Here is a 72,089-nt window from a genome sequence, read left to right on the forward strand (position 1 = left end):
TGTTTTGGTTGTTGACATTTCAGAACAACGGGAAAGTCCTTGCATGACAACAGCAATGGAGACTGGGGGGGGTCTCAAATATGGGTCAATTGTAAATTAAAATGTCAAACATCCTCACTGTCCCATGCAGCTGCAGACCAGCAGATAATCTGTGTATCAATAGAGCTTTCCTATAGTGTAAGTGAAGATCCACAGGAAGTGTGTGTGGGTGTGTGTGTAGGTGTGTGTGTGTGTGTGTGTGTGTGTGTGTGTGTGTGTGTGTGTGTGTGTGTGTGTGTGTGTGTGTGTGTGTGTGTGTGTGTGTGTGTGCGTGTGTGTGTGTGTGTGTGTGTGTGTTAACCTCAGTAACCAGAGGAGCGTGGTGCCATAGCTCTGCTCTAAGTTCAAGGGTCAGAGGTTTGAGCATGGAGACACCACAGGTCGTCTTCAGGAGCACACACACACACACACACACACGCACACACACACACACACACACACACACACACACACACTCTGAGCTTTACTGCACGCATGCCTGAGCCACGATGGGAAACGAGGGGGGGGGGGCACCTGATAGCGGGAATGTGTTTTCAAAGGCTTAGCTGTACACGTATCATTCTCACTGACGAATGTGTGTATGATCACTTAGTAAAACATCACACACTCTCTTTGCCTGACAACAACACTTCCTGTTTTTGTTTGTCCATATATGTACTTTGTGTAATATGCAAACTCGTACTATCTCAACAAAATGTATGTTTTTAGATTCGGTATAAATGACACACGACAAAGAAACCTGCCTTATGCCTATGATCCTAAAGCACTTCATATACTGTATATATTATAAACACACACACATGCAGTACATCCCTACAATATACTAAATACAAAAGAACTAGTTTGGAGTAATATATCACTACTGTTTTCACATACAGCATAAGGGAGACACCTGCCTTTCCGTCTGCCTTGAACCCAAAAGCAAAGAACGGAAACAATATATAAACATAAATAAATATGCACACATACATGTTTACATATATACACATATAACTAAATAATGAAATAGGACATATAACGCTCAATTGCAGGTTCATTAAACCAGGGATTCTAGCCTTTGCAGACCATTTACATGCACACAAATCTATAAAACACCCTACAGGAGAGGGAAGAAAGCCGAATAGGACCCCTTAAACCATATTTAGAGTTATACTGTATATATCATTGTCTTACAATCAGCATTAATAACACAGCACCACTTCTCTCTGGCATGTGCTACTCATCTGATGCTCACAGTTTCCTGAACAGGGTGTGTCAGTAATGCAGCTTTGTCATCACAGTGTCTATAGACGAACCTCTCACTGGTGACAACATGAGTCCTGAATGTGTCTTCGTGCTGGTAATGAACTCTACTCTGTCTCCGTCACAGCCAGTAAAGCAGTGACTAATAATCTACTTTTGGTTTTAAGAAAAATGATGAGAGAAGCCTTACAACATGTGTCCATTTTGAGCTCTTTAAAGGGGCCACACTCGGTTCAGGTTCCCGGGTTGTGGAAGAGGTATGTGTGTGTGTGTGTGTGTGTGTGTGTGTGTTGTGTGTGTGTGTGTGTGTGTGTGTGTGTGTGTGTGTGTGTGTGTGTGTGTGTGTGTGTGTGTGTGTGTGTGTGTGTGTGTGTGTGTGTGTGTGTGTGTTGCCTAGCATTACTATACTTGTGGGGACCTAAATCTGTTTACACAGTCTGTGGGGACTCGCCTCCCTTATGGGGACAAAATGGAGGTCCCCATGAGGGGAATCATTAATTTTAGGGTGAAGACTTGGTTAGGTTTAGGCATGTGTTGGTTATGGATAAGGTTAGGATAAGTCTCCAGGAAATGCATGTAAGTCAATGTAATGTCCCCTGAAGTGATGTATGCATGGTATGTGTGTGTGTGTGTGTGTGTGTGTGTGTGTGTGTGTGTGTGTGTGTGTGTGTGTGTGTGTGTGTGTGTGTGTGTGTGTGTGTGTGTGTGTGTGTGTGTGTGTGGACCATCATGACTTCGATCAGATAGCAGAAAAGGTTTCTTTTTGATATAACCACTTACAGTACAGTAGCATCTATCGTTCTACATGTCTGAGTCTGTTCCAACCGCCACGGCAAAATTAAGGACAGAACATATTCTTGTTTTGCTCTGAGAACAATCACAGGAAATTACAAAAACGAACAAACACTTCAGGGACCAGCAGCCGCTCCTAGAAAACACACACAGCCCTACTGAAGATATTCAAAATGAAACTAGATTTTGAAGTTTTAAGGAGCCTTAAACGTCTCCCTTAATGGCCTCGAAGAGTTTGCAAAGTTATGTTCTTAACATATTTGAGACATTTAAGAATAAAGTTTCCTACAATATGCCAAGGTGTTTGTATATCCTTGTACGTCTCATATGGGCGTTGATGGCCTACATTTCTCCACAGACATAATTGTGGTTGTGTTTTGGTGGTAGCTTTACCTCAGCTGCATCCAATAGCCTGAATGTTTCTGCTCAAACACAGATTAACACACGCAGTGAAATCTTCTTTAGTCTCTAAAACAACACTTCAGAAATGTATGGATGGTATCACAATCACTGTGCTTGTTTTCCTCCTCAGTATTTAGTATAAAATATCATCTAAACCCAGGATTTCTCTTAGAATGGTGCTGATGTTGCCAGCCCATTGCTTAGTAGACATATGGCAGAAAGATGGCACCTTAACCTCAGGACATAGAAAGAAAAACAGAAAAAAATACCCTTCAGAAAACTTCATTTTTATGACTGTGGGAATCATGTCTCTCCCCCACTCTCCCCTCGATGTCTGTCCTCCCTCTTTCTTTCTTTTCCTCCCCCCCGCTGTCTCTCATCTGAAGACCCCGCCTTGTCTTGTGAGATTAATAGCCTCATAAATGTATGATTTTCCCTTTAGACGCCTAAAGACATAGAGTGATTTAGGAGTGGTGGGTGTGTGCAGTCACAATGAGTCCACTTTGAGTGAAGAGTAAATGTGTGAACTTGGGTGCATCCTAGAGTGTGTTTGTGTGTTTTTAGTTGGTATAAATACATGCATGTAAATGAATGTTTTGGACTTGTCTAAATTATGAGCGTGTGAGAGTCAAACACTCTTGATTTGTGTGAGGTTAAGAAACCAAGGTGTGCAAGAGATAACCTTTGACCACCAACTGTAACTTGGACATTTCAGAAGGGTTATTGTTGTCTGCTGCTGTTTGAAAAATGTGGCATAAGTCTGCAAGGCACTGATGTAGATGACTTGAATTGCAAGAGTGTCCATGTGCATATGACTGTGACTGATAAGCTAGCTTCAACGGTGCAAGGACAGGGAGGGGAAAAGATGGCAGGTGGCCAGAGCAGGAGAGAAAACACCCACACACTGCCATCGGGTGTAAAAACAACCATATTTTACAATTAAGGTTGAGTGACTGGATATATAAGAGTGTTGGATACTTGCGGACATTTACTTGGCACCAGAAGCACCACCTAAACAAAAGGCTTGTGTGTGTGCAGATAGACGATGACTGACGTCTCCTGTACATCTGTGGATGATGTCAACATTGGTGTAATAGGGCAATGTGGGACACACACACACACACACACACACACACACATGCATGCAGCTGGAGTCAAAAGGCAATGAGCTGTCATGTCTTTCTTCTATAGACAAGAGACAGGGTCTTTACCAATAAATCCTGCTTATTACCTCTGAAACCCATACGTTAAATGGGACGGTTCACCCTAAATAGAAAGAAAATAACATATTTTTTCGGTGCGATTCATCAGTCGTTGTTGCAGCCTGTGACCTAAGTTTTCCATTGACATATCTACACTATAGCTAATGTACAAATGACAATAAAGCCTTGAATCTTGTGGGGAAAGCTGCTAAATGTTGGAGATATCGGCCAGGGAGATGTCTACCTTTTATCTTATAAAATGGAATTTGGGTAGTAGAGCTCAAAGAAATATGCAATGGTTACTAATCTACACATCTTGTTGTAAGTAGTTTAAGATAAGAACGTTTTCCTTTCAAACCACACCTGGTAACCGTATCATATCCCAGAATCAAGTGTGCATTTACTCGTACTTTGGTCAAAATCCAGGCTGTTACACTCTCCAAGCGTGTCATAAAAACAAGGTATTTCACAAGAAGCAGACCTGTGCCATGTGCAAACAGGGAAGCATGTGGAGGCGAGGTGTGTGCACAGTTTGGTGCAGCAACACGTCTCTGTGCAGGTATACAGAGAGCCCTGTAGGCAGGTATGTTTAAATACAGTAGTGCTACTGTTGTTTGCAGTGAGCTAACACTGAGCACAGGCAGAGTCTGTTAGTCTGACCTGCAGTGGACTCAGGGTGCCCCATCAAAGAAGAGCTGACTCCGCAGGCATCTCAGGGAGCCCTGTGTGCACTGAAGATGTGCAGGTGTGTGTATTATTGTATGCCATTCATCTGTTTGAACTCTCCCTACTTTCTTAATGTAAATCAAATATGACTTTATTGTTTTTGTCTTATTCTGAGCACAAACTACTTTCCTTATTTACATGAAAATTAGTAGCAGAGAAAAGCATGGGCCAAGTAAGAACCCATTACATTCTGGAGTGTATCCGACATTCTCATCCGTTAAAATGCAAGATGAGGCATTTGGTGTTCGTGGAGGTATGTGTGTATTAATCTATTCCCAGTCAAAGGATTTCTATTAGTTTTGACTCAGTAGCTCTGGACCCCAGCACACCTTATAAGAACATCTATATTCCTGGATTCATGGAAACACAAAATGAGTATGTAAAAATGTAACAATGACACCTCTTCATACAATTTTCAGTGGCAAATATAGAAAAAAGTAAAGAGGTTTTTCTTCTTCCCCCCATTTACCCCTTAAAACTCAACTTGTATTTCCTATAAGTCAATAATGAAGTGTGTGACTTTGTATTACTTACTCAAAATCCAACAACTCTTGACATAAGAAGGAAGACCCTGATCTACATCATCACATTTAAGAGCCGTTTCTTTGACATCCACTTCTTTCTCGAGCGTTAGAACTATTAACGAAGCACTTTTATACTAATGTAGGACTGGCTTACCTAAAGCCAGTTGAGTAGCACTTGAACTGTTTGGCTCTATGAAACCTGATGTACTTATATGATTCTGTTTTCTTCAAGGTTGTGTCTTCCTGGTCGAATGTACTTATTGTAAGTCGCTTTGGACAAAAGCGTCAGCTAAATGCAATGTAATGTAATGTAATGTTTCTCTCACTGCCTTGTTCACAGACCACAGATTATGTCCTCTACATCTGGAAGGCTCCACTATCTCTGTCTCTATGGCTATTAAATCTGCCTGTGATGTGTATGTGGGCACCTTCACAATGCTCTCTCAGTACGCTGCCCTGAAATGTTCCGATCCATACCGAAGGGGTCAAAAGTATTGCATCATCGGCTCAATGCCCGTCCATTCATAAACTCCCACCCCGGGTCCAGGCAGGTCATACATTTGGGGCTTGGAAACATTCCGGTTAGCATAAAATCAGGAATGTTGTGCAGCTGATGTGAGGAGAGCATGCAGAGTGACGTCCAGCTGGAAATTTGAACACTGTGGGCGTTTTTAAAGTAGCACTGCCCCTCGGTGGTGGTGAGAGAAACTGCAGGCTCCAAGCATTTCTATTGATGTCAGAATTTAAGAAGTGTTTTTTTTGTTCTGAAAAAAGAGGCCACAATATGGCCAAGTTTCTAAATTCTGACCAAAAAAACACAACTCTGAGAAAATATTGTCTTTTTTCTCAGAACTCAAAATCACGTTTTGCAAGAAAAGTTTAAATCCTGACTTTTTTTTTAAACTTCTGACCAAAAGTTATTATTTTCAGGAGAAAATTAACTTTTGGTCAGCTGTCAACATTGTTTTCAGTTTGACCCTAGTGAGGGTTTTTTGGTTCTGAGAAAAAAGTAAGAATTTTGACTTTTTCTCAGAAATCAGAAAAAAGTCAGAAATTTGACTGAGATTTTTTTCATATTTAGTTCTGGAAGTAGAGTATTCTGGAAAATAATTGTTTCCAATGTTTGGACCAAAAGTGATTTGGTTTTGAGAAAGAAGTATTTTTTTCTTTTTCACAGAATTCTGAAAAAGTGAACATTTTCAAAATATAAAACAGGTCAAAACCTTGACTATTTCTTGAAAATCTCTGAGCTTTGACTTTGTTCTTCTGGATACATTCAGGAGCAGTTGATCTGCCGACCTTATAAGGCCGATGGGCGTACAGGGGTGTAGCACAGCACAAGTCCATTGAGGGATATAGTGTGAATACAATCATTTAAAAATGAATCCTTAAATGTATGGAAACCAGTGGAGTAAAGATAACATGGGAGAAATGCTCTTGTGTTTACTTGTGCCAGTTAAAAGCAAAACTGTGCTGTTACATTTTTGCACCAACTGCAGACAAGCGTTGGAGGAGCCACTAACCCCCATATGAAGTGCATTACAATAATACAATAATATAAAGCTATCTTTGGCCCTTTGCTGTAACAATTGTAAATGTCCCCTCTGTGGTCCCCTATACTAGACCCCTTTAATTATTAATATGTATGAATACATGTTGCTTCTGCACGCCACACAGCGCTCTAAAATGTAAACCCAGGGAGATGAGTGGCTCTAATTACTCCGCCTCTATCCCTCTATTTCACTGAAAAGGTCGAGCAGTTGTTGTTAAAGTTGTACATAACAGCATTACAAATCTTGATATCCATACTCAAACTATGTTAGTTAACAAACTATTATTTTAGCAGAACCCCTGTGTGAATCCAAACTAGAATACGACAGCCAGTGTCGATTTGTGTGGAAACTCATGTGAGTTGAGGCCTAAGCTCTTTGTTAGCACTTTGAAGGGCTAGCCTGCTAATACAGACAATGACAGTTCGTTTTTGTTGTTTATGGTCAAGATACATTTAATATAAAAACAATCGGGCTTATGAAAGTGATGTCTTGTGTTTTTGATGTACTTTCGTGCACATTGTATCATTGTAAATACATTTGAATACGATCATTAGCGATTAGCAGCTAATCGCGAGCTAGCGATGCTAGCTAGCGCTAACTTTGAGCTGATGCTAAACGCTAGCAGGGTTAACAGTAGCCTTAGCCTACTTGTTATTTCGAAAAGAAGCTGATAGCATGCCTAAATATAAAAGGAGCATTGTTTTCATTTTATTTAAAGCCATTCTCTTTTAGTAGTTAATTCCTTTCATAAGATGTAATGCAGATGCTGACTAAAATGTGTTTTCATGGTTAAGATGCATATTATTACAATAGTGTTTGTAAAAGTATTACACCCTTAATGTATCATTTTTTTTAACACTGCTGTGTCAAAGGCAATTTAACACATTCAGTGTCATTTCTGAACCATTTTACACACACTTGTGTACATAAAAAGATGCACATAGTCAACACATTAGTGTACGTCCTGCCCAAGCGGAAAACTCTGGGGAACAGCCGGGACGCCAATACGGAAGTGCCACACACTGCAGTTCATACATGGGCCGCTAGGGACTGGCTGCAGAAAGGAGCCATTTCCATAGACCCCATGTTAAAATGCCCAACTTTACAGCAGAAAAAAACATGTTTCTACCCATGGATGTGTAATATTCTGTTCTATGAACATGTAAGTGTTTACATAAACAGATGAAGCGGACCACTTCTTTCAATCCGAGTGTCCATCTTTATTTTCCACTGGCGTGTAACCTTACGTCATCCACATGATCTCTGTAATCAAAGATCTTGTATTCACCCCCTTCTTTAGAAAAGAACAGTATAGCTGCCATAACAAATTATAACCATATGCATTTAAAGCAGGGGTCCCCAAACTTTTTCCTGTGAGGGCCACATAACTTTTCCCTTCTCTGATGGGGGCCGGGTCAGTTTGTAACAGAAAAAGTGTGACGATCGCATGGGTGTCTAAACGTAAACATTTATTGTTTTCTAGAAAGCCACACATAACCAAATATTAATAACCCTTTCCGGGATCTTCACAGAAAAAAAGTCAGGAAATAAATAATAACACTATTAACGAAATAAATAACACTATTTATGAAATAAATAATAACCAAATAACCCTCTCTGGGTCAGTGGCGTTTTCTCCCGGAGGCCAAGGGAAGCCAGGCTTCCCCTGTTTTTTCGGATTGTAGTTATAATTTAAATAAATAAATAAAAACACTTTGTTTTGTTTCGATAATTCTCCTTTGCTGTGTGTTGCTGCCGGCCGTCTCTCCCCCATTCTCATTGAGTACTTTACAAAGAGTGAAACAGCGCCCCTCTAGATGTTATGGTGAAACAGTAGATTGCACTCTCTGTTGCGAGAGGAGGCCAGCCGAATCTGGCTTCCTTTGGTGAAAAAAAATGGAGGAATTGACCAATCAGATGAGGCCCACGTGATGCCCCTGCCAACCTGTGATTGGTCAGGGCCATGCCAAGGGAAGCCAGCCGCCTCTTGCTTCCCTTCAGAGGCGGCTGGCGATTTGATTGGACACTGCCATCCAATCAAATCACATCAACATCAGTTTTAATACTGTAACTGTCATCACCGCCGTTAGAAATTATCAAGCAAATGAAGCATTATGGAGGGTGGAGATTTGGCGTACTTAATCAAACATAACTTTACTAAACTTCCGCTACAGCAGCAACTACAAATTAAATCAGATGACAAGCCAATGCCCGCACTCGAGCTGTGTGTACACAGAGGAAAAAGGGAGAGAATCGGACGTTCAATGAGGACAATTATGTCCGCACGGAGTGGCTAACTGGAAGCGCTAAACTTCAGCGTCTATTTTGCTGGCCATGTCTTCTTTTTGACAAGGATTCGTGCTCCCTGAACAATCCTTGGGCAACTTCAGGATTCATCGACCTTGCCAACCTGTCACGGGCAATTGAGAGGCACGGTAAATCCAAAAATCACATAGATTGTGTGATTGTCTGCATACATTAATAAGTACAATGCTTCAATTAAAAAGGGGGGGATCAGAGGGTGTGTGCCAATTACAGAGGCATCACACTACTCAGCCTCCCCGGGAAAGTTTACTCTAAGGTACTCGAAAGGAGGGTCAGGCCGATTGTCGAACCTCAGATTGAGGAGGAACAATGCGGATTCCGTCCTGGTCGTGGAACGACGGATCAGCTTTTTACTCTCGCAAGGATCCTGGAGGGGGCCTGGGAGTACGCTTATCCGGTCTACATGTGTTTTGTAGACTTGGAGAAGGCGTATGACCGAGTTCCCAGGGAGTTACTGTGGGAGGTGCTGCGGGAGTATGGGGTGAGGGGGTCTCTACTCAGGGCCATCCAATCTCTGTACTCCCAAAGCGAGAGCTGTGTCCGGGTCCTCGGCAGTAAGTCGGACCCATTTCCGGTGAGGGTTGGCCTCCGCCAGGGCTGCGCTTTGTCACCAATCCTGTTTGTAATATACATGGATCGGATTTCGAGGCGTAGTCATGGGGGAGGGGGTCTGCAGTTCGGTGGACTAAGGATTGCACCACTGCTTTTTGCAGATGATGTGGTTCTAATGGCTTCATCGGTCTGCGACCTTCAGCACTCACTGGATCGGTTCGCAACCGAGTGTGAAGCGGCTGGGATGAGGATCAGCACCTCCAAATCTGAGGCCATGGTTCTCAGCAGGAAACCGATGGACTGTCCACTCCAAGTAGGGAATGAGTCCTTACCCCAAGTGAAGGAGTTCAAGTATCTCGGGGTCTTGTTCTCGAGTGAGGGAACAATGGAGCGTGAGATGGGCCGGAGAATCGGAGCAGCGGGAGCGGTACTGCAGTCGCTTTACCGCACCGTTGTGACGAAAAGGGAGCTGAGCCAGAAGGCAAAGCTCTCTGTCTTCCGGGCCATTTTCGTTCCTACCCTCACCTATGGTCATGAAGGATGGGTCATGACCGAAAGAACGAGATCGTGGATACAAGCGGCCGAGATGGGTTTTCTCCGCAGGGTGGCTGGTGTCTCCCTTAGGGATAAGGTGAGAAGTTCGGTCATCAGGGAGGGACTCGGAGTTGAGCCGCTCCTCCTTCGCGTCGAAAGGAGCCAGTTGAGGTGGTTCGGGCACCTAGTTAGGATGCCACCTGGGCGCCTCCCTAGGGAGGTGTTCCAGGCACGTCCAGCTGGGAAGAGACCAAGGGGTAGACCTAGGACTAGGTGGAGGGATTATATCTCTTCGCTGGCCTGGGAGCGCCTTGGGATCCCCCAGTCAGAGCTGGTTGATGTCACCAGGGAAAAGAAAGTTTGGGGCTCTCTGCTGGAACTGCTACCCCCGCGACAACCGACCACGGATAAGCGGGAGAAGATGGATGGATGGATGGATGCTTAAATTAATAAGGAGAGAGTTTCAGCTGGAGAGTGAGTGCGGACCTGTCGGTTAGATAACAGGCGTGCACAATCTTAACAGGTAAAAGTTTAGCTTAGTTGTCAGAGCAGAATCTCTCAAAATAAACGTGGATATACGTAAAAAAAACTATTTTTTCGGGGTTCGGGTGTTTTGTTTGATTTTAAACAAACAAAGTCTTGGCTTTCAGAATATGAAACTTTTATTTCCAATTTATTTATTTCTCACTCGCAATCTGCTCTTCCGCAGCGCCGCCCCCCCTCACTCCGCTGAAATTATAAATGTAAGAGTATAGTAATCATAGATAACACGGCAGGGTCCGTTACAGTTTGTTTTCATCTGATTTCAATTAAACAATGTCTTGGCTTTCAGAATATTAAACTTGTTTCGGCAAATGCAGATGATAACTACAACTTTGAAGCTTCGGCATAATTACAAGCGGAGAATGGCAGGCATAACAACAGCCAGTGTTTCTCGTGAGTGTTTTCCCCGGGAAACAAACACAATACACACAAACGCAAAATTACACAAGCACACACACTGACACACACTCGCGAGCTTCCCCTCCAAACGAAAATATCTTCCCTCGGTAGTATTTTGATCATTTGCTCCGCTAATAATCAATCAGATCGATGGTTTCCAGAGAAGAGACAACTTTGAAGGCCTTTTTCTCAAAATGATGACTCGGTGACAGTCATTATATAATGTGACATATTTCGCTTAATATTTGAAGTACAAAAACAATCCTGATATCATTAGAAAGCTAGGAATATCCTCTTTCCAACAGTGTATACAACTCAAAAGGTGTCTTCGGGTCAATGCGACTGATTTCGATAGAGCAGGTCACAACATTTTGACAGGGGCTAGTCTAGGATTCGCGTGTCCAGACTGAAAAAAAAAAAGAAAAAGAAAAATCATAATGCGTCTCTGGTATTGTTCAGGGGGCCGGGCCAAATGTGGAGGCGGGCCGTACCCGGCCCGCGGGCCTTAGTTTGGGGACCACTGATTTAAAGCATTTAAAATAAATGTACATCTTGAGGCACTATATCTACTAATTGTGATTACTCTATCACTGAGGGAATATTATAAGGCTGGTACATCAACATATAGTAAACACTTCTGCAGTTTAACTTGTTGAACAGTTGCCCAGAAATAATTCTAATAGAGCATGTAGTACTGCTTCTGAAACAAAACTGTTGAATTCAATTTCTAAACAAATAAAAATCACAGTGCATTGTCAGTGTTGCATTTCTCTTTATTTTTTATTTTTTTACAGATTTAACACATCTCTTGGCTTCACTATGCGGCCTGATCTTGTGATCTTATTGTAAACAATGTGTGATTGCTCTCTGGGGCCTGTTTGTTTCTCAGTGTCCTGCTGCAAAGTCTTAGTGTCCTCAGGCTCCAACTGCTCGTCTGATGGAGTCTCCTGATCTGTGTCACTCTCACACGTTTGTAGAAGGTGACGCCTGTTGCGCCGAAACATGTGACCTCCGTCCGTGCAGATGTTGTAGGATCTCTGGGTACCTGCTGGCTCGACTACTGTTGCAGGTTTCCACGTCCCTGTTGGAAGCTGGAAGCGGATCGTGGCTCCCACTGGTAGTGCAGGCAGTGATCTGGCATTCCTGTCATAATATTGTTTTTGTCGTGTTTGGCACTGTTCTCTCCTGCTGTGAACGGTGCTGCGACAGGCAAGCTCTGGTTGTAGATGCTTTTCAGTGGTGGGAAGGATGGAGCGCAGACGCTTGCTCATGAGTAGCTGCGCTGGCGATTTCAAACCATCCACTGGTGTGTTTCTATACTCCAACAAGTTGAGGTACAGGTCAGTTCTCTGAGCGTGTGCTTTGTCCATGAGAGCTATGGCAGTCTGAACTGTTTTTTCTGCTAGCCCGTTGCTCTGTGGATACAGAGGACTGCTTGTGACATGCTTGAAGTCCCATGCAAGAGCAAAAGCTTTAAACTCTTGTGAACTGTAGCAAGGTCCATTATCGCTGACTAGTGTCTGTGGTATTCCAAATCGAGCGAACATGGCCTTCAGCTTTTGGATGACTACTGAGGAGGTGAGGCTGGTGATTTTTTCTACCTCAAAGTACCTACTATAATAGTCAACTACAACTACATAGTCAGTACTGTTCCATGTGAACAGATCAGTGGCTATTACCTGCCAAGGTTGTTCTGGGATTGGGTGTGACATCATTGGCTCTTTTGGGAGTGAGCTGCGTCGCTCAAGGCAGGTGCTGCAGGTCCCTACTAGTGTCTCTATCTGCTTACCCATCCTTGGCCAGAACAGTATCTCTTGCACGTTGTTTGCACTTTTCCATCCCTAAGTGTCCTGTGTGAATGCGTGAAAGCATTTCAGCCCTCAGTGAGTGCGGCACGATGATTTTCTCTCCTTTCAGTAGGATGCCATCTGTCTCTGATATCTCATCCCTATGATTCCAATACTCTGAGACTGCAGGTGGACATTTTTTGTTTTTCTCGGGCCACCCTGCTTGGATCACCTGTCTCAGCACTGAGAGCTGCTCATCTTTGGCTGTAGCGGCTCTGATCTCTGCCATTTTGCGGTCGCTTACCGGAGCGTTGCTGATCACAGTGTGTATTTGGTAGTCCATGCCCTCACTGATGGAGCGGTCGTAACACTCAAGTGGCTTTCTGGATAGAGTGTCTGCGACAGGGATTTGTTTTCCTGGTTTGTGCTCGATAGTGATGTCATATCTCTGTAGCTGCAGTATCATGCGTTGCAGACGTGGTGGTGCAGCTGCTAAGGGCTTACGCATGATTGACTCAAGTGGCTTATGATCTGACTCGACGATCACCTGTCGTCCGTACAGGTATTGGTGAAACCGCCTACATCGAAAGAGCACTGCATATAGCTCCTTTTCGATCTGAGCATAGTTCTCTTCAGTTTCAGTCAGTGTCTTTGAGGCGTATGCGACTGGTTTCTCTTCCTGGAGCAAGACAGCTCTTAAGCCGTGTTTGGAAGCATCGACTTGTAACTTCACATCCTTTGTGTGATCGAAGTAGGTGAGTACTGGGCCAGGCTCCTGTGTTAGGATGTCTTTTACTCGTTGAAAGGCTGCATCATGATTTGAGTCCCACACAAACTCACTGTTTTCCTTTAACAGTTGCCGGAGTGGAGCTGTTGCCTCTGACATTCTCTGGGCAAACCTGGAAAGGTAAGTGACCATGCCCAGTATGGTCTCCAACTCTGCCTTGCTTTGTGGGTTAGGCATTTCTTTGATGGCCTTAATCTTGTTCGGGTTAGGGCGGATGCCTTCTCTTGTCAGCTTGTGCCCAAAATAGCTTACCTCAGGCACACAGATTTTGCACTTATCCTTGTTCAGCTTTATGCCTTTTTCTCTGGTTCTCTCCAGCATGGCACGCAGGCTGGCGTCGTGCTCCTCTTTGGTGCGGCCGTAGACTATGATGTCATATACGATGGCGGCAACGCCTGGAAGCCCCTCATAGGCCTCATCCACTCTCCTCTGGAACTCATCCTGTGCAGATATGATTCCAAAAGGCAGTCTCTTGAAACGGTACCTGCCGTAGATCGTGTTGAACGTGGTTAGCATAGATGAGTCGTGTGTGAGCTTTATATTCCAGTATCCAGATCTGGCGTCTGGTACACTGAAATACTGTGCTCCAGCCAGTTTTGGTGTGACGTCATCTAGAGTAGGGAGTGGATAGTGGGGTCTTTGGATAGCTTTATTCAGGGCGCGGGGGTCTAGGCATATTCTCAGCCTATTTGTTTTCGGCTTTTCCAACACTACTAGTGCATTAACCCATTCAGTTGGCTCTGTGACTTTTTGGATAACGTCCAGTTTTTCCATGTCGTCCAACTCATCCTTGAGCCGGTCACGCAGAGCATATGGGATGCGTCGAGGTGGACATACCACTGGTGGTACAGAGGGTTTGAGTTGGAAACTGCATTCTCCAGGAAACAGTCCGATGCCTTTAAACACATCAGCAAACTCTTCCATCATGGTTGTGTGCGTTATCGGCTTTGCATCAACTACATGTATCATTTTGACTAGGTTTAAATCTAGACATGCTCTTAAGCCTAACAGAGGTGGAGCATTTGTATGGACTATGTCAAAACCTACCATGGCTGTTTTCTCACCATGTTTACATGTCAGTCTACATGTTCCTTCTGCTTTTATCCTGTGCCCACCATAATCTGAGAGTTTGCTTGATGGGGGGCCTAGTATTACACTTCCATATATCTTGTAGAATGTGTCTGCTGGTATAATACTAGTCTGAGCACCAGTGTCCATTTTAAACTTCAGTTTGTTCCTCGCTTTTCCTATTTCTACTTCTGCATATGCCTCTTCTCTATCTGTGTTGTCATGCTCTTTTATGATAGCATCAATATGGAGTTCTTCTAGTGACTGTTCTGCACTGTTTGAGATGGTATGCAATTTTCTGGGATTATATCTCGTCTGTGGCTGCTGTGTTTGTGACCTACACACTTTAGCAGAGTGGTTGGGCTTCTTGCATTTGCTGCATTGGCGACCCTTTGCTGGACATTCCTCAGTGCGACTGTGCTCCCTCCCGCATGCTCCACATTCCTTGCTCCTCACGGCGCTGTTACGATCATTCCATGACGTCTTGTTCCCACGGGATGCTTGGTCTGCTCTAAAAGGTTTTCTGCTAACCGCGTGAGCAGAGCGACTGTCGTGGCTAGCAGCAGGGGTTAGCATTGTCTTTAGCTGCTGCTGTGATAGCTCATGTGAACGTGCAATGTCAATGGCTTTCTCTAGCGTCAAGTCTGGACCGTGACATAGCAGTTTTCCGCGCACTCTTTGTGAGTTTGTAGCAAAGACAATCCTGTCTCTTATCATTTCCTCACTGTTTGGGTAGTTGCAGTCTTTACTTAGCAATTTTAGCTCCGTTACAAACTGGTCAAAACTCTCACTGTCTCCTTGGATCTTTTCATGAAATTTATAGCGCGCAAATATGGGATTTGCTTTCGTAGTTACATAAGCTTCAAAACCGTCATAGTACGTTTTTAGTACCTTACTTTGGTCTTCTGTGAGAGTCCATGTATAAAACACATCTCTGCTTTTTCCCCAATCCATAGTAGTAGATAGCTACATTTTTCCTCCTCGTCTTTAGCATGTAGCGGGCTTGAAAACATTAGCTGCACATGCTGCCGAAACTTTCTCCATGCGTCCGGCAGATTAGACGAGTCCCAGCCATTCGTGGTGTTGGAACGCCTGTGTTCTCCATCTTCCGTCGTCAGGTCGATGATAAATGAACTAACTCTGACACCATGTAATATTCTGTTCTATGAACATGTAAGTGTTTACATAAACAGATGAAGTGGACCACTTCTTTCAATCCGAGTGTCCATCTTTATTTTCCACTGGCGCGTAACATGCACACATACCTTACGACGTCATCCACATGATCTCTGTAATCAAAGATCTTGTATTCACCAAGATGTTCCAGGATGCAATAAATATTATTATCGATATAGTTAGATTCCACCTTCATGATTATGAATCTGTGAGTGAATTGTTTTCTAACACGACCCTTTTATTTATATTAGGTCTTAAAGTTTTTGCATAAATTAGGGCGTGGTCACTTTGATGGACACGTACATGCCTCACTGTCAGTTAACAGCAACTTGTCCACTCTGCTAGGCTACAACCATAGAGGCTACAACGTTAGTTAGTCATAGTACTGTACTTGACCCTTTAGCTTTAGCCGTGTTCGTGGTGATTGTGCCTTTTAGGGAATATTGTTACAAATACCAGACAATTAAAATGTCGTGCTGTGCGCTTGAATGTACTAACAGAACTTCCAAGAAGTCTAAAATGATAATAGTATACATGTTAACCCCGTTCGCAGGTGTTTGTGTGCTTGGTAGCTTAGCTTGTTACTTATTAGCCAGCTAAGGACGTAACCCTTTATGCATACATATACATTTTAGTTTATGATTCAGCCTTGGGTAAGACTTTTATAGTCTATGGCTATGACGCCCATAATGCTAAACGGGAGCAAATGTTAATAGGGGACCCAATTATCCCAGTGGTGGCCACCGGAGCTAACGGAGCCGCAGGGGGCTAGCTCCAGCCGGCGTCCCGGAGCTAGCCCACTGCGGCTCCGTTAGGTCCGGGTGGTGGAGTCCGTCTTTTCTCAACAAGCATTAAGAATAACAAAAATATAGCTAATTCTCTTGCAGATTGTCTCATTTGATTATGAATGTAACGTTTATATAGGGGAACTACACTGTTAGCAGTAACTTGGTATGCATGTATTTCATGTTAGCTTAGCTTCTTAGCCTGAGCTAGCTCTGTTTACTTCCAGTTCGGAGGCAGCAGGTCCCGCCTCGGCTCCGCCTCTTTGCCCATTTGGAGCAGGCGGGATTAGACTCTGACGTCACAGTCGAGCCGTTAGTGGCCGACTCCGCCTACTAAGGGCTTCACCGCAACTCTGCAGAATCCTATGGGAGACGTCACGGACACTACGTCCATTTATATATACAGTCTATGGTCCTGCCCAGAGCCGTATAATAGAAGAGTTATGACATCTCCGTTCACTCCAATGGACCACTTTTTTACAGCAATGGCGGATCGTGGAGCCTCTCATTCGTTCCCCGGAAGTTAGCGCCAAGGCTAGCAGAGCGGTAGAGTTGCAGCATAATAACCGTTCGTGACGGACTTTTAAAGGTAAGAAGAAGTTTAAAGATTTATATTGCGGATATTATCAGTACATCTGATTCAAATTAACATGTGTATTAAAGGATGTCAGTGGATTATCCCTAAATCAGTAGATTTAGGGAACGTTTACAGATAACAGATCAAGCTAGGATACCGAAGCAAGTTAGCAACACACGTTGAACAGCCTTTTAATTGTAAATTCCATTCTCTTAATGTCATTTGGTCCAACGTTGTTGAATTAGAGAAGAGGGGCTTCTAAACAGGATTGTATGCGGGGGTGGAGGGAGTTAAATATTAGATAAATATAACTTTGGTGCGTGTAAGAGTGAGTGTTTTTAGCAGAGCCATATTGTGTCCTTGTGATTATGTTGATTATTACCTGCCTGTATAATGTTGCAGCTCAGCTGATTTTGGATTGATGGCAAAGGGAGAGGGACTTAAGTGAGTGTGAAAACACAAGGTAAGTTTAATACTACTGTTTTATATAAGTAAGCATACTAAACATGTATTCTATCACTATATTATATAAGTAATCTTGTTAGTAACCTACTGTATGGCAGGTGGAGGGGCAGTGATGTTACAGGTGGAGGAGCAAAACTGCAAGACTGCAAACTCACAAGACAGAGAAATCGAAGTTTGTTCTCCAGAGAAGAGGTTGATTTCACTTCAATTTTTTCATATTTTCTAAAGATGTGGAAATGGCACACAAAAAAACTTGAGAGCTGTAACCAAGACAACTGTAACAACATGAGTAGACAGCCACCAAGGTTTTTCAAGTCCCTCTCTTACTCCATTTTGCCAACCCAAACTTCCAGGTACATGACGGGACACCTTGCTTGTTTTTGTTGTTTGCGCTCCTCTGGCAGGTGGAGGGCAGTGATCCCTTCCCTTCTTCCCTCAATCTTTGAGACTAATGTAAGTAGAAGACATGGCACTGTAAATGTTCGAACATTTAAAATATTATACCACTTAAAAATAAGAAATATTACTTTTGTTACTAAGAGTTCATACTTATTATACCTGTGTCACCTTTCACACTATCGCTGTGATCATGAGCTATGGGCTTTGTAGATACAGGTCCCGGGGTGAATCGTGGTGCAGGGGCCCTTCTCTTTTTGACCACAGGGCGATGCACGAAGATGGTGGGTATAGCCTCTGCTCTCAGCCTAGTCTTGCCCTTTTTTGTCTTGACAAACTGGTCTGCATCAAAATGTGCCTGCGGAGTGACTTGAGGTTACTTCACACACAGAACAACTGTGTCTGAATCTTGTCTGCCCACATACATATTCCATAGTGGTTGAATACACAGTATTAGGAAACACTTTATACTTACTGGACATGTTATACTCATTACATACTGTATATACAATATGACCAAGAATGTGAGACAACTTTATAGAAATTCATATCACATCTGTTACTGATGCCATTTGTCATACTTTGTTAAACTCACAAATAATAAAGTTCCATAACTTCAGTTGGGAACAAAGACCACAGCTTATCTCCCCAAGGCAATTTCCCATCCAATAGGTGTGCTATATAGGTGTGTATAACCCTTTCTCCTATCTGTTACTCCCTCTTTCAGCACAAGAACCAGAGGGGGATTCAATGGAGCCTGAATACCTGCACTGAGACCCTCACCCTGCACCCTGAGTCTCAACTCTCAGTGTTTTTCAAGCCTTTCCCTGTGTTTTGTATTAAACAAAACATTAAGCTTTCCCAATGCTGTGGTTTTCGTTTTGTGAAAAAGTGCAAATGCAGTGTTTGTATATAAATCACATATTTTGTTGCTGTTGGTCGTGAAATTGCTCCTGCTTCCTCCGCTCTGTGTCAGTGGGGAAGCTGTACATTTGTACTCCTTTCTCTAAGCGATTGGAGCATCCCCAGGCAGCACAGCAAACCATGGTGGCGACTAGGAGGCAGCACAGCAAACCAGGACAACACGGAGGAAAAGGCACAGACAAACTGCATGATATGCTATTCAATGTTTATTGAATTCCATGTATTTGGATGTTCCTAAAACAACACATTTAACATCATCATCATCATGCTGCTGCTGCTAGTCATTTGATAGTCACCTGTCAGTCTCCTGTCCTTTCTGAAAGCCATAAAGATGACATTAGTCATTTAGATAACTTGTGTCCTCAATTACCATGGTTACTGAAACTACCATGAATTTAAGAAAATGGTAGACATTAATCTAATCTGAATTTAAAGCATTACTTTAGATCCCCTCCCTCTAAATATATCAATAAACATTAGAAAGTGATGCTCCTGACTACCATACAAGTTTAAGAAGATAATATTGGTTTTAAAGAATTCAAAGCTATAAATAAACAGCAACAGGCTCTTTAACCAAGGCACTGCTAGCCTACCATGTAAACTAGTTGTTCACACTAATCCTAATATTATCACTTAATATTAGCAAATTCTATTTTATTTTTTAAAACATATCGATGTAAATACATACACATATCGATTTGTTGTATACATTTTGCAAATCAAAACTTTTATTCACTAATAATTACCAAAAATCGTAGTTCTATCTCCTGTTATCAATGCATTCACATTGCCCGCCATGAACTTCCGGGGAACGATCCTCTTCTACACGAACCACGTGACGATAACCGTTTTTGGACTTCCGTTGTCGTAACTCTTCTGGTCCTGCCCAATCACGGTTGAGTTATTTCAAATGTATCATTTTTTAACTGTCCAACTGTCCATCAAATGTCCCAACTGCCATTTCACCTCTGGCTGCTGTGGAGGATGGATGTATCAGCGGAGGAGAGTCTAACACTAGGTAAGTTATACAGAAACAAAACGTTCTTAACAAAGTGAGCAGATATATTGTCATAATGTGAGCAAGCTAGGGGTCTAAATAAATATTTGTTTAACTTAAATAAAGGAATCTTCTGCTAAACGCTAGCAGAAGTTAATGGCTAACAGTAGCCTACTTGTTATTTCGAAATAAGCTGATAGCATGCCTAAATGTAAAAGGAGGATTGTTTTCATTTTATTTAAAGCCACTCTCTTTTAGTAGTTGATTCATTTCATAAGCTTTAATGTAGCTACATGTTGACTCATGCTGACTAAAATGTGTTTTCATGGTTAAGATGAATAACAGTTAAAAAGTGGTTAAAAACAGTTACATTGGTTGTTAAAACCTACAGTGTATACTTGATTTATTTCTGCTTGAATGTAAGATGTGTTGGTTGAAAATATAAGTTATTTATCACTAGTTAAAATTAGGGATGCTCCGATCGATCGGTCACCGATCGATATCGGCCGATATTCACTCTCTACCGATCGATCGGTGCTCTCTAAACATGCCGATCGCGAGAGCCGATCGCATGACGTAAAATACATGACACTTTTCTCTGTGTGCGGCAAAACAAGCTCACCAAAATGGCTTCACCGGTCTGGCATTATTTTAAGGTGTCCGAAAAAGACAGTAAAATAGCGGTATGCAACGTGTGTGAAGCAGAAATCCTGCAGCTCCGCCCGCCGGACCGGTAAGCGGGACGAAACACACAAGAGTTAGACCTAACACACTTAGCTATTTGATCTACCTCTGGAACAAGCTAAACTAGTTATTATAAATATATTTATTCTTTACTGTAGGGTCACTCATTACTAGATCAGTGAGCTGCATGAGATACTGACAGGCTGTCAGGAGAGAGGGGGGGGGGGGGAGGGAGAGAGAGGGGGAGGGAGAGAGGAAAAGAGAGGCTTCCGCTCATTTCTCCCGTGTTATTATCCAAAGTGAATGTAAACTTGAATAATGTACATCATTTGAATGTAATAATTAAGTTGATTGTTGTTTGTGGAAGCTCCAGTGAATGAGCCCCATTAACTGAGTTTAAACATCACTTTAAATGGAAGATTTAAAGTGATGTTTAAATCTTCCATTTAGGCCCCACCCACTCGATTGGATCGGCGATCGGTATCGGCCGATACTGATTCCGGCGATCGGCCCCGAAATTGGTGATCGGAGCATCCCTAGTTAAAATACATATTAGTGATTAAAGTAAATCATTTCATTTTAAATGAAATATGCCTTAGTTACCGTTTAAATTGTGAAACATGCTAACTACTAGTGCTGTAGCGACGCGTCGACTTCAAAATATCGTCAACGACGTCGCTACACACACGTGGGTCACCCAAAGCAACAAGCAGTTCGCAATCGCACTTCAAACACAATGGAGACTGAAACGGCTACCACCTCCTCCTCACAGGATTGCGCACGAAGCCCCCAAACGAAAACATCTCGCCCTAGGTCTTCAAAAGCATGGGAATATTTTAAAGTTAGTCCAAAACGCAAAGATATTTATATATGTATATCTCACTGAGACTGCTGCATAGCCTAGCAGAAGCAGCAGCTAGCTGTGGTGGCTACCATTAGCAGCTAGCATTTGCTCTCCGATTTTTACATAAAATGGAATTATGGATTATAAATTCAATCATTTTTTTATACATAGACGTTAAAAACCTATGGATTAACCGATTCAGCCGCGTTTTTTCTCATTTTAATGCCATTGAACACGTCTTTTGATCAGATTACGGTGGTGAGACGATCTCCCGAGAAGCTCTGTGAAGGTACGTGTTGTGATGACTGTATTTGCTTCCCCTGTCGCGAGTCCGGATCACTCAGTGATAATACTATATACCTACATAATCTGTGGAGTCTCAGCTTTAATCGGATATATTGTATGTGCAGCTACGATAAGTAATAAGGGTACTTTTATCTTGAGTTCTGTGCCAATGTCCGTTAGCATTTTTCGCTCAGGGGTCATTTAGATGCTTCTTATGAGACTTGTGTTTTGTTTTGGTAAACATGGTTTGTATCGTCAGTTAGCTGAGATTATTTCCGTTAATCTGGTATAACACATTAATAGGTTCTTAAATATTAAGATCCCCTGAGACACAGTATCGTGAAAACAATTTTTTTTACATTACGTTTTTTTTACATTACGTTTTTTATGAATTGAACAACAGAAAAATAATCGTTAGATTAGTCGACTAATCGATCAAATAATCGCCCGATTAATCGTTTTCAAAATAATCGTTTCCCCCCAGCACTACTAACTACCCTTACGAAAATGAACTATAGTATTACTATAGTATACTATAAGAGTTGTATAGCATCCTATAGTGAGTTTGTAGTGTTCTATAGTATTTTTCACCAGCTATCGTATTACTATAGTTTTTTCTGGAGTGCCATTTTATTAGCTATGGTAGCCCTATAATATTTCAATAGTAATACTATGTATCTAGATCTTTGTAGTATTCCTATATTATTTTAAATAGTATAACTATAGTATAATATATAGTGTTTCTGTAGTTGTTTTTTGAACACACTATAGAACACTCCTATAGTAATAGTATGATATTGTCATAGTGAATGCATATTATTACTATAGTGTTTTATTTTGGTGTTTCCATATTATTCCTATATTATTTTAAATAGTACAACTATAGTATAATATATAGTGTTTCTGTAGTTGTTTTTTGAACACACTATAGACAGGGTTCCCGCGGGGTCTTAAAAAGTCTTAAATTTGATAATCTGAATTTGAGGCCTTAAAAAGGTCTTAAATATGAACAAAAAAATAAGAAAGGTCTTAAATATGATTTAAAAGGTCTTAGAAATGATGGGATTTGAAAGGTACTTCTGTGTAGCGATCGCGTCTAAATGTGTTTTAGGGGAAATATCCGGGCTGTAAAGTAACCAGTACGGTAATAGCCTTTCAGTTCCCCCCAACAATTTGTATTGAATTACATCAACATGGAACCAGTAATCACTAACTTTGTTTCCTTCCGGCCCCTTATCGGAGAACACCCAGCTAGTAACCTAGCAACCAAGCTTCAGCTAGCGGCAGTCAGAAACTCATGTATCTTCGAATCTACTTACAAATAAATATGGGGAAGTGTCAGTTCAACCGTATTTGGTTGGAAAACATCGAATTTAGTGCTTGGTTGAAACCAGTGGAGGGGAACGTGTTTGAAGCCCGCTGCACCTTTTGCAAAATAAATGAGCGTTTGTTTTGCTAATGTAGCGTTAGTTGGTGCAGCAGCAGCTAGTGCAGCAGCAGCTAATGCAGCAGCTCCCGCAACAACACCGGGGGACCTCCGGGCGACATTTGGGTCTGCGTCAACCCTAAAAGCGGAGGTACTGTACACGCTAAATACCGTAGTTAAACACCAATCACACAACAGCAACGATGAAAGATTGTAGCCAAGGCAGCAGAGCTCTGAGTATAGCTCATGTCACTCTCTCTCTCTCATACACACACACACACACACACACACACACACACACACACACACACACACACACACACACACGGGCTGCTCGATTGTGGCAAAAATCATAATCATGATTATTTTGGTCAATAATTCATATCACAATTATTAAATACGATTATTCATTGACTTTGAAAACATCCATTTATTGAACTTTAAAACAAATAATAATTTGAATAGTATCTTTTTAACTGTTGATTACCCTGAACAACGTATAATTCAACTGAAAAACCAATACAAAAATTAATTAAATAAATGATACATTTAAATAAATAATATCAAAATAATAAATACCAATAAACAAGATCAACAAATATTTTGGAGCGCACTTCCACAAGCTACTAAACATATATAAATATGATAAATAAAAATTAGAAATTAATTAGATCAAATATGTTGTAGTGCACTGTCACAACCTAGCAAAGCTAAATAATAGTTTTTTTCGATTATGTTGTTTTCGTAATTGTGGCAGGCCAAAATAATAATTGCGATTAAAATACGATTAATTGTACAGCCCTAACACACGCGCACACACAGAGACACACACACATACACACTTTTTGTCTAACACGCTAACACAGTTCTGTGCTGTTATGTTCAGTCATTGTTCTTATGTTGAACATGAATACATTTACTTTGTAAGTAATTATGGGACGTATTTCTTCTTTCATAGCAATTTTCCTTCATACTTTATTGCCGTGAAATAGGTCTTACATTCTATTTAAAGTGGTCTTAAAAAGTCTAAAATTTGAGTTGGCCTAACCTGCAGGAACCCTGATAGAACACTCCTATAGTAATTGTAGGATATTGTCATAATGAATGCATATTATTACTATAGTGTTTTTAAAAGTATTACACTCTTAGAATTCATGTATAATTTTTTTAACACTGCTGTGTCAAAGGCAATTCAACACATTCAGTGTCATTTCTAAACCATTTTACACACATATGTGTACATATAAAAAAAGATGCACATAGTCAACACATTAGTGTACGTCCTGCCCAATCAGGGTTGAGTTATTTCAAATGTATCATTTTTCAACTGGCCAACAAATGTCCCAACTGCCATTTCACCTCTGGCTGCTGTGGAGGATGGATGTCAGCGGAGGAGAGTCTAACACTAGGTAAGTTATACAGAAACAAAACGTTTTTAACAAAGTGAGCAGATATATTGTCATAATGTGAGCAAGCTAGGGGTCTAAATAAATATTTGTTTAACTTAAATAAAGGAATCTTCTGCTAAACGCTAGCAGAAGTTAATGGCTAACAGTAGCCTACTTGTTATTGCGAAAAGAAGCTGATAGCATGCCTAAATGTTAAAGGAGCATTGTTTTCATTTTATTTAAAGCCACTCTCTTTTAGTAGTTAATTCATTTCAAAGCTTTAATGCAGCTACATGTTGACTCATGCTGACTAAAATGTGTTTTCATGGTTACATTACATTACATTGCATTTAGCTGACGCTTTTATCCAAAGCAACTTACAATAAGTGCGTGTTAACTTGAAGAAAACAGAATCATATAAGTACATCAGGCTTCATAGAGCAAAAACATTTCAAGTGCTACTCTACTGGCTTTAGATAAGCCAGCCCTTTATTAGTATATAAGTGCTTTGTTAATAGTTCAATCGCTCGAAGTGGAGTCGAAAGAGATGAGTTTTCAGTCTGCGCCGGAAGATGTGCAAGCTATCTGCTGTCCTGATGTCAATGGGGAGCTCATTCCACCATCCTGGAGCCAGGATAGCAAACCCACGTGTTTTTGCTGATGGGAACTTGGGTCCCCCTCGCAGTGCGGGTGCAGCGAGCCGTTTGGTTGATGCAGAGCGGAGTGCAAGCGCTGGGGTGTACAGTTTAACCATGTCCTGGATGTAGGAAGGGCCAGATCCATTCGCAGCATGGTACGCAAGTACCATTGTCTTGAAGTGGATTCTAGCAGTTACCGGAAGCCAGTGAAGGGAGCGGAGGAGCGGCGCGGTGTGGGAGAATTTAGGAAGGTTGAAGACCAGGCGAGCAGCTGCATTCTGGATGAGCTGCAGAGGTCAGATGGCACATGCAGGTAGACCAGCCAGGAGGGAGTTGCAGTAGTCTAGGCGTGAGATGACGAGAGCCTGGACCAGAACCTGAGTCGCTTTCTGAGTCAGCTGGGGACGTATCTTCCTGATGTTGTAAAGCGTGTATCTGCAGCAGCGGGTTGTAGCAGCGATGTTTGCAGTGAAGGACAGGTTGTTATCTAGGGTCACACCCAGATTCCTTGCAGTCTGAGTCGGGGAAACAACAGAGGTGCCAATGTTGATTGTTAGGTCAAGAGTGGGACAATCTTTTCCCGGAAGGAAAAGCAATTCAGTCTTGTCAAGGTTGAGCTTGAGGTGGTGATCAGACATCCACTGAGAGATGTCAGCTAGACAAGCAGAGATGCGTGCGACGACCTGGGTCTCTGAGCGGGGGAAGGACAGAATTAATTGGGTGTCGTCAGCGTAGCAGTGGTATGAAAAACCATGCGGGCTAATGACTGATCCGAGCGAGTTTGTGTACAAGGAGAAGAGGAGGGGACCAAGAACAGAGCCCTGAGGGACCCGTGATTCGTTCAGATGCGTCACGTGGTGTGCTAAAACACTTCCTGGTTAGCTTTCCGCTAGAAATTTTAATCTCAAAATGGCAAAAGAACGGCGAAAAAACGTTCCCAGAGAAGACGACAACAATCATCACTTACACGAAGCAAGTTTATACAGAAAACAAATGACCCCGAACATGAAATACCTTCAAAGAGTGCGTTGAGGCGCAAGCTGTCATCCAAAGAACAGGAGGGTTTAGCTAGCGCCTCACTGCAATCTTTAAAGGTCGTTTTCTCAAAATGAGTTTTTTCTCCTACTCTGAGTTCGAAATGTCTACTTCAGTTGCACTTACATACACCAAACCTTCCAGTTATATTCCTATCAATATTATGAAGGCTTTTACAGAAGGGTTTGTTCATATATCATTCATAGCCTGAATTATACAACATTTTATACCTAACAACATGGCGAAAATGGATATTTTAGGGCTGTTGACAGTATTTTCTGATTTATGGAGTGATACAAAGAGATATCCAAAATCCCTTCTGTAAAAGCCTTAGATGCTAATATGACTACAAAATGAAAGAATTTTGAACCTGGCTTTATCCAAAGTTCAGATTTCGGTTCCTGAAATGTGTGAAAATATGCGCATATTTAATGAGATAATGGCTCATTTGCATATTTAAACATGCTATTTCAGCAAACTTGTAATACAAAAAACAATTGCCTTATTGTAAGTAATTAACTGGAGAAATTTCTAGCTGATATCTTTAAGTTAAAAAAAATTACCCTTTTCACCTGGGGTGTCTCGCCTTAAAATACACATTGGTGATTAGAGTAAATCATTTCATTATCAATGAAATATGCTTTAGTTTCTGTTTAAATTGTGAAACGTGCTAACTAAAGATGTTTATGAGATTCATGATAGAAAGGAGACTTATTTGTATGTTAAAGAGCTCTATTTTTTATTTTGCATTTATTTACACACTGTGGGCACAATTTAATCTGAATGTTGATGTATGTTTCTGCAATGCAATTGTAAAATGTTCAACTAAATGTAACTCGTCCCAGAGTTATTCACGGCATACAACTATTCAGACCTAGGTAGATGTCAGTGCCTCTGTTATTGGTGACTAGAGCGGCTACACATAGAATTGTTATCTGTAATCATACTTTATACCTCCAGCAGACAGTATAGTATAATTATATAAAACTGTGATTGTTAAATATTAACTAAGCGGACAGACGTTTATGATGTGCTCAGCTCAGTCTGAGAGCAAAGGACGTCTCAAGTTCGGCTTCATTGCAGAGTTTGACATTTCATGGATGGAAGCAAAGAGGATCTCACCTGGTGAGTAGACACACCTGAATTATTAATTGAATAAGCAAAAAAAACTAAAGTGTATAATTGTACGAAAGAAGTCATACTTAGTTGGTTGAGTAAAGACTAGGGGAGGCTCAGTTGTTTAGTGCGCTGATCTTCTGATCAGGGGAGCACTGGTTCCATCCCCACTTTCAACATGTCGTTGTGTACCTGGCCACTTCACCCCAAATAGCTCCTGTGGGGATTTTCCACAGTATTGAATGTGTGTAAGTCGCTTTGCTTTGAATACAAGTGTCTAACAAATTACATGCAATGACTGTTACTAACCCTCAGGTACACGTACTACTCAGGTGATTAGCTGCAGCAGAATCACTGTTTGTAAAGTCACCACATTAATACAGCAGAGCTTAAAGGTGGGGTAGGTACGTTTGAGAAACCGGCTCGAGATACACTTTTTGTTATATTCCATGGAATGCTCTTAACATCCCGATAGCAATGAATATCTGAAGTGCTTTGACAAAGAATCCATTAAAAAATAATCTGTGGAAGCCGTAGTACTGTAAAAAGCACGACCAATCATTTTAGCCGGCCCGGCTAAAATAACTGGATGGCCTACCTGCCTGTCAGCCTTCCATCTGTGCACAAACTTATCTCGTGCCCTAACTGGTCATGTGCACGTTTGTGTGTGTTGGAGGAGGGGCTCTGTAAGGAAGTGGCAGATTTTTCTAATTCTAGCGCACTCGAGCTGGTTTCTCCAAAATGACCTCCCCCACCTTTAAAGGAATATATTCATTTTTGCAATGAATCAAAAATATGTTTTGGGCGACCATGAAATGTACTGGTACTGAGAAACGTATTAATGTGTTTTATTGTTCTATAACTATTAGGGGTGTAACGGTTCACAAACATTTCGGTTCGGTACGTACCTCGGTTTTTTAGTCACGGTTCGGTTCGGTACGTTTTCGGTACAGCAGAATTTTTTTTCACAGAACAAAACATATATATATATATATTTTTTTATTATTATTAAACTGTGAATAATGTATTCACTCAAATAAATACAAAATATAATAAAATAAACATTAAGGTACAGCATTTCGATGAACTGAAATAATCTGTATTTGAACTTTACTGTAGGCTACTAGTACTCACAAAATATAAACTATTAGTTTTGGGTTTTTAATTATTATTAAACTGTGAATATTCACTCAAATAAATACAAAATATAATAAAATAAACATTAAGGTGCAGCATTTCGATGAACTGAAATAATCTGTATTTGAACTTTACTGTAGGCTACTAGTACTCACAAAATATAAACTATTAGTTTTGGGTTTTTAATTATTATTAAACTGTGAATATTCACTCAAATAAATACAAAATATAATAAAATAAACATTAAGGTGCAGCTTTTCGATGAACTGAAATAATCTGTATTTGAACTGTACTGTACCTAAGCAGCCAGTTTGACATTATGACTTGCTTGTCATTGTATTTTCATGTTTTTTTAAAGAAAAATTAACTTGTCCACATTGCTTGCCGAAAGGGCAGATCTGCTGGCACTAACAATGTCTCCTGCTGTGGAGAACACCCTCTCGCTAGGGACAGAGGTAGCAGATACAGCCAGGTAGCGCTTTGCTAACATGGCAACATAAGGATATATGGCGTTTGTAATAGCTTTGGCTCGGTCTGAACTCTCTGCGAGTGGTGTAGGCTTAAATGCTAGCGGGAGTTGGGTTTGCACTTCAGTCTTTTTTCTTTTGGTACCGGTGATATTCACGTTCGGGGTGATGCCTTTTCAAGAGTGTGCAAGTTTGATGTATTGCCAGCCGCGTAACCAATTTTAGTTGAACAATGCCGACAAACAGCTTTGGTTCGGTCCACCTGTCTTTGTCCTTCATCCTTGTACGTAACTGCGGAACCAAAATGTTCCCAAACCGGAAACTTCAATGATGCTGGAGGATTTTCGAGCTCAACTTTATCTGCGTTCGCCATTAATTTTCGACAGTTCCTCAAATTACTGACTACATTTGAACGCATCCCTCTGACCAGCTCTCATAGTATGCCTCTCATCCAATGAAATGACTTGCTCGCTCTATGACGCGTTGAACCCAATGTGACCAAATTACTCTGAATGCTGCGACGCAGCACCTGAGATTACTTCCAAAAAGTTGTTCACGTTCTGAATTTTTTTACGTTTAACGTTATATTCGTTCGGTACACTTCGGTACACACCTGTACCGAACCGAAGGGCCCGTACCGAATAATTTCGGTACGGGTACGTGTACCGTTACACCCCTAATAACTATACATTATAAGATTGGACTCTGAAGTTCAGACTGAATGTCAACAAGAAAGTTGAAACCTTTTTGATACGCAATACGACAGCTATAAAAACAAGATCAGAGTTGCGGGTTTACGACCCTTGGAACCACATTAACTTTGTACCACTTCCATCACAACTATAACAGATTGGAAGATGATTTGTCTTTTTAAAACAAACTCATCGTCTAACCCAGGGGTAGCCAACACGGTGCCCGCGGGCACTCAGTCGCCCGCAGGGGCAACGTGAGTCGCCCGCCGGGCATGTTCTAAAAATAGCTCGCCAAGCAAATCCAAAATTATAAAATACACAAACAAAAAAGGAAATGTAATTAAAAGAATCTACCCTATGCATAAACGACACATAAATCATAGCGAACTCTATCTACTTACTACAACTCTATATCTAACGCCCCTCCTCCCCCACCCCCACAATGAATATCGACCAATCACGTTCTTGCTTGATTTGCGGGACCAGCGTTGCAGTCGGGAAGAAAAGCAACGTGGCACCTCCCCGCTGATTTTCCTTCTGGCAGAATCAACACAACACATCAGCCCCATTGAACAGCCTATCGTGCCAGCCTATACAGCACATGAGGGGCAGAGTTTTACTCTGTGTGTTGTAACTTGCATATATATTTATTCCACTTGACTTTTCGAAATCGCGTTTGTGTCCCCCCACTTTACAAATATGTTTATTATTTTTTAACGCAAGCCGTCCTCGCCACGGAGGAGCACACAGTCTCTGTGAGCGAGTGATACAGAGGGAGAGAGAGAGAGAGAGCGAGCGAGGGAGGGAGGGAGGGAGAGAGAGAGAGAGCTAGGGAGAGCACACTTTTATCTATGTAATATAGATAAAGTAAGAAATCATTCCAATGTGTATAGGACAGTACAAAAAACAGTTTAAAGGGGAATGATTAGTAAAATATGCATAAATAAAAAGAAAGAATGCTAACTACTAGGTAACATAAGATAAGAATAAACAAGTTTAAATGATGTGTTATTGGTTGTGATGATATTCTAAAGATGATTGGAGTATTGAAAAGTATACAGCTCCCTTTCATCTGAGAGTTGAGAGCTGTATCCATAAATTCATTTTGTGCTCAAAGTGCACCAGATTGATGCATTTCACTTCAACATTTTAAAAAACATCTTCCCGGGGGTGCATGCCCCCGGACCCCCCTAGAGGAGGTGAGGACCCCCCTAGAGGATGTGAGGTCCCCCCTGGAGGATGTGAGGCCCCTCCTAGAGGATATGAGGCCCACCCCCAAATAAAGCAGGTTAAAATAATTAAATTGCATACATTTTCTTTTAGTAAACACTGAAAACGGGTCCCACAGACCCAAACAGCACTCAAAGGTTAAAGGTCAGCATATAATAATGTTAAAATGTGATAAATATATACACTGCAAAAAACAAAAAAAGAGGAGTAAAAGTAGCCCCCGACTTGTTTTATTTTTTGAAAGTAGCCCTCATCCTAAAAAAGATTGGTGACCCCTGGTCTAACCTAATGATTATACCAATCTTCTTTTCACTTGTATAAAGTTTTTAGAAAAATAGTGTCAACATAGAGTCATTTACATAAAGTCCTTCTTTCAAAGTATTCGAAAATAGTTTTTGTCTCCTAAACACCGATTGTTAAGAGCATGTTTGCTTTATTAACAGCAAACCTATTTTCAAACTCTGATTAACTTGACTTTACAAAGAGTACACTATTTGTAGACTTTATTTCTATTATGAACTGAGAGTCTGACAAATTTACATATCCTCTCCCTAGGTTCTTCAAACAAGCATTTGGTTTCCAGTTGAAGTAGATTTTTCCTGCAGTGACATTATGGCGACAGCATCAAAAGGTGAGTTCAGATTTAATTATTGTTGATAATTCATACAAATAATTATAACCTTTGTACTTTAGTAAAATGTAGGTGAATCTATGGTTAATTGTGATACATTGCACAACATGTCATTTAAAAAGAACAACCAATATTCCAAGTATTCATGAAATATGTTGTGAATGTTCTGATTTACTTTAGTGTCCCATGATTTGCAACCATTGAAGCGGCGCAACAGCTATGAATTTCTGCAGTAAGTTTAACAGAACTGAGTCAAAATTATTTATTTATTTAAATCACAGTTTTGTAGATTGTGGGTACAAAAATTTTTCTCCATTTAATGTATGCACGCTCTCTTGATTTTTGCTAAATTTAAGATAACAGCTGACACATTTACTCAAGTCCACCTTTTAAAATGTATTACCTTCTCATTCATTATTATCCAATTCAGTTTTAGGTTGAAGAGTAGTTTTTCTAATTCTGTTTTTTCCTTTTCAGTGTCTGAGCTGAGGGTAGTTCTGCTGGGGAACAGCTGGGCTGAGAGGAGTTCAGTGGGGAACTTCATACTGGGAGACACTGTGTTCAACACTTCAGAACCATACAGGTGTCTGAAAGTCGGTAGACTGAAAAGGAAAATAAATAGTTGTTATCAACACCCCAGATCTGCTGCATCCCAGCATCACCAAATGGCAACTTTCACAAGATGTAAAAGACTGTGTGAGGCTCTCTGATCCTGGACCTCATGTGTTCCTGCTGGTTCTACAGCCTGAGCACTTCACTGAGAACCACAAACTGAGACTCTGCAGAGTCCTGCAACTCTTTGGTGATCAATCATTCGATCATTCACTGGTATTCATTTCACCACCTACTGTAAAGAGAGGAGTTCAGGTTTCATTGAAAAGGTTATGCAACATCCACCATTAAAAGAGCTGATCAGAAGGTATAAATACAGATATTAGAGGCAGAACCTTGACCATTCAGAGCTGTTAACACATTTGGGCCAAACATCAAAGAAGAACAACGGAGAGCATGTGAGCTGTAATGTGTTTGAGGATGAGGATGCAGGTTTGATGATGGCACCAAGGTCTAAACACAACAAACCAGGTTTAAACCTGGTTCTGTGTGGGAGGAAAAGACTTCAGCAGCCGAGGCCATTTTAGGTCTGAGAGAGCTTCCTTCAGTCTCCAACGCCTCAGAGTGTGTTAAACATCAGGGAGAGGTGTGTGGACGCCGGGTTTCCCTGGTGGAGCTCCCTGCTTTGTGTGGAAAACCTCAGGAGGAAGTGATGGAGGAATCATCCAGGTGTATCTCCCTCTGTGATCCCTTCATCCTGGTCCTACCTGTGGGTCCCCTCACTGATGAAGACAAGGGAGAGATAGAGACCCTCCAGAACATATTAAGCTCTCGAGTCAACGACTTCACCTTGATTCTGTCCACTGTGGAGTCAGATCCTACAGCTCCAGCTGTTGATAACTTTCTAAAGGAGAACAAGGGCATCCAGGAGCTCCGTCAGAGATGTGGAGGAAGACATGTTGTTCTCAACATCAAGAACCAGCAGCAGATCCCAGAGCTGTTACAGTGTGTCCACACAGCAGCTTTGACCAAATCTTGAAAATCCTGGAGCTGGGCGTGTCTGACAGCTTGGGGATTTCGCGACCAACAACCAATCACATGAATATCACATGAATATCCCGCCCCCGACATACAAAGCAAAAAAACCCGGTTCTTCTACACTATTGTCAAATAGGAAGGGCTATGATGAACATTTATTTTTTTAACATTTTGAACATTTATGAGATTATTGTTTATGGTGCTATTTTATGCTACATTCCATGCTGGCTAATGATACTGTCTATGCTTGCTAGCAACGAAGTAAACTAGCAACGAAGTAAACTGGATATAAAATCCCCAAACAAGCGAAAACCTACCAGTTTCACCCACTGCCTCTGCCACCTCCCTCCATGCCTGGTTCCTCCGGTTTGTATCCCGGTAAGTAAATAGAGACTGGTCATAAAGAACCGGGTGATTTGCTACCGCAATAACTAACTTCTCCTCCATTTTTGTGGAATATAGAAATGAACTGCGGGTCTGGTTCTCCCAGCTTGCACGCGGTTTGATTGGCTAGCGCTTGAACTGTCAGATTTGCATAAACGGATCTGATTGGCTGTCGCTTCCAGCTCAGCCTCAAAAGTTGAACATTGTTCAACTTTGGAATCCTGGAAATCTTCGCCTCGCCCCCCCCACAATGCAGTTCGGCGAAAAGCGAGGGAAAGTGACGTCATCCCCATTCAAAGTCAATGGGCGGAGACGCGCTGGAAGCGGTGGACAAATCGCCAAAAGCTGCTGTGTGTACGGGCCGTTAGATGCTGTGCAAGACATGAGAGGTAAAAGATCTAGGAGCTTTACAAAGGACATGTTTACCAAGGCTCAGATGGAGAAGTTTGTAGAGCTGGAACAGAACAGAGAGTGTCTCAGGATGGTGCTGATTGGGCAGTGGGAACTGTGTGCAACTGCAAACACCATTTTGGGCAGAACATATTTTGATTTAACTGCCAGTTCAAAGTCAGTGACCAAGTTTTGCACGAAAGCAACAGGAAAGATTGATGGACGTCCTGTCACTGTGGTGGACACCCCCGGTCTGTTTGACACAACACTGTCCAATGATGAAGTTCATGAAGAGATGGTGAAATGCATCAGCTTGTTGTCTCCTGTACCTAATGTATTCTTACTGGTGCTGCCGATCGGCCGATTTACCCAGGAGGAAAAAGACACTGTGGAACTGATCAAAAAATGTTTTGGCAAGAGATCTGGAGATTTCATCATCATTATATTCACCAGAGGAGATGATCTGGAGGGTCAGACAATAGAGAGTTACATACAATCTGATGACTTCTTGAAGAAACTGATAAGTGACTGTGGAGGGAGATACCAAGTCTTCAATAACAATGATCAGAGCGACCGCAGGCAAGTCAGAGAGCTGATGAAGAAGACCAACAACATGCTGAAGGAAAATGGCGGCAGCTGCTTCACCTCAGAGATGTTTCAAGAGACCGAGGCGGCCATAAAGGAGGAAGTGGAGAAGATCCTGAAGGAGAAGGATGAAAAAAATACAGAGACAGAGCTGCAACAAAAACACATGGAGAAAATGGAGGTAATGAAGAAAAGAAAGAAACAAGAGAGACACGAAAGTAAGAGGAGGAAAGCCAAACAGCTTCAAGAAATGGAGGAAATTATCAACAAGGAACAAGAGGAGAGAAGGAGAGATGAGGAGATAGAGAATACAAGGCAGGAAGAAATTCAACGAATGGAATGGGAGCAAATACATGGCGGAGAAAGAGAGCACAACAAAGAAGAGATAAAAAAGCAAAAATCTAAATGGAAGGAGAGAAGCAGCACGGATAAAAAAAACAAGAAGACAATGAAAAGAGAAAACAAGATGAGCAGGAAAAAGAACAACTAGGAAAACTAAGAAGAGAAAAAGAGATGAAGAAAAAACAAATGGAGGAAAACTTTCAAAAAGAAATGAAACATGAAGAGGAGGCCAGAAAAGAAGCTGAAGAAAACAATGATATATGCAAGCGCTTGCGGGAAATAGAACACGTGACGAAAAGCCTTGAACAAGAACTGAAAAATAAAAACAAGTGCACCATCCTCTGATCTTCATACAGACTCATGATCATCATCACGACAGCCGATAGAGCATCATGTCCGCTACATTGAACTGCAGATTTCTGGATGATCATTCTCAAACAGGTTCCAATCCAAGCTACTCAGAAAGAACTAGCACCCATTGAGACATTTCCACTTTGTGAGTATCTTTTTGTTGGTTTGTTTCTATGCATTATGCTGTTTGGAAAGCCACAGATATTCCTTTTTACTGATTGCAAATATAACCTTACCAGCTGTAGTAGAATGTTTTACTTTTGAATTGTCAATAGTTTAACCAACCCTCAATGTGCAGATTAAACGTTGTCTGTTTTATGGACTTACGGTTAAACTAAAATAACTTCAGTAATGTACAGATCAGTTGGTGAAGGTGTGTCTTTTTAACATGGTGTGTTTTTCAGTGAGGAAATAAATGTATGAAATAAATTCTGCTATGAAAAATGTTCAATCAATATATAGCCCAATATCACACATTTTACATTCGTTTAACAGAGAGTTAAATGCAATAGTAAGGTTATCATGTTGTCACCATGAATATTAAAGTCACCCCGGATAATGACTTTATCTATTTTAAGCATCAAACTTGAGAAAATTGTGATAGGAACTCTGAATAAGGACCTGGGGATACACTGCAACAAGTAAGAATGGCTGCAGTGTTTTCCAGGTTGAAAGACTAAGAACAAGGCTTTCAAAGGAGTTAAGATTTCCGTTTAGGGTTGATAAGTAGAATCAAAGATGGCTGCAGCTCCACCTCCTTGGCCTGTTCCTCGAAGAATATGAGTATTAATGTGACTGGGTGGAGTGGCATCTCATCCGTTATTTTTAAAATATATTTACTGTTGTGTCTTATCTGTATTATTACCGCTAAATGTGTGCATAATATGTATATTTGTTTCCATATATACAAGTATAAGTAGGTGTAAAGGAGTGTATGTATATATTTGTTTTTATAAATTTGTATTCCCGAATAGAGGAATTGACAATAAAGTTGACTTTGACACCGCTGACATGTTGTTTGAGTATCAGCCAAGTTTCAGTGAGTGATCATAACTACTTATCTTTGTTGCAGCCATTTTATCTGTTAATCTGTTGTAATATTCTCCTGAACACTGGGAGGTGCAGGGAAGCATAAAGGGGAGCTCACCAGGACAGGGGGTTGTATGAAATTGTTTTTATGTTGTTTTTATATGATCAGAATAGACAGTATTGCAAATTACTCAGTGGTTTTGAGTCGAACATGTCATCTCAGTAAGTGTGTTCATGTTCATGGTCTTGTGTTAATCAGTCAGTCACTGCCACATTTGCCAAAATAATGTTGTCATCCTTTGTTTTATTATACCTCTCAATATTTAGAGCATGTGCTGCCACAAGAGGTCGCCCTTTCTGTGAGCAGCTTGTTCTTAAAGTGTTGGGGTTCCTGTTTAATGATGTGTAATGATGCACTTTTCTTGAAATACTGTGCAACAATCACCTTTATGTGAAACAATCATTGTAATGAATGTCCCAACATTTCTTTTTATGTGTCAATAAGTTCTGAAGTTCACAATTTTAGCCATGGGTGTGTACTTACCTACTTATTTGTCTTTATTTATATTCTGGTATAGGTCATTTATGTAGCGGCTATTTGTCAACAACAATAAAACTTCAAAAGGCCACTGAGGCACCAGGTATAGTGGATCTTATGCAGATCATGAGTTGGTAATGAGTCCATTGTCCAGACAAGGCATCAACGTTTTTGTGGTATTTATTAGTTTCACCTTGGCAAGAACAATACAGCAAAAGGTGTTGAAATGTTTGCTCAGCCCTGACACTGGTAAAAAACCATAGACCTTCCCGGTGCCCACTGACTGCTGCTGTGCCCTGATTGACTTAAATAAACCCAGCTGTGTGCCCACATTGACCCATCACCTTCAAAAATAAAAGCATTTTAGCTGGAACACAACTTAAAGAGCTTACGAAATGAAGGACAACACTGTTCTTATTAGGATAATAAATACTATTATTAATGGGAAATCATTTGTCATTGATGACAATATGCCCGCTGTATTTATAAATCGTGATTTATTACAACTTTCCATGCTCGCTTCCGATGTTACACGACGGCTCCGGACCAAACGGCTTTCGCCGGTTAGTTACGTCACGCACGTCACGAGTAGAACCCTTTTTGAATAATACACTTACTATATGGCTGATGTCGGACTCTGGCTCGGATATTTCGACAGAATCGAGTGACAGTGAGTCGTCAATAGACTCGGTGCACTTTCAAGAAGAGGAGGATTTTATTGAAGAGGATGCCGGTGAGTCTAACGTGGTGGAACCATACCAGTTTGAGCCACAGTATTCAAGTAGCGGTAGAGATACTGACTTGTGGTGTATTCGTGGAGGGGGGTCCGTTTGCACATCAATTTCATTCTGAAATGTACAAAACACAGCACAACTTTACAAATACATTTTTGAAACTAGCTTGAAATTGTACTATATACTAGTCGTAAGTATAATATACCCACGGCTGTGATTGACAACCTGGACAGCCAGTCAGAAGCTAGAATGCCAACCTAGAGAGCCAATCAGAACCTAGAACGGGCTGCAGGGCTGGCCAGACTATTATATTGTGCATAAAGTTAGATGCATTAGAATGCTAAACTTTTTCATGACGGTTTTGGGTGGACCTCTGACGCGGGCCTCGCTCTCTCCCGGCCCAGCCCCTTCAGTTAATGTATTAGCCTACTTTCAAAAACATAAGATTGACAAACAATAAATAGCTCTGTAGTCTGTATTCTATCTATATGGCGCTGGTCTGTAGGCCTATGCAATACAGTGTCAATGTAACTGATTACTGTGAAGAACGTGAATACATGGAGGTTCTTCCCACGGCACCCGAAGCCCCGTTTTCATCCTTTTCCCCCGCGAAATGTCTGGGCAGCTGGTCACCGGCTGACAACGAGCCAAGTCAGAAACCCGAAACTACGGTTTCGGTGCCGAGATACCGTTAGTAAATAAGGTAACACACGTTTATACATAATATAATATCTAATAACATACATAATACAACATGTGGTTGAATTGATTGAGAGAGCAATGCTATAAAATCAAACAATTACATATATGAATTATGTACATACATGTGATGAAGATACAAATTGTATTTGTACAGTCCGTTCTGTATACTTACTGGTGTAGACACAGTTTCCTCCCCAGTGTGGATGTCCAATAGATTGTTGCTATCCTCAGTTCTGTCAGTGGCTTCATTTAACAAAGTTTCCAATACCTATGTAATAATATTGACATTTGAAGCGGTTGTATGAGGTATAATTTTACTATAAATGCTGTTCATGGGCAAAGTGCATGCAATAATATATGGCATCATGACTTCATCAACTCATAAATGTGTGAGATTTTACATGTCATTTTGATTCAGGCTTTATGCTTGTAAACATTGAACAACAAGTAGCGCGGATTACCTTCGCTCTCTCTCCCTTTGGAGAATGCATTTCGCCGTCTCTTTAGTGGAGGACTCTGCATCGGGGGACATGTAGGAATCGGCGTGGTGGCTTGTGCTGGCATTTGGGGTCTTGGCAGTATTGTTGGAACAGCATCTTTGTTCAGTTTGAAATTCTTTTTGAATCCAATTTCCTTAGCGAGCATTGTGGACTGGTCGAAACACGATCTTTCAAAGTGCTGCCCACAAATTGTAGGTTTCATCGACCCCGGGTTACCTGGTCCAGCAAAGTCCGCCCTCGTACGACGCACTTGTTTGGTCCATATACGCGACATTTGACAATTTTTTGGCCACATAGCCAGATTTGGAGACGGCCCCACATCCCCATACCACACATCGCTTGCCGATTATTCTTCGCGTTTTGTTGTTGTGCATCCTTTGTTTTAATATTTGCCGCTTCAAGGCATTTAAACAATGGTGACTCAGCTGTGTTCTGCTCAGCTGTGTTCTACTCATGACGTCACCGCCGGAAATGACCGAAGTTGTTGTTTCCAGAGCGACGAACGATTGTTACTAACTGACAACATTTGTATGCTGTTATAATCGTGATTTATTAAAAAATACATCAATAATGAAAAAATCATATGGCACATTTCACAATACAAATGTAACCTCTATCATATACCAAGCCCACTAACAGGTGCTAATAGCATTTCGTAAGCTCTTTAACTTAAATAATATGGCTGTAAATTAATTAATTCTACAAAATAACAAATAAATACATTAAATAAATGTGAAAAATACTGAATAGCTTCCACAGGTAATGTGTGTTTTCTTCTATATATTAATGTGTTAGCTTATTCTGTGTTATTGCATACCTTTTTTTGTACCTGCTATGCCACTTTTGCTGTAACAATGTACATTTCCCCGCTGTGGGACTAAAAAAGGATTTCTGATTCTGAATAAATACATAATTCTAATTTCATTGTGTTCATGTTACCTCATTGCACACAATTGGAATAATAGAGTTTTCCCAGTTGTCCTGGAGATGTAATGCATGTATAGAATATTCCTTTAGTAAAGTTTAGAATACAAACCTTGAATTGTAAAAGTGTGTCTCCCCTTCTACAACATCTTACTTCCGGGTTTTAGGATGCGTCACTGTGGAATGCAAATCGGGCATGTCACAACATGGAGTCACACTCCCTTCGTAGCATGGACTTTATCTACAAGTGACGGGTGAGTACATTACTAGAGCGGCGTGAGAGTGCACAATGACATAAGTTTAATAATAGATTACTTCATTGATCAATGTTGGAACATTTCGTCTGCATTTAACCCAGCCCTATCAAGCTTACTGTTGTGATTGTTGATCAGCTGTCGTATTGTTGAGAGACTGTTTGGCATCATGTGCGCATTACTCGATTATGGCTGCGTTGGCTGGAACAGAGACGTGTAAACTGTGTACTGTATGTGCTTTTCAATTGTTTACTGAAGGCCCTGTCTAAAACTGTCTAAAGCCCCACCGTACGCCACTCTTAACACATTAACTTTGTACCACTAACATCACCACTATAGCTATGAATACGAAGCTAAAACATAGATTGGATCGATGATTTCTTTTTTAAAGCAAACTCATCGTCAAACCTAATGATTATAACAAACTTCTTTTCACTTATATACAGTTTATAGAAACATAGAGTAATTTAGACAAAGTCATTGTTTCACAATATTCAAAAAATAAAATTGTCTCTCAGACAAATGATTGTTAAGAGCATGTTTTGTTTTGTTTTGTTTTATTAACACCAAAACTATTTTCAAACTCTCCCTAGGTTCTTTAACCGAGCATTTGGTTTCCAGCTGAAGTAGATTTGTTCCTGCAGTGACATTATGGCGACAGCATCAACAGGTGAGTTCAGAATGTGTTATTGAGGACAGAGTTGTAACGCGTTACTGTAATAATATTACATTTGTCGGTAACAGAGTAATGAAACATGCTACTGTTACAGTATACATTCAGTAATGACACTATAGTTACTAACATTGCGCGAAAAAATAACTAGATTCTCCCTTTGACAGACTAGTAGTTACTACATTATTCAGAAGTTTACAGTAACTTTGGATAATAACACGGCGGGTTTAATACACGGAGCCTCTCTCTCTCTCTCCCTCTCCCTCTCTCTCTCCCTCTCCCTCTCCTGACAGCACGTCTGTGTCTCATGCAGCTCGCTGATCCAGTAATGAGTCACCCGACACGACAGTAATAAACATGTATAACTAGTTTAGCTAGTTCCAGGGGTAGATAAGATTGGTAAATGTGATTTCCGGCACAGGTTTATATTTCCGTAACATTTGCACGACTTGTCCACATGCAGCTGTCACAGGGGTTGAGCTGCAGACTGAGACAGAGACATCAACAGCTATTACTTTCGAGGGGTGGAGGAGGTATGCCCATTATTTTAAATGTGTCAGAAGAAAGGACAGGAATGTGACGGTGAGGTGCTCTGCTGCAAACACAACAACATCAAACCTGCAGAGGCAGCATGCTAACACGAAGCTAGTAGCTAAAGACCCCCGAACCCACAGTGATGATGTTGAGTGAGTGCAGACTCCGAACAAGCAGCAAAAACTAGAATGTTCCCCCTTATTAACTTTTGTTATGTCTTCCTTATTGCAATAGTAATTGTTATATGTGTGCACATGTAGGCCTACGTTTTAAGTTTTGGCTATAGGCTGTTGCTGAGGAACGCAAAAGTAATGTAAAGTAACAAATTACTTAATGTAGAGAGTAATGAGGGTAAAGTAATATATTACCTTTTTTAAAGTAATATGTAATATATATTACTTTTTTTGAGTAATGACCCCATCTCTGATTGTGGATAATGAATATAAAGAATTATAACCTTTGTACTTTAGTAACATTTCTGTGAATATGCTGTTTATTGTGATATATTACACAACATAAGTCATTTAAAAAGAACAACCAATCCTTCCTCAAGTATTCATGAAATATGTTGTGAATGTTCTGATTTATTTTAGGGTCAGAACATTTGCAAACTGTGAAGCGGAGCAGCAGCTTTGAATTACTGCCACCTTCCTGTGAGTTTAACAGAACTGTGTCAAAATTATTTAATGTAAATCAACATCTAAAATCACAGTTTTTTAGATTATGGGTACACCATCATTTCTGGTGTTTTTTCTCCATTTAATGTATGCAAGCTCTCTGTTGATTTAGCTAGTTTTGAGATAACAGCTGACACCTTTACTCAAGTCCACCTTTTAAATATATTACTCTTTCATTGGTTAATTATCCAATTAAGTTTTTTGTTGAAGAGTAGTTTTTCAAATTCTGTGTTTTCCTTTTCAGTTTCTGAGCTGAGGGTAGTTCTGCTGGGGAACAGCTGGGCTGAGAGGAGTTCAGTGGGGAACTTCATACTTGGAGACACTGCGTTCAACACTGAGAAAGAACCAGACCTGTTTCTGAAAGTCAGTGGACAGTTAAAAGGAAAAGAAATAGTCCTTATCAACACCCCAGATCTGCTGCATCCCAACATCACCCAACGGAAACTTTCACAATATGTAAACAACTGTGTGAGGCTCTCTGATCCTGGACCTCATGTGTTCCTGCTGGTAATACAGCCTGAGTACTTCACTGAGAACCACAAACTGACACTCTGCAGTGTCCTGCAACTCTTTGGTGATCAATCATTCGATCATTCACTGGTATTAATATCACCACCAGAAGAGGGGAGTTCAGGTTTTCAATGAAAATGTTATGGCAACAGCCAGCATTACAAGACATGATCAGAATGTGTAGAAACTGTTTTTTGAGGCAGAACCTTGACCATTCAGAGCTGTTAACACGTTTGGGTCAGACTGCAAAGGAGAACAACGGAGAGTATGTGAGCTGTGATGTGTTTTGAGGATGCAGGATTGATGATGGCACCAAAGTCTGCACACATCAAACCAGCTTTAAATCTGGTTCTGTGTGGGAGGAAGAGTAGCAGGGAAGACTTCAGCAGCAGAGGCCATTTAGGTCAGAGAGAGCTTCCTTCAGTCTCCAACTCCTCAGCGTGTGTTAAACATCAAGGAGAGGTGTGGGACGAAGGGTTTCCCTGGTGGGAGCTCCCTGCTTTGTGTGGAAAACCTCAGGAGGAAGTGATGGAGGAATCATTCAGCTGTATCTCCCTCTGCGATCCTGAAGGCGTCCATGCCTTCATCCTGGGCCTACCTGTGGGGTCCCCTCACTGATGAAGACAAGGGAGAGTTAGAGACCCTCGAGAACACATTTAGCCCTCGGGTCAACGACTTCACCTTGATTCTGTCCTCTGTGGAGTCAGATCCTACAGCTCCAGCTGTTGTTAACTTTCTAAAGGAGAACAAGGACCCTCCAGGAGCTCCGTCAGAGATGTGGAGGAAGACATGTTGTTCTCAACATAAAGAGCCAGCAGCAGATCCCAGAGCTGTTATATGCTGTGGAAGAGATGAGAGGTACAGGATCTAGGAGCTTTACAATGAAGATGTTCACCAAGGCTCAGATGGAGAAGGTTGTAGAGCAGGATAACACTAACAGAAGACTTAAAGCTGAACTGCAGGACGTTAAAAAGAAAGTCAGGAGGGAGATGTTGATGAAAGTCAGAACAGAGAGTGTCTCAGGATGGTTGCTGATTGGGAAGACTGGCAGTGGGAAGAGTGCAACTGGAAACACCATTTGGGGGGGGAAAATGTTTTGAATCTATTGCCGGCCCAAGTCAGTGACCAAGTTTTGCGAGAAAGCCACAGGAGAGATTGACGGACGTCCTGTCGCTGTGGTGGACACCCCCCGGTCTGTTTGACACAACACTGGTCCAATGATGAAGTTCAAGAGGAGATTGAGAAATGCATCACCTTGTCGTCTCCTGGACCTCATGTGTTCTTACTGGTGCTGTCGATCGGCCGATTTACCAAGGAGGAAAAAGACACTGTGGAACTGATCAAAACATGTTTTGGCAAGAGATCTGGAGATTTCATCATTCCTATATTCACTAAAGGAGATGATCTGGATCAAACAATAGAGAGTTACATACAATCTGATGATCACTTGGGAAAACTCATAATGACTGTGGAGGGAGATACCAAGTCTTCAATAACAGAGATCAGAGCGACCGCAGGCAAGTCAGAGAGCTGATGAAGAAGACCAACAACATGCTGAAGGAAAATGGCGGCGCTGCTTCACCTCAGAGATGTTTCAAGAGGCCGAGGCGGCCATAAATCAGGAAAGGAGAAAATCCTGAAGGAGAAGGAAGAAGAAAATCCAGAGACAGAGGGAGGAGATGCAACGAAAACACGAGGAGGAAATGGAAGCAGTGAAGAGAAGAAATGAAACAAGAGCGAGACGAAAGTGAGCAGAGAGCTAGACAGCTTAAAGAAATGGATGAAAATATCAACAAGGAACGAGAGGGAGAGAAGGAGAGATGAGGAGAAGAGAGTGGAAGAGAGACTGAGAAGAAAAGGCAGGAAGAAGAATGCAACGAAAGAAATGGGAGAAAGAAGTGTTGGAGGCAGAAAAACAGAGAGATACAAAAGCAAAATGAAGAACGGGAGAAGGAGAGAGAAGCAGCTCGGATCAAACTACAAGAAGAAAATGAAAAGAGAGACGACAAGAGAGCAAACAAAACTTCATTTGTGCAGGAAGAGTCGAGCAGGAGAAAGAAAAACATGAACAACTACGAAAGAAGAAGACAGAGATAAAAGTGAGCAGAGAGCCAGACAGCTTAAAGAAATGAGGAAAATATCAACAAGGAACGAGAGGGAGAAAAGAGATGAGGAGAAGAGAGTGGAAGAGGAGATGGAGAAGAAAGAGCAGGAAGAAATTGAACAAATGGAATGGAAGGAAAAAGTGTTGGAGCAGAAAAACAGAGAGATGGAAAAGCAAAAGGAAGAATGGGAGAAGGAGAGAGAAGCAGAGCGGATCAAACTACAAGAAGAAAATGAAAAGAGACGACTAGAGGAGCAAACAAGACTTCAAAGGTTGCAAGAAGAGTACGAGCAGGAGAAAGAAAAACATGAACAACTAAGAAAGGGAGAAGACAGGAAGGGAAGAGAACAGGAGAAGATAAAACAAATGGAGGAAAACTATGAAAAAGAACTGGAAAAAATGGAATTGAAATATAAAGAGGCTGCAAGAAAACTAGCCGAAGAAAACAGTGATCTAAAAAAAGAAAACGAAAGACCCAGACAAAAACTGAAAAAAAAAGGCTGGTGCGCCAGCCAATGATCTTCATACTGACTCATCCTCATCACGTCAGCAGATGGAGCTTCATGTCCTCTTCATTGACAGCAGATTTCTGGATGATAATTTTTCAACAGGGTCAATCAGGCCACTCATTGAGACATTTCCACTTTGTGAGTATTTGTTATAACCTATCCCATAGTTTTGTTTCTATGCATTATGTTGTTTAACCAGATGTAGTAGAATGTTTTACTTTTTAATAGTCAATAGTTTAACCAGCCCTCAAGGTGCAGATTAAACTTTGTCTATTTTATGGTAAACTAAATTCAGTAATGTACAGATCAGTTGGTGCAGGTGCGTCTTTATAACATGGTGTGCTTTTCAGTGAGTAAATACATGTATTAAATCAATCCTGCTATGGAAAATGTTCAATCAAATCACAAATGATTTTTATATCACACATTTGACACTGTGTTTAATAGAGGGTTAAATGCAATAGTAAGGGCTAATCATTATTGTTGTCAACATGAATATTGAAGCCACCCACGATATGACTTTATCTGTTTTAAGCACTACACTTGCCTCTAATGTGTGTATATGTACAAGTGGGTGGTAAAGGTGTTTATGCATAGTAATGGTTCTTTGTATATATTTGTATTCTTTGGGGATGGTGAGAAACAGAATGTCTGTGTAACACAACAGAGGAGTTTGACTTTGACTCTATTAAGCTGACATATTGTTTGAGTATCAGCCAAGTTTCAGGTGAGTGATCATAAATACATGTTATCTTGTTGCACGCCATTTTATCTGTATGTTTTTATTTGTTAATCTGTTGTAATATTCTCCTGAACACTGGGTGGTGTAGGGGAGCATAAAGGGGAGCTCACCAGGACAGGGGGATTGTTTGAACGTTTGATGTTTTTATATTATCAGAATAGACAGTATTGCCATTTACTCAGTGGTTTTGAGTCGAGAATCAGAATACCTTCTATTAGTCCCACAGAGGGTACATTTACATTGTTACAGCAGAAAAGAGCCAAAGACAGTCCTAATGTACCAAAGAAAAGGTCATCTCATAAGTGTGTCATGGTCATGGTCATGGACTGTGTTAATCAGTCAGGTCACTGCCACATTTGCCAAAAACAAAAGTGTGCCATCCTTTGTTTATAACCTATATCTCTCAATATGTAGAGCAATGTGCTGCCACAAGGAGAGCGCCCGTTCTGCGGAGCAGCTTGTTCTTAAAGTGTTGGGGGTCCGTGTTGATGATCTGCAGCATGACTGCTGTTTTGTGCTTGTGAATCCACTATGATCCCATTTCTGCTTATAGTATCATCAGTTGTTTTAGTATTCATGTGAAGTCCATTGTTGGTTCAATAAATACATCATTTTAATTTCATTGTGTTCATGTTACCTCATTGCACACAAATGCATTTTTACATGTTGTTTTGAAAGAGTAGAGTTTTCCCAGTTGTCCTGGAGATGTAATGCTGTGAATGCATGTATAGAACATATACTTTACTTTACAACATTTGAAAATGTAATACGTTAGTGGGGGTGTTGATGTACTGTGAGGAGAGAATGCACCCCTCTGTGGTGGTGAGAGAAACTGCAGGCTGCAAGCATTTCTAATTACTATCAAAAATCTCTTAACTCAGTGATTCAACAATTTTTAGATTAACAATTTAACCCGTGTGCATCACTCAGGGCATTTTTTTTCAAAAATTGGTGACTTTTTTCATTTTCTGGTAAAAAGTCAGCAAATCATAATTACCTGTTGTGCACAGACTGGCATTTCAAGTGTATTTGGAAGTTATGGATCAGGAAAAAAATTGGTATAAAGAATTCACTCTAACATCTAGTATTCGGTTAGTTTTTTGGAGGAGAATATCTTATCCTCTAAGTCTAAGAGCAATATTTTTCAGCAAGAACAGTTAAGGTGCAGACCAAAGTATTAAAGTTTACCTTTTTTTCTCGAAGTTTGAAAAAAGACACATTTTTACCAAAGTTGAATTTTTTTTTTGTTCTGAGAAAAACTCCTAATTTTGACTTTATTTATCAAAAAGTTTGAAAATATCACAATTCTGACTTTTTTTAATTTTTTCTGGAAAAAAAGTCACAATTTTTGACTTTTTTCTGAAAATATGATTCTGTGAAAACAATTATTCAGATTATTTTTTTGAACATCTCAAAATTCAAAAATATTTATGTATTTTTTTCAAAAAATCTTGGTGTTGTGGTGCATACATAAAAGTAAAAAAACAAAATTATAAAAAGAAAACAGACAGCAAACTATATTAAGAATACTGTAATAACATTACGAATAAAAAATAAGAAAATATAGTAAAATAGCAATAAAATAAAGCCGTAATTTACATTGAAATAGAACGCAATAAAATATAAAATATGTGCAGCAAGCAATATGGTCAAAATTGTGTGCATTAATGTAATGCAGAGTCTATGATATGTTAACGTGTCAGTGGGGGGGCCAGGCCTTGTTGATGAGGCCGGTAGCGGTAGCTAAAGAGCACTTTTTTCAATTAACTTCAGCACGTGGGTTTCGATTCCCAAACAAATAATATTCTTACCTGTAAACGACCCGGCGGCAGACATACGTCTCTGGGCGGGCATTTCATTTAATCAGGGCGGGCCCACCCATAAACTTTTCCCGGGGAAATCGGAATTGTCAACGGGGGGAGGGGGGCTCGTGAATTGTTGTTACGGAAACAGGGGTTTTAGGTTGCCATAAGGCTGTTGACGGTCTTATATAGGCTACATCCATTGGTTGGTTTGTGGCACATTTGTAACGCTGTGCCAACTTGGGCAAGCATGCAGGCAAACTTGAGGAGTGCACACAGGGTGGAGTGAGGTTGAGCGATGGAGAGAGAGAGAGATTGAGCGAGGCAGAGAGCGTGTGCAGCGGGTCTGCTTGCGCACAGAGCCGGAGTTTGTGAGAGAGCCGGCTTGTGATGCCCCTGTGGGTTCATCAGTGGAGAGGGTGTGGCTGTCCTGCTTTGGGCTGCATTGATTGCAGTAACTCAGGGCACCTGGGTCTGGTGCTCTGCAGCTATTTAAAGCCTATCTGCTCCTGTCTGTGCTCTCTCTGTTTTCCTGCAGGCACCCGGCTCTGATGAGTATAAACCATGAGTTGACTTGAACAGTGTTGTGCAATAAACACCTTACCTACCCGTTGACATGTTGTGTCTCCTTTTTGTTGTGGCCTTTTTGAGCCAGGTCGCAACACGGCTTGAGAGTCAATTTCTCTTCAAAATATAATTGATTGCCAGCCTCCCTTGTCCCTGGCTGCTTGGCTAGCATCGTTGGTAACGTAACTAATGTCTTCTAATGTGCTTGTATCTGGCACTGAGTTGCCATATTCCTTTCATGAACCACTTCCTGATATCCATTGTTGCAGATAAATATAAATGATAATAGCCAAACTAACCTAGCAAGAGTAAACTGACAGGCTGCTGTGCCGCATCTCACTCAAAAACCCACACGACTCAACCCAGCGAAAAACCAGTCTTGCGCGCAGCCTTTCATTCAGAATTTCCCCATGGGGCCCGCCCATGACGCCGGGTCTGCCTGTAAAGGTCTGCCGTCCTCCGTCCCAATCATGTTCCTCCACTCCATCAGAGAGCGCTGCAGGTTGTCCAGTCCCGTCTCCCACAGTCTGCCGTATCCCCCCATATCCACCGTGACCACGCCCCCTGATCCCAGATCAGAGAGCAGCACGTCAGACTCTGACACCTTGGACAGCCAGCCGGTGTACGGAGACACCGTGGTTGTGTTCCAATAGTCCATTTAGCTTAGGAACCTTCCTAACCAAGTGAAATGACCCGGAAGTACGTCAGTAGCAGCCATGATAAGTGCCGTTCCAATTCTCTAAATGACAGGAAAGGAGGTTTCAAACTTCCTTTATAACCTCCTTTAGCTTAGGAACCACTGGACCTCCCTTGACGAAAGGAGAGCAGAAAATGCTGCCCCACAATGCATTGCAGCCGCAGCATTTGCCGTCACTCAACAGTCGGCCGTTCACGGAAACAACCGATTATGACCGAGAAATGATATCATGAAAGTTACGGTGGTTATTAAGCATTTTAAAACGTATGTGGTAAATTGTCAAAGTGCTTTGTTTTGAACGTTCATCAGTATTATAATCAAAAAGAGAAATATGAACGTTGGTTTTTACTGAAATGATCAAATAAAGTCAACATTTCACAGTCTTTACTGAGCTGTGGGGTTTGTTCAACTTTTAAAAGATGTTTGAATGGTGATATACACAGTGATATATGTTAAGGACTAACGTTTATAATAAATACATTTGTATTTATTTTAAGATCTTTTCATAGTTCATACAATCATACGTATTGGGATCATTTGTATTAATGTGGACCGGAGGGAGAGGGTGACGAGCATAAGTTTCACTTTCCTTATTTAAATTCCAACTTTGGTCATGAAGAATTTGTTTCTCTCTTGTCCACGTTCATAAAGCATAAAGCAACAGCATCAGAGCACGGTGCAGAGTCTCTAGATGAGTTTACAGGAGTCCCTCGTTCTTATTAAACATCCATGTTGTAGTCCGCTGTATAGAAAACTGTAGTTTCCATAGTTTCCCCACAGCAGCATTACATTGCATTGAGCTTTTATCCAAAGCGACTTACAATAAGTGCGTTCGACCAACAAAATACAACCTTGAAGAAAACAGAATCATAAAGTACATCAGGTTTCATAGAGCAAAAACATTTCAAATGCTACTCAACTGGCTTTAGGTAAGCCAGTCCTTTATTAGTATATAAGTGCTTTGTTAATAGTTCTATCGCTCGAAGTGGAGTCGAAAGAGATGAGTTTTCAGTCTGCGCCGGAAGGTGTGTAAGCTATCTGATGTCAATGGGGAGCTCATTCCAACATTTTGGAGCCAGGACAGCAAACCCACGTGTTTTTGCTGATGGGAACTTGGGTCCCCTTCGCAGCGAGGGTGCAGCGAGCTGTTTGGTTGATGCAGAGCGGAGTGCACGTGCTGGGGTGTACGGTTTAACCATATCCTGGATGGAGGAAGGGCCAGATCCATTCGCAGCATGGTACGCAAGTACCATTGTCTTGAAGTGGATTCTAGCAGTTACCGGAAGCCAGTGAAGGCAGCGGAGGGAGCGGCGTGGTGTGGGAGAATTTAGGAAGGTTGAAGACCAGACGAGCCGCTGCATTCTGGATGAGCTGCAGAGGTCGGATGGCACATGCAGGTAGACCAGCCAGGAGGGAGTTGCAGTAGTCTAGGCGTGAGATGACGAGAGCCTGGACCAGAACCTGCGTCGCTTACTGGGTCAGCTGGGGACGTATCCTCCTGATGTTGCAAAGCGTGTATCTGCAGCAGCGGGTTGGAGCAGCTATGTTTGCAGTGAAGGACAGGTTGTTATCTAGGGTCACACCCAGATTCCTTTCAGTCTGAGTCGGGGAAACAACAGAGGTGCCGATGTTGATTGTTAGGTCAAGAGTGGGACAATCTTTTCCCGGAAGGAAAAGCAGTTCAGTCTTGTCAAGGTTGAGCTTGAGGTGATGAGCAGACATCCACTGAGAGATGTCAGCTAGACAAGCAGAGATGCGTGCGACGAACTGGGTCTCTGAGCGGGGAAAGGACAGAATTAATTGGGTGTCGTCAGCGTAGCAGTGGTATGAAAAACCATGCGGGCTAATGACAGATCCGAGCGAGTTTGTGTACAAGGAGAAGAGGAGGGGACCAAGAACAGAGCCCTGAGGGACCCCTGTAGTTAATTGACAAGGGTCGGACTCCAACCCTCTCCATGTAACCCTGTAGGTGCGGTCTTTGAGGTATGAGGTGATGAGGGAAAGTGCAGAGCCTGAAACTCCAAGTTCTTGGAGAGTGCGAAGGAGGATCTGATGATTCACCGTGTCGAATGCAGCAGACAGGTCCAAAAGGATGATGACAGAGGAGAGGGAGGCTGCTTTAGCAGTGTGCAGTTCCTCAGAGACAGCAAGGAGGGCAGTTTCTGTGGAGTGACCTGCCTTGAAACCAGACTGGTGCGGATCCAGAAGGTTGTTCTGATGGAGATAACAGGAGAGTTGTTTAAAGACGGCGCGTTCAAGTGTTTTAGACAGGAACGGGAGGAGAGAGACAGGCCTGTAGTTTATAACATCAGACGGGTTGAGAGTGGGTTTCTTTAGGAGAGGGTTTACTCTTGCCTCCTTGAGACTGTTTGGAAAGTGACCAGAAGTTAGAGAAGTGTTGATGAAATGGGTGAGAAACGGTAGAATATCAGGAGCGATAGTCTGAAGGAGGTTTGAAGGGATAGGGTCCAGAGGACAGGTGGTAGGGCGGGCAGAGGTAATGAGGGTAAGAACCTCACTTGGAGAGAGAGGGGAAAAGGAGGTCAGTGTGTGGGTGAAAGGAGGGTCTGGTGACCCAGCGGTGAGTAAAGGTGAGTCAGAAAAAGAAGAGCGAATATCATCAACCTTTTTTTCAAAGTGGTTAACAAAGTCGCTTGACAGAAGTGAGGAGGGGAGAGGGGCTTTTGGGGGGGTCCAGGAGGGAGGAGAAGATGGAAAATAGTTTTTTGGGATTGGAATAGGAAGATTGGATCTTATCTTGAAAGAGTGCTTTTTGCCTGAGAGATCGAAGCAGAGAAAGAGGAGAGGAGAGCCTGATAGGTTAGGAGGTCGTCATGGTGTTTGGATTTCCACCGTTTCGGCTCTGCTGCCCGAAGGACGGTTCTATTAGCACGCAGTGCGTCATTTAGCCAGGGAGCAGGAGGGGACTGACGAGCCTGCTGAGATGTGAGAGGACAGAGAGAGTCCAGAGAGGATGAGAGAGTAGAGAGGAGAGTTTCTGCAGCAGAGTTTGGAGGTAGGAGTTGGAACGAGTCAGAGGAAGGGAGGGCTGAGAGCACCGATGAGGCAAAGGTAGAGGGGGAGAGGGAACGAAGGTTACGGCGGACAGGTGCAGGATGAGAAGAGATTAGGTCGTTATGTTTGGAAAGGGGTAGAGAGAATTAAATGAAGAAGTGATCGGATGTGTGGAGCGGGTTTACAGAGAGGTTAGAAGTAGTGCAGTTCCTTGTAAATATGAGATCAAGGACATTGCCAGCTTTATGAGTTGGTGGGGATGGAGACAGTGAGAAAGCAAAGGCGGTTAACAGAGATGTTAGTTCAGCTATCTTCCCTAACTGGAGGTTGAAGTCTCCGAGAAGTACAGCGGGAGGTCCAGTTTCAGGGATGTGTGAGAGGAGATTATCTAATTCCTCCAAGAAGTCCCCCAAGGCGCCTGGTGGGCGGTAGAGAACAACAATGGTTAATTGTATAGGATGGGTTACTGTGACGGCATGGAATTCAAAGGTGGAAGGAGTGAAGTTAGGTAGCTTGAAGAGGGAAAAGCTCCATTTGGGAGAGAGCAGGAGACCAGTGCCACCTCCTCTGCCAGTGGGTCTGGGTGTATGGGAGAAGGAATATCCTGTGGAGAGAGCTGCTGGGGTGGATGTGTTGGATGGAGTAATCCACGTCTCAGTGAGAGCAAGGAAATCCAGAGACTGCAGGGAAGCGTAGCCAGAGATGGAGTCAGCCTTAGGAACAGCTGACTGGCAGTTCGACAGGCCGCCTGAAACTAGATGTTGGATGTCAGTGGAGCATGTGGGATAGATGAGAGCAGGCCGGTTATATCGATTACGAGATACACTGATAATTGCGAGAAGACACATGAACACGAATGGAGAAAATACACATGATTATAGCATGAGGGGCTAAACAACCAAATAAAATAAAACACCAGCGATACTTAGCTCAATCAAAGTAGGATTTGCCTCCTCTTTGCCACCCTCGTGACTCCAGCAGGACTCTATTGTCTTTGTCAGTCTTACTCTAGTAGGACTCTATTGTCTTTGTCAGTCTTCGTCTGTCTGACGCTCCAGGAAAGTGCTACCTAAAATGGACACCTGATTGCTGAGTTCTCACAGCTGTGGGGCCACGTCCCTTTAATTAGTTAACTATCTGCAGCTGGTGGCCCTCAAAGGCAAGTCAAGGCAAGGCAGGTTTATTTATATAGCACTTTTCAACACAAGGCAATTCAAAGTGCTTTACAAAAAATGAAAGACATTAAAAAAAAAGGCATCTAAAATCAGTCATTAAAAAGAAAAGCTAATAAAATAAACATTAAAAGAAAAAATACATGGATAAAAGTTACAGTGCAGTCTAAGATATATCTAAGATACGAAAGCCTGACTGGAACACATCCAAACAGCTATTTAAATGCAAGAAATTACTCAACTGTTGAAAAAGAACTTTTTCAATGATTTTACCTAGAAATGGGAGGTTTGATATGGGCCTGTAATTGTTCATTAGTGAAGCATCTAGATTATTCTTTTTTAAGAGCGGTTTAATGACTACAGTTTTCAGGGCCTGTGGAAAAATACCTGAGTGAGTGACGAGATTTGTTTACTATATGAAGTAGATCTGAGGCCATGCAAGGCAAGGCAAGTTTATTTATATAGCACTTTTCAACACAAGGCAATTCAAAGTGCTTTACAAAAAATGAAAGACATTAAGAAAATGGCATTTAAAATCAGTCATTAAAAAGAAGAGCTAATAAAATAAACATTAAAAGAAAAAATACATGGATAAAAGTTACAGTGCAGTCTAAGATATGAATAGTTCAATTAAAAGCAGCGACAAAAAGAAAAGTCTTCCTGCTGGATTTAAAAGTAGTAAGAGTTGCAGCGGACCTGCAGGTTTCTGGGAGTTTGTTCCAGATATTTGGAGCATAATAACTGAACGCTGCTTCTCCATGTTTAGTTCTGACTCTGGGGACAGAAAGCTGACCAGTCCCTGAAGACCTGAGAGATCTGGATGGTTCATAATTTAGCAGGAGGTCAGTAATGTATTTTGGGCCTAAACCATTCAGTGCTTTATAAACCAGCAGCAGTATTTTGAAATCTATTCTTTGACACACAGGAAGCCAGTGTAAAGACTTCAGAACAGGAGTGATGTGATCCACTTTCTTAGTGTTAGTGAGGACTCGAGCAGCGGCGTTCTGAATCAGCTGCAGATTCCTAATATATTTTTTAGTGAGACCTGTGAAGACACCATTGCAGTAGACGAGTCTACTGAAGATAAAAGCATGGACAAGTTTTTCCAAATCCTGCTGTGACATTAGTCTTTTGATCCTAGATATATTCTTTAGGTGATAGAAGGCTGATTTAGTAACAGTTTTAATGTGACTGTTGAAACTCAGGTCGGAGTCCATGACTACACCTAGATTTCTGGCTTTATCTGTTGTTTTGAACATTGCAGACTGAAGCTCAGCGCTAACTTTTATACGTTCTGACTTGGCTCCAAAAACCATTACCTTAGTTTTATCTTTGTTTAATTGGAGAAAGTTCTGACACATCCAGTCATTGATTTGTTCAATGCACTTACTCAGTGTTTGAATTGGAGCATAGTCTCCTGGTGAAATTGTTACGTAAATTTGTGTGTCATCTGCATAGCTATGGTAACTTATTTTGTTGTTTTTCATAATCTGAGCCAGTGGTAGCATGTAGATGTTAAAGAGAAGAGGCCCCAAGATGGAGCCTTGAGGCTCATGCCACATGTCATATTTGTCAACTCAGATGTGTATTTACTAGGGCCGGGACTTTAACGCGTTAATTAAGATTAATTAATTACACAAAAATTAACGCGTTAAAAAAATTAACGCATTTTAATCGCACTTATTTTTGTACCGCGGAACATTTCTCACTGGATGAGTTTCAGGCGTACCGATTATACTGGAGCACCAACTAACGTTCATGACTTCAGACAACAACAAACCACAGTGAACAACAGTGGGAAATGTTGTTTTAAAAAACGGACGGATGGAAGTGTCGATAAGAGCACGGTTGTGTGCAAATTATGCAAAAAGGAATTCGCATATCACCGCAGCACATCAAGCCTCAAGTATCACCTCAATGCAAAACATATAGCAGCTAGCGTGGAAGCTAGCGTGGACGTTAGCCTCTTTTATCGCGTTCACACCATACAGTCTATGGATCACACCAAAAAGAGCCGGTACTAAAATTAGTTAATGAGAACCTTTTTACCCCCACGAAAGTCCCTGCTAGAGAGCAGAGAGCTGCTAGAGAGCAGGGACTTTCGTGCGGCTCTCTTGTGAGAAAGGAGCTATATTTCTGATTGGCTGGGCGGATTGCAAACCACGCCCCGTAAAACTCCCAAAAAGTTTGGTGAAGCCGCCATTTTATTATCCTCGCATTAGCATTATTAGCATTAGCCCAGCACAGAAACGCAGAGAGACTAACTTATGGCAACACAAAATAAAACATGGGACCGGTGGAGATGAGGAGGTGTCGGCGTTCTGGCGATTTACTCGGAAGGCTTCAGTAGTAGTATACGCCGTGAAGTCGTTTGCGGCCTGCCAGTAAACACAAAGCAGAAGAAGAAGAAGAAGTGACGTCAGCGGCTTCATTTGTTCTCATGAACTAAGTTCTCATGAACCTTTGTGGGAAAAGTACTGCGGTGTGAATGCGCCTCATGGTATACTAAAATCCATGTGAAAAAAATTGCTTCTCACTGTTCTCAGGTCAAATATTTATATGCGATTAAAAATGCGATTAATTTCGATTAATTAATTACAAAGCCTCTAATTAATTAGATTAATTTTTTTAATCGAGTCCCGGCCCTAGTATTTACCTATAGAAACAAAGTTGTTTCTGTCCTTTAAGTAGGATTCAAACCAATTTAGAACTGTTTCCGAAAGTCCCACCCAGTTTTCCAGTCGGTCTAGTAATATGCTGTGGTCAACAGTGTCAAACGCAGCACTGAGATCTAATAATACTAACACTGAAGTTCTGCCACTGTCTGTGTTTAAGTGGATGTCATTAAAGACCTTTACAAGAGCAGTCTCAGTACTGTGGTTTGGACGAAAGCCTGACTGGAACACATCCAAACAGCTATTTAAATGCAAGAAATTACTCAACTGTTGAAAAACAACTTTTTCAATGATTTTACCTAGAAATGGGAGGTTTGATATGGGCCTGTAATTGTTCATTACTGAAGCATCTAGATCAGTGGTTCCCAAACATTTTGTGCCCAAGGCACACCAAAGGACAAGTAAAAATCTCAAGGCACACCTATTGTGCAAAATAGCCCTTATAACACGTGTTATTACTCATATCATGTAAAATATCTGTAAATGTACATAATTATTTACTAATGTCAAATAAAATGTGACAAAGACAACTATATTACTCATGAAATATTTATTAACGAAATATTTCAGAAATTAATTTGAAACTTTATCAAATTAGGCTTCATCAAAGCAGCAACACACTCATTTAAACCAGACAGGTCACAAAATTAAAAATGAGGCAAAGGAAACTCAGCACAGAGAACTGTAAATGCAAGGAAGCTGTAGTCCATGGTCCTGAACTACAAATTATAAATGTAACATTTCAGCAATCAGCATTGAAACATGTGCTATTGTAAATATTTTTGCCGACTTACAAATGAGTGAGATACATGTGCCTGTCGGGGCGCGCTGAATTTTTTAATCCTTGGTGGCACTGAGGAGAGGGCCACTCACAAGTCCTGTTCAACAGAGAGCCGTGGCCTCCTGTTGTTCTTCATGTAAATCAGAGTAGAGAACGCCAACTCCAGAGATGGGGCTGTTACTAATTTTTTTTTAAATATTACATATTACTTTAAAAAAAAAAAAAGTAATATATTACACTACTTCGTTACTATCTACATATCTACACTACTCGTTACTTTACTCGTTACTTTACTCGCCGAGCACGTACGAACTGCGCGTGAGTGGCAATATCTTTCCTTACCAGCAGGCGGCGGTAGTGTGTATTTGTCATTCAAAACAGGCAACAACCGGAAGACAGAGAAGAAGAACAGACTGCGTGATATAAACAAACAACAAATAGCGTGTGCGGTAGCTTCACCTTAGCATGTGTTCTTTGCAGGTGTTTGTTGAGGTTTGACGTGGTGTTTACAGCAGTGGATAACAGCTTCTGGCCTGGACACAGTTTGCACCTCACCGTCACATTCCTGTCTATTCTTCGGACGAACTCAAAGTAATGGGCATACCTCCACCCCTCGAAAGTTATCGCTGACTCAGCCATGTTTATGCAGCACTGCACGTGGAGATGTGGACGCACAAGTCGCGCAGATTGCGTACATATAAACCTACAAAGTACTGATATAGTAAATTAAAACATAATTATTTTTGTGTAGTTGTATATTGCAATAATAACGTATGGTTGTCACAAAATCCCACGGCACACCCGGACTTGCCTCACGGCACACCAGTGTGCCGCGGCACACCGTTTGGGAACCACTGATCTAGATTATTCTTTTTTAAGAGGGGTTTAATGACTGCAGTTTTCAGGGCCTGTGGAAAAATACCTGAGTGAAGAGATTTGTTTACTATATGAAGTAGATCTGAGGCCATGCAAGGCAAAACATCTTAAAAAAATCCTGTTGGAATAATATCAAGGCAGCAGGAGGAGGATTTCAGAAGTTGTATAATGTCCTCTAGGTTTTTATCATTAATCTGATGGAATTGTGTCATGGTGTTTGAATTGATGTTAGGTGGACACAGAGACAACACATTTGCTGTTCCTGATGCAGAGGCACTGACAGCTTGTCTGATTTTCTGAATTTTGTCAGTGAAAAAGGAGGCAAAATCATTGCACGCCCTGGCGGATAGAAATTCAGAGGCTACTGACACTGGGGGGTTAGTTAGTCTGTCGACGGTAGCAAACAAGGCACGTGCGTTGTTTTTGTGCTTGAGCAACATTTTACTTGAACTTTATTTCAATGAAATTAGTTGTAATTATTGTCCTACATTTTAATTTGTTTTTCAGTGATGTTTCACAGCTGTCTGGGCCTAGTGGCCCACAGGTGGCGGCGTTTATCCAGCAGCCAGAACATCCATCTGTGCCTGCCCCCAGGTCAAGATCTACTGTGGCTCAAGGGCCTTCACCAGAGCCATCACCACCAAGGACCAGCAGACCAGCATCACTACAGCTGCCTCCACCTCCACCTCCATCTGCGGCTGCCACCAGGTCAAGATACACCTCAGCACAAAGGCTCCACCACAGCCATCACCTTCAACCCAGCCAGCAAGGATGTCTTGTGGAGGTCTCGTAAAGCACTTGTACCCCCCACCTACACAGCAGCCAGACCCACTGTCTTGGAAGACACACAAAGACCTTGACACTGTCTTGATATTTATAATGAAGAGTTTGTTGAAAGTTCTGATGTTCAATTTTATAAATAGTTATATTTTCCAGTTTCTTATATTTATATAAATAGTTGGTTGAAAAAAACATATTTATAATAAATTGTTGGTTGAAAAAAAAGGTTGAATGCTCAATATGTATTTGTACACATCACATGAACCTTGGTATGTACACTGAACAAAAATATAAACGCAACACTTTTGTTTTTGCTCCCATTTTTCATGAGATGAACTCAAAGATCTAAAACATTTTCTATAAACACAAAATAACCATTTATCTCAAATATTGTTCAAAAATCTGAAAAGATCTGTGATAGTGAGCACTTCTCCTTTGCCGAGATAATCCATCCCACCTCACAGGTGTGGCATATCAAGATGCTGATTAGACAGCATGATTATTGCACAGGTGTGCCTTAGGCTGGCCACAATAAAAGGTCACTCTGAAACGTGCAGTTTTGCTTTATTGGGGGGGTCCGAAATCCAGTCAGTATCTGGTGTGAGGGGTAGGGTTAGGGTAATGTTGTGAATTGAGTGGCCCATGGTGGTGGTGGGGTTATGGTATGGGCAGGCGTATGTTATGGATGACGAACACAGGCCACTCAATTCACAACATTACCCTTCGCTTCTACATAAAACAGCTCCGCTGCGGCCTTCCCGCGCTATGCGCGCGACCTGCAAGTGTTTGTGTTACGCGTGACCTGGGCATTCTGATGAGAGTGATAGATGACTGTGCCAGGAGGTTGCAGTTTCAACGAGCGTTGGCTAGCAGAAGACAAATACAAGCCATGGCTAAGACGAGGGTCAAGCCCACGAGTAGCCTCCTGCAAAGTTTGCAACATAACGATGTGAGAGTGCGCTGACGAGCCACATGAAAGGTACGCCGCAGTAGAGCATTTTAGATTAGGCTAACGTTGCATGTTACGTTTGTTTAAGCTAACATTAGCAAGCTGAATAGCGAACTCGATTGAGGGATAATAATAATTGCATGGGACAATCATTTCAGAGGAGCGTACTGTTAGGAACCTTACAGACACTTGGACTCAAACGCACGACTCAAAAGAGAGTTTGTTCAAAAAAAGTCTTTACTTTGTAAAAGTATAAAGTTCAAACAAAAAATCATCGGTTCTGTCTCTGAAATATTGTAGCCTTGAAATAAAGGAATTATTTTGTCACTTAAATCTGCATTTGGGTCCTGCTTCCTGCACACCGTAACATTACAACCCGACCAAGATATGGGCCCAGCAGATCCTTTTGAGCAGGAGCTATTGGAGTTTTCCTTTGCTCTGGATGACTGCTCGTATCGATGGTTGGGAGCATCCAGGGTTCAGCAGCGAGAGGCTGTTCTGGCAGAGGCACGCCGGATTACTATGGAGAAGCCAGGCTTGGTTAAATTCTTATCGGGCAGGATTTTGGATTTTCTCACGGTGTGTTATCCCCTGCCTGACAGCCCCAGGCCTCCCAACTCCCGTTTTGATACCACACGCATCGGTGTGGTCCGTCTGGCGTCAGCCCCTGCTTCTCACCCAGTGTTTGCTACAGTCCAGGAGCCATTCGCTGGTACTCGTCTGGCCTTTGGAGGTCCACGGAGCCTCCAAACGGCTCCTAAAGGAAGGAGTCGCAAGGCCAGGTTGGCAGAACGAGCCCAAAGGGCCATGGTTCCAGAACCAGTTCTGGCCCCAGCAGCCATGGTCCTTGCTCCAGAACCGGTCCCGGCAGCCATGGATTCGGCTCCAGAGCCGGCCCATACAGCCATGTTTCCGGCTCCAGAACCGGACCTTACAGCCATGTTTCCGGCTCCAGAACCTGACCTTACAGCCATGTTTCCGGCTTCAGAACCGGACCTTACAGCCAAGATTCTGGCTTCAATTCCGGCTCCAGAGCCAGCCCATTCAGCCATGTTTCCGGCTCCAGAACCGGACCTTACAGCCATGTTTCCGGCTTCAGAACCGGACCTTACAGCCATGATTCTGGCTTCAATTCCGGCTCCAGAGCCGGCCCATTCAGCCATGTTTCCGGCTCCTGAACCGGACCTTACAGCCATGTTTCCGGCTCCTGAACCGGACCTTACAGCCATGTTTCCGGCTCCAGAACCGGACCTTACAGCCATGATTCTGGCTTCAATTCCGGCCCCCGCAGCCATGGTTCCAGACCCAGATCTGGCCCCAGCTCTGGCCCCAGCTGCCACAGTCCCATCTCAAGTTTCCTCTCGAGTCCCCTCTCCAGTTTCTTCTCAAGTCCCCTCTCCAGTTCCCTCTCAAGTTCCTTCTCGAGTCCCCTCTCCAGTTTCCTCTCAAGTCCCCTCTCCAGTTTCCTCTCAAGTTCCTTCTCGAGTCACCTCTCGAGTTCCATCTCTAGTCTCTTCTCGAGTCACCTCTCGAGTTCCATCTCTAGTCCCTTCTCGAGTCCCTCCTCTAGTCACTTCTCTAGTCCCCTCTCTGGTCCCTTCCCGAGTCCCTCCTCTAGTCCCATCTCTAGTCCCTACTCAAGTCCCTCCTCTAGTCAATTCCCTAGTCCCATCTCTAGTCCCTCCTCTAGTCCCCTCTCCAGTCCCCTCTCCAGTCCCCTCTCGAGTCCCCTCTCCCGTCCCCTCCTCTAGTCCCTCCTCGAGTCCCCTCTCTAGTTCCCCTCTCGAGTCCCCTTCTCTAGTCCTTTCCCTAGTCCCTCCTCAGGTCACTTCTCTAGTCCCATCTCCAGTTCCCTCTCGAGTTCCCTCTCCAGTTCCCTCTCGAGTCCCCTCTCCAGTTCCCTCCTCTAGTCCCTCCTCTAGTCCCTCTTCGAGTCCCCTCTCGAGTTCCCTTCTCTAGTTCCTCCTCTAGTCCCTCCTCTTGTCTCTCCTCTAGTTCCCCTCTCGAGTCCCCTCTCGAGTCTCCTCTCGAGTCCCCTCTCGAGTCACGTCTCAAGTCCCTACCCAATGTCCTGGTCCGTTGGAGGTTCCGCTGGGGGTCCTGCCAACTCCATGTCCTGTCCCGTTGGAGGTCCCGTCGACTACTCCTCTGCCGGGGGCCCTACCAATCGTATGTCTGTCCCGTTGGAGGTCCCGCCGTCTACTCTCCTGCCGGGGGTCCTGCCAGCTCCTTGTCCTGTCTCGTTGGAGGTCCCGCCGACTGCTCTCCTGCCGGGGGTCCTGCTAACCCTTTGTCCTGTGCCGTTGGAGGCCCCGCCGACTACTCTCTTGCCGGGGGTCCTGCCAACCCTTTGTCCTGTCCCGTTGGAGGTCCTGCCGTCTACTCTCCTGCCGGGAGTCCTGCCAACCCTTTGTCCTGTCCCGTTGGAGGGCCCGCCGTCTACTCTCCTGCCGGGGGTCCTGCCAACCCGTTGTCCTGTCCCGTTGGAGGTCCCGCCGTCTACTCTCCTGCCGGGGGTCCTGCCAACCCTTTGTCCTGTCCCGTTGGAGGCCCCGCCGACTACTCTCCTGCCGGGGGTCCTGCCAACCCTTTGTCCTGTCCCGTTGGAGGCCCCGCCGACTACTCTCCTGCCGGGGGTCCTGCCAACCCTTTGTCCTGTCCCGTTGGAGGTTCTGCCGTCTACTCTCCTGCCGGGGGTCCTGCCAACCCTTTGTCCTGTCCCGTTGGAGGTCCCGCCGTCTACTCTCCTGCCGGGGGTCCTGCCAACCCTTTGTCCTTTCTCGTTGGAGGCCCCGTCGATTACTCTCCTGCCGGGGGTCCTGCCAACCCCATGTCCTGTGCCGTTGGAGGTCCCGCAGACTGCTCTTCTGCCGGGGGTCCTGCCAACTCCATGCCTTGTCCCGTTGGAGGTCCCGCAGACTGCTCTTCTGCCGGGGGTCCTGCCAACCCCATGTCCTGTCCCGTTGGGGGTCCCGCCGACTGCCCTCCTGCCGGGGGTCCTGCCTATCCTGTGTCCTCTCCCGTTGGGGGTCCCGCCGACTGCCCTCCTGCCGGGGGTCCTGCCAACCCTATGTCCTGTCCCGTTGGGGGTCCCGCCGACTGCGCTTCTGCCAGGGGTCCTGCCAATCCTGTGTCCTGTCCTGTTGGAGGTCCCGCCGACTGCGCTCCTGCCGGGGGTCCTGCCAATCCTGTGTCCTGTCCCGTTGGGGGTCCCGCCGACTGTCCTTCTCCCGAGGGTTCTGCCAACTCCTGGTTCTCTTCCGTGGGGAATCTTGCCGACACCTGTCCCACCAGCTCCGGATCCTGCCCGGTCGACACCGGCTCCTGCCCGGTCGACACCGGCTCCTGCCCGGTCGACACCGGCTCCTGCCCGGCCTCCGGAGCTGTCCGGTCTTCGCCCTCGAGCCCGGCTTCCTGAGAGCCGCGGTCTTCGCCCTCGGGCCCGGCCCCCAGACTCTTCCTGCCGCTGCCTTCGCCCCTCCATGGTCCCCACCTTGGACTCTGTCTTGCCCCCGGGCCGTCCGCCCGAGTCCCCCTTTTTGGACTCTGCCTTGCCCCCGGGCCGTCCGCCCGAGACCCCTTCCTGGTCCTCTGCCTTGCCCCCGGCCCGTCCGCCCGAATTCCCCTTTTTGGACTCTGCCTTGCCGTCCGCCCGAGACCCCTTCCTGGTCCTCTGCCTTACCCCCGGGCCGTCCGCCCGAGACCCCTTCCTGGTCCTCTGCCGTGCCCCTGGGCGGTCAGTTCAGTCCCGTCCTCCTGACCCCCTCCACCCACCCTAGTGGCTTAATGATGCGTCCCTCCTCCGGACCCCCTCCACCCACCCTGCTTGAGGTTTTGGACTTTTTTTTGTTTTGGGACGTCTGGGATCCGTCCCTTGAGGGGGGGGGGGGTACTGTTAGGATCTGTCTGTGTTGGTGGTTTTCTTGTCTTTTTCTATCTTTGGGTTTTATTTTGTAAAGTGTTCACCCCCGTTTCCTGCCTGTTTGCTTTCTGTCTGTTCCCTCCCTGATTACCCGATTGTGTTCACCTGGTGCCTCTGTGTTTTCTCCTCCCTCCTCACCTGTCTCGTGTTTATGTGATTAGTCCTGGGTGTATTTAAGTTCTGGGTTTTCTGTCTCTCTTTGTCGGGTTGTGTTGTGAGTAAACTGCGGTGAGTGTTCGGTTCTGTCTCTGAAATATTGTAGCCTTGAAATAAAGGAATTATTTTGTCACTTAAATCTGCATTTGGGTCCTGCTTCCTGCACACCGTAACAGCTATGAACTAAACGTGAAACAATAACATGAACCTGATTAACATGACATAAACAATTTAGCAGACATGACGGGATGTTACAGTACCCCCCCCCTCTAGGGACGGTCCCAGGAACTTCTGGGTGATCCTGATCAAAATCCTTAATCATGGCCGGATCAACAATGAAACTCGCTGGGATCCATGCTCTCTCTTCTGGACCGTACCCATCCCAGTCCACAAGGAACTGTCTTCCTCGCCCTCGCTTACGAACTGCCAGCAGTCTCTTTACAGCGTATTCGGGGCCTCCTTCTACCATCTGGGGGGGTGGAGGGGGTTTAGAGGCGGGTACCAATGCGCTCTCCCTGACCGGCTTGATCTTGCCGACGTGAAACGTTGGATGGACCTTTAATGACCTGGGTAGACGTAACTGAACAGACACCGGGTTTATCATCTTCGATATCGGGAATGGACCAACAAACCTTGGCGCTAGCTTTCTCGACATGACGTGGAGGGGTAAGTTCTTGGTAGCTAGCCAAACTCTTTGTTCAGGCCGATACGGTGGAGCAGGTCTCCGGCGTCGATCCACCACCTCCTTCATCCGGCTGGCACTGCGCAAGAGAGCCCGACGAGCACCGGCCCAGATCCTGTGGAACCGACGGACCATAGCGTGAGCTGATGGGACCGTGACCTCGGCCTCATTGGCAGGGAACAGAGGTGGTTGGTAGCCGTGCACACACTGGAACGGCGTGAGTCCTGTTGCGGAAGTGGGCAGCGTGTTGTGGGCGTACTCCACCCACATCAGGTGCTTGCTCCAGGATGCCTGGTTCTGGGAGACCAGGCAGCGCAAACAGGTCTCTAGTTCCTGGTTAATGCGCTCTGACTGGCCATTCGACTGGGGGTGATATCCTGAGGAAAGGCTCACGGTGGCTCCAAGGAGATGGCAGAACTCCTTCCAGAAACGGGAAATGAACTGTGGGCCCCGGTCTGACACAATGTCCCTGGGAAAACCATGAATGCGAAAGACATGACGTAACATGACCTCTGCCGTTTCCTTGGCAGAGGGAAGTTTGGATAGTGCAATAAAATGTGCCATTTTACTAAATCTGTCCACCACCGTCAAGACGGTGGTGTTACCTTCTGATATCGGTAGTCCGGTGACAAAGTCCATCGAGATGTGGGACCATGGCCGTTGAGGAACAGGAAGTGGCTGCAGCAACCCCATCTGTGCTTCAGTGGAGGTCTTGTTCCTGGCACAAACAGTGCAGGCCGCAACATATTCTGCCACCTGCTTCCTCATAGCCAGCCACCAGAAACGTTGCTTGATCATGAAGGTTGTGCGTTTTCACTCCCGGATGAGCATAGACGTGTGAGCCCAGTGTATTACCTGTGATCGAACGGAAACAGGGACAAACAACCTATTTCGTGGGCAACCCCTAGGTGCCGGGGTCTCACCATTTGCCTGCTTCACCACTGATTCTATTGGCCATGAAACTGCTCCAACCACACGGTTAGGTGGAAGGATGCTCTCGGGCTCTTTGGCAACAGGTTCAGGATCGTACAAACGTGACAATACATCAGGTTTAACATTCTGTGTGCCTGGTCTGTATGACAATACAAAATGAAACCGATTAAAAAAACAATGACCATCTAGCCTGGCGTGAGTTCAGTCTTTTGGAGTTCTTAATGTATTCCAGGTTTTTATGGTCAGTCCAAACTAGAAATGGTTGCTCAGCCCCCTCCAACCAATGACGCCATTCCTCCAAAGCTGTTTTAACTGCTAAAAGCTCCTTATTTACTGAACTGCTGTCTATAGTGTGTATTGACTTTGACCGTCTAGTCATTGTTGGTGATTTTAACATCCATGTTGACAACCCCCAGGACAGAGGGGCTAAAGAACTATTTTGTGTTCTTGATAGCTATGGACTCAGCATGTGACGGAGCCCACGCACAATAAAGGGCACACTCTGGACTTAATTATCTCAAAGGGTCTGAATATCTCTAAGGTTGTGGTGACTGATGTTGCACTCTCTGACCATTCCTGTGTTTTCTTTGAGAGCTCTATTTCTGTTCACAAAAATGTTCAAAAAGAGGTAACCACAAAGCGATATTTAACTGAAAATACTAGGGAAATGTTTACTCAGAATTTTTCTTCCACACTTGCCCCTGCCAACATCTCAGTAAATGAGCTAGTAGATCATTTTAATTCAAAAATTAAAAATGTTATAGATGCCATTGCTCCAACTAAGGTAAAGGAAGTGTCTGGCAAGAAAATATCTCCATGGAGAAAGGCCATGAGCGTGAAAAATGTCGAAAAGCTGAACGCAGGTGGCGAAAAACAAATCTCCAGGTTCACTTTGAAATCTATAAAGAGAGACTTGGCCTTTATAATTTGGAATTGAAAAACGCACGACAATCGTTCTTCTCTGACATCATTACCAAAAACAAAAACAACGCACGTGCCTTGTTTGCTACCGTCGACAGACTAACTAACCCCCCAGTGTCAGTAGCCTCTGAATTTCTATCCACCAGGGCGTGCAATGATTTTGCCTCCTTCACTGACAACATTCAGAAAATCAGACAAGCAGTCAGTGCCTCTGCATCAGGAACAGCAAATGTGTTGTCCCTATCTCCACTTAACATCAATTCAGACATCATGACACAATTCCATCAGATTAATGATAAAAACCTAGAGGACATTATTCAACTTCTGAAATCCTCCTCCTGCTGCCTTGATATTATTCCAACAGGATTTTTCAAAGATGTTTTTCCTTGCATGGCCTCAGACCTTTTTGATAAGCATTACAATAGCTATAAAAACAAGATCAGAGTTGCAGGTTTACGACCCTTGGAACCACATTAACCCGGAACCACTTCCATCACAACTATAACAGATTGGAAGATGATTCGTTTTTTTAAAGCATACTCATTGTCTAACCTAAGGATTATCAATCATCTTTTCACTTATATAAAGTTTTTATATATATTTTTTATAAATTAGTTTTTGTCTCTTAAACACAGATTGTTAAGAGCATGTTTGTTTTATTAACAGCAAACCTATTTTCAAACTTTGATTAATTTGACTTTATATACAAAGAGTAGAGAGAGATTAAGATTAAGATGGACTTTTATTAATCCCTCGTGGGGAAATTGTTTCTCTGCATTTGACCCATCCTAGTGTTAGGAGCAGTGTGCTGCCATTTTGAACGGCGCCCGGGGAGCAGTGTGGGGAACGGTGCCTTGCTCAGGGACACCTCGGTAGCACTTGGTCTTGAACTGGTGACCTTCCAGTTGCCAAGCCAAGTCCCTATCGACTTCGCCACCACCGTACACTATGAGTAGACTCAGTGGCGAACCGTGGCCATCACAACTGGACCTTCTGTAGACACACCCACCCCCCGCCGCCGCCCCCCCCCCTCCGCGGCATTATAATGTCCATCTTTTCACTGAATTGTCGTCTTGAAAAGGGTGCTCACAACAATTCCGCAACAACTTCATCTTCACCTGTTGCTCTTGTCATTTCAACGTTAAAAACAATAAAACGGCATGAATTGCTTCGTCGCATTCTAGATCCTCTGTCTCGAGCCAGTTAACTAGCGGGCCTTCTAGAGCAGTGGTTCCCAAACTTTTTGTGCCCAAGGCACACCTAAGGACAAGTAAAAATCACAAGGCACACCTATTGTGCAAAATAGCCCTTATAACACGTGTTATTACTCATATCATGTAAAATATCTGTAAATGTGCATAATTATTTACTAATGCCAAATAAAATGTGACAAAGACAACTATATTACTCATGAAATATTTATTAACGAAATATTTCATAAATTAATTTGAAACTTTATCAAATTAGGCTTCATCAAAGCAGCAACACACTCATTTAAACCAGACAGGTCACAACATTAAAAATGAGGCAAAAGAAACTCAGCAGAAATTCAGCACAGAGAACTGTCAATGCAAGGAAGCTGCACTGTCCATGGTCCTGAACTACAAATTATAAATGTAACATTTCAGCAATCAGCATTGAAACATGTGCTATTGTAAATATTTTGTCGACTTACAAATTAGTGAGATACATGTGCCTGTCGGGGCGCGCAGAATGTTTTAATCCTTGGTGGCACTGAGGAGAGGGCCACTCGCAAGTCCTGCTCAACAGAGAGCCGTGGCCTCCTGTTGATCTTCATGTAAATCAGAGTAGAGAACATCAACTCCAGAGATGGGGTCGTTACTAAAAAAATGTAATATATTACTTATTACTTTAAAAAAAAAAGTAATATATTAAACTAGTTCGTTACTATCAACATAAAGTAACTCGTTACTTTACTCACCGAGCACGTACGAACTGCGCATGCGTGAGTGGCAATAACTTTCCTTACCAGCAGGCGGCGGTAGTGTGTATTTGTCATTCAAAACAGGCAACAACCGGAAGACAGAGAAGAAGAACAGACTACGTGATATAAACAAAAAAGCATGTGTTCTTTGCAGGTGTGTGTTGAGGTTTGACCACGTGGTGTTTCCAGCAGTGGATAACAGCTTCTGGCCTGGACACAGTTTGCACCTCACCGTCACATTCCTGTCTATTCTTCGGACGAACTCAAAATAAAGGGCATACCTCCACCCATGGAAAGTTATCGCTGACTCAGCCTTGTTTATGCAGCACTGCACGTGGAGATGTGGACGGGCAAGTCGCACAGATTACGTACATATACTGTAAACCTACAAAGTACTGATATAGTAAATAAAAAAATTATTATTTTTGTGTAGTTGTATATTGCAATAATAACGTATGGTTGTCACAAAATCCCACGGCACACCCGGACTTGCCTCACGGCACACGAACCACTGTTCTAGAGCAGGGATTTTCAAAGTGGGGGCCGCGGCCCCCCGGGGGTCGCGAAAATGTTGAGGGAAAGGGAAAAAAGGGGGTAAAATGTAAAAACAAAATGTAATAGTTTTTTTAGATGTTATTAATAATTGCATATCTATCAATCTATGTGTCCTTTGATGCCCAATTGTTTAATATATTAAAAAAAGAATAATTAAACAACACGACCGCCCTTCAAGCCAATCAGAATCGAGCTGTCGCTACTGAGAGTGTAACTGAGTTGATGTGTGAACACTAGCTAGCTACCTCCTGCTAAAGGATCAAATGGACAAATATCTTAAAAGAAAAACACCATCTGACGATCAGAATGAAGATGTCTCCGCTGCAAAAGATTCACAGCCACGGAATACCTGGCCGTCTAAAACTCGGAGGTATGAGCCATCATACATAAAGTTTGGTTTTACCGCGGCAAGTAAGAACGGCCGTGATGTACCTAAATGTGTTCTCTGCCTCCAGATCCTCGCCAACGAGTGTCTAAAGCCATCTAAACTTGATCGACATCTCAAACAAAAGCACCCAGCTGAAGCTAATAAATCAATAGACTTTTTTAAAAGAAAAGAAGAGCACCTAGTGATGCAATCGGCTACTTTTAAGCAGCAAGCCGGCGTCCCTGAACGGGCCTTGAAGGCATCATTTTTAGCATCATACCACATCGCCCGTGCAAAGAAACCGCACACAATAGGAGAGGATTTAATTCTACCAGCTACCATCGATATTGTTCGGGAAATGCTAGGTGAGGATGCTGCCAGCAAAATCAACGCAGTACCACTCTCAGATAATTCTGTGAGCCGACGGATTGGTGATATGGCTCAAGACGTATCTGCTCAGCTTTTGGAGCAAGTGAGAGTTAGCGAATGTTTCGCTCTGCAGCTGGATGAGAGCACGGATGTAGCAAATGTCGCAGAATTGCTTGCATACATCAGATTTATATCAGAAGACAACTTTGTTGAGGAAATATTATTTTGCAAAGCACTGGAAGGTAGGACCACAGGAAGAGACATTTTCCCAGTTTTAGATGAGTACATCATCTCAAACGGACTTGACTGGTCTCGTTGTGTGGGTGTGTGCTCAGATGGGGCAGCGGCTATGACAGGCAAAAAAAAAAAAAGCGGAGTGACAGCTTTGATAAAGCAGAAGGCCCCAAATGTAGTGGCAACGCACTGCATGCTCCATCGGGAGGCACTTGTTGCTAAACGAATGGATGATGAACTACATCAGATACTACAGGAAGTTATACAAGTAGTGAATTTCATAAAAGCTCGGCCCTTAAAACACCGACTGTTCGCTATTTTGTGTAACGAGATGGGCGCAAAGTTTGAGGGGTTACTGCTCCATTCCAACGTGCACTGGCTTTCCTGTGGGGCGGTGCTGAATCGTGTTTTTGAACTGCGAAGGGAGATCGGTGAATTCCTCTCTTCTGAAAATCATCAACTGGCTGGCCGTTTTTCAGATGCCTCATGGCTCCGGAAACTTGCATACATGTCGGACATATTCCAACATCTAAATGTCCTGAATAAGAGCATGCAGGGGCGCGAGACGTACATATTACATGTGCAGGACAAAGTACAGGCTTTTACAAAGAAAATCGCCCTTTGGTCGACCAAACTCAAGGAGGAGGGAGTGACAGAGATGTCCCCACAGCTTCACCAAGCGCTTCTGTCATCCGGTGCTGATCCAGGCACCATTTCACCACTGATCCAGTCGCACCTAGCGCACCTGCAGGGATATTTCAAAGAATATTTCCCTGACCTGGAAGACAACTCAAATCAAAACTGGATAAGAAACCCATTTGCCCCAGGAGTAGGTGAGAGTCTGGATCTTATGTCCCAAGAGAGACTCATAGACATGGCGAATGAATGGGAGTTGAAGGTGACATTTCAAGCTGTTTCACTCCCACAGTAATGGCTTTATGTCAAAAAAGACTATCCTGCACTGGCTGAGAGAGCTCTTAAATCCCTGCTTCCATTTGCCACCACATACCTCTGCGAGTCTGGCTTTTCTACATTGAAGGTATTGAAAACAGAGCACGTTTGCAAGTGGACGATGACATTCGTCTGGCACTGACAAACCTAAAACCCAGGATTGATAAACTGTGTAGGAGCCACCAAGCCCACCCCTCCCACTAGTGAGGGAACAGGTATACACAAAGAGACATACATAGTGAAATGACAAGGACTTTTTATAACTGAAGACACACTGAATGTAATGAATAAATGGCAAAACAAACAAAAAATACTGTACATGTTAACTATTAATATTACTGTTGAATAGTATGTATAATGTTATATATATATATATATATTATTAAGACAGAAATAACTTTAAAAAATGCTCAAAATATATGTTTATTGTTCATATTACTGTTGAATATTATATTATTAAGACAGAAATCACTTTAAAAATATGTACTGTTGATATTACTGTTTAATATTTTGTTAAGAATATTTGTAACAGAAGACACAATGAATGTAATGAATACAAAACAAAAGATAAAAAACTAAAAACTAAAAATGTTTACTGTTAATAGAAGAATATCTGATGATTAATAAAACAAAAAATTAAGAATATTTATTAAGAAGCTGTATGTTTAATTTTTTACATTTGCGATCATAATGTACACATCATTAAAAAAAAATGCAACAGGGGGGTCCCTGCCAGAGGATAATGCTATATGGGGGTCCTTGGCATGGCAACGTTTGGGAACCCCTGTTCTAGAGCACCTGGAACCGAGGGGAACTCTGAAAGAATACGCCCATTGGCTACAAATCAATATATGATTGGTTGATCAAACTGTCAGTCCAAACGTACGCTCTCATTCAGTGCAACGGCCAGGGCATTCGATCAAGGATGTAGAATACCTTGGTTGAAGGATATTCTACCCAGAGACCCAGAACAACATCTGATTGGTTGCTTTCTTTTCTAACACAAACCCACTGAAATGCGTAGTGCATGGTCCGAGAAGGAGAAACAAATCAACGTAACACTGTAATATTACAGATCAACAACACAGATACCATTCTCATTTATTCATTTTATATACATTTTATTTATATAATTACATCGATTTTTTATTTGTTTTATCTGAGTGTTCCATTCTCTGAATACCTTGAAGGCCCTGACGGTTCGCAACTGAGTAGACTTTATTTATATTATGAACTGAGAGTCTGACACATTTACATATCCTCTCCCTAGGTTCTTTAACCGAGCATTTGGTTTCCAGCTCAAGTAGATGTATCCTGCAGTGACATTATGGCGACAGCATCAACAGGTGAGTTCAGAATTGGTTATTGTTCATTAATATAAAGAATGATAACCTTTGTACTACAGTAACATTTATGTGAATCTGCTGTTTATTGTGATATATTACACAACATAAGTCATTAAAAAAGAATAACCATTCCTTCCTCAATATTCATGAAATATGTTGTGAATGTTCTGATTTATTTTAGTGTCAGAAGATTTGCAACCTGTGAAGCGGAGGAGCAGCTATGAATTACTGCCACCTTCCTGTGAGTTTAACAGAACTGTACAAATTATTTAAATGTAAATATAAGAATTACAGTTTTGTAGATCGGTTTTTTTTGTAGACAGTTTTTCTCCATTTAATTTATGCAAGCTCTGTTGATTTTAAAATATATTCCTTTCTCATTGGTTAATTATCCAATTCAGTTTTTGGTTGAAGAGTAGTTTTTCTAATTCTGTGTTTTCTTTTTCATTGTCTGAGCTGAGGGTAGTTCTGCTGGGGAACAGCTGGGCTGAGAGGAGTTCAGTGGGGAACTTCATACTGGGAGAGACTGTGTTCAACACTAAGGAAGAACCAGACCAGTGTCTGAGAGTCAGTGGACAGTTAAAAAGAAAAGAAATAGTCCTTATCAACACCCCAGATCTGCTGCATCCCAACATCACCCAATGGAAACTTTCACAATATGTAAAAGACTGTGTGAGGCTCTCTGATCCTGGACCTCATGTGTTCCTGCTGGTTCTAGAGCCTGAGCACTTCACTGAGAACCACAAACTGAGAATCTGCAGTGTCCTGCAACTCTTTGGTGATCAATCATTCGAACATTCACTGGTATTAATGTTACCACCAGAGAGTACAGGTTTCAAGGAAAATGTAATGCTACAGCCAGCATTACAAGACCTGATCAGAATGTGTAGATACAGATATTTGAGTCAGTGCTTTATCCGTTCAGAGCTGATAACACGTTTGGGTCAGACTGCA

General features: G+C 42.7%; 3 pseudogenes; all 3 read left to right on the plus strand.

Annotated features, from left to right (window-relative positions):
• Positions 1-19,694: 19,694 nt before the first annotated feature.
• On the plus strand, positions 19,695-32,920 carry LOC117553531 (annotated as a pseudogene).
• Positions 32,921-33,668: 748 nt separating this feature from the next.
• On the plus strand, positions 33,669-44,651 carry LOC117553537 (annotated as a pseudogene).
• A 26,357-nt stretch (positions 44,652-71,008) lies between these two features.
• LOC117553544 overlaps positions 71,009-72,089 on the plus strand; it is a 3,152-nt pseudogene continuing 2,071 nt past the window's right edge.

The sequence above is a fragment of the Gymnodraco acuticeps genome, unplaced genomic scaffold (assembly GCF_902827175.1).
Source record: "Gymnodraco acuticeps unplaced genomic scaffold, fGymAcu1.1, whole genome shotgun sequence".
Lineage (NCBI taxonomy): Eukaryota > Metazoa > Chordata > Actinopteri > Perciformes > Bathydraconidae > Gymnodraco > Gymnodraco acuticeps.